At 41.5% G+C, this 57929-nt stretch overlaps 2 protein-coding genes across 2 annotated transcripts; one reads left to right on the forward strand and one right to left on the reverse strand.

The window, feature by feature from the left end:
- Positions 1 to 827: 827 nt before the first annotated feature.
- Positions 828 to 36351, forward strand: LOC138588677 (uncharacterized). The gene is made up of 8 exons (XM_069658911.1): positions 828 to 906; positions 11796 to 12586; positions 20963 to 21124; positions 25906 to 26074; positions 28900 to 29024; positions 30015 to 30136; positions 32511 to 32621; positions 33991 to 36351. The coding sequence occupies exons 1-7, from the start codon at positions 828 to 830 to the stop codon at positions 32611 to 32613; spliced, it is 1551 nt and encodes a 516-aa protein (XP_069515012.1). The 3' UTR covers positions 32614 to 32621; positions 33991 to 36351.
- A 6884-nt stretch (positions 36352 to 43235) lies between these two features.
- LOC138588459 (cGMP-dependent protein kinase 2) lies at positions 43236 to 57598 on the reverse strand. Its single transcript, XM_069658596.1, has 19 exons — positions 57480 to 57598; positions 56840 to 57205; positions 54430 to 54596; positions 54152 to 54265; positions 52268 to 52373; positions 51808 to 51871; positions 51587 to 51664; positions 50773 to 50867; positions 50369 to 50437; positions 48547 to 48645; positions 48209 to 48356; positions 47151 to 47287; positions 46411 to 46500; positions 45401 to 45542; positions 45136 to 45299; positions 44632 to 44754; positions 44190 to 44252; positions 43786 to 43852; positions 43236 to 43331 (listed from the first exon to the last, which is right to left on the reverse strand). The coding sequence occupies exons 1-19, from the start codon at positions 57596 to 57598 to the stop codon at positions 43236 to 43238; spliced, it is 2307 nt and encodes a 768-aa protein (XP_069514697.1).
- Positions 57599 to 57929: the final 331 nt, after the last annotated feature.

Below are 57929 nucleotides of genomic sequence, written 5' to 3' on the forward strand. Positions count from 1 at the left end.
ATGCTGCTGAAGACCAAGTGATACACTTAAGATGAGTTTGAGTTGAGATTTCTTTTATCCAACATTATTGAATTGGTCCCATGGGAATAAAGAATAAAAGTTAAGTGTGGTTTAAAAAAAAAAAGCTAGCTAGAGCTAAAGTTGATGACAAAATGGCTTACAAATGAGATTTCTTAAAATAAAGCCATTCGTGTCGATGTGAGTTGTTATAAACTGTTCTGTTGTGGTTGTTTTGAAATGTTTAACAGGAGCAATAAAAGTGGGAGCCTTGTTGCTTGTATCTTTTAACACTGTAAGGCAAACCAATGAACACATGTTGTGTACCGCTTTAACAGTTGAGACTGAAGCTTGGAGCTGTGATTGATGTGTCAGGACTTTATCTTCATAATCTCAGTCCTCCTTCTTTAACCCATCCCTCTCTTCTTCCAGCTCCTTCACTCCCTGTTTGCCTTCAGGCCGAGTGTAAATCTCAGTCCTCCACTCCTCCTCTAAGACTTTTCCCTCCTCCTCCTCCTCCCTCTCCTCCGCTCATGACTTTGAGTCCGGCCCCCTTTTACTCCTCTCAGCTGGAGGAACTGGATACACTCACACATGCTCTCTCACACTTACACACAGGCGTTCAGGCCAAGCAGCACGCTGGGAAACGCGGGTATCATGACCCTGCTCGAGGACAACCTCAGCGCTGAATCCTCCAACAACAGAAACCTTTTTCACAACTGAACTTCCAGACAGTTTTAACCTTTTTAGCAAGAGGATGATGCATCTCTGAGGAAGTTTTCTTCTCTTTTCTTTGACTTTTCTTCAGACTCTGGGATTATTACAGCAGCATGAGTGTGAAGGGGAAAAAGACCGGGCTGGTCATCAGCTGGCAGAAGTCCCTCTCCATCCTGGCTCCTTGGAGGAAAGGTACCAACATCTTTTTCTTCTATGTCTGGTTTAATCTTACACACCAGCTTGTTATTTTTACTTTACCTCTCTCATTTTGCCTCGTCTCTCATCAGCAGACAAATCCTCCCAGACTGATGCTATCCTCTAATCCTTCATGCTCTAACAGCCACTCATTTCATGAGGGCTGATTAGCGCTCAGAGTCTTTGTGCTGTGCTTTGTACTGTAGGGCACTGACCTTTTTATTGTGTAGAAGAAGAGTGAAAACCCGTCTGTCCTTTAATTGTTGTTAAATATTTAGCGACCCACACCCAGCAGATGTGACCCTGAAGCTTATTTGGAGTCATTTATGTGACCACCTGACAAAGGGTCCATATTCTTTCTCCTTTGGACTCTTAAGCTAAATGCTCAACTATCTTCAAATTGCTAAGTCTGCTTGTCTGCAAAGTTAAAGCTGCTCGTTGAAGTTGTGACAACATATTAAGTCTTTTATTGTTCAGCAGTGTTAATCTGTGTTGAGTAGAAAAGCAAAGCATTGTCAAATTCAGCATAAGCCCACAGAGAGGTCTCATTCTTCTTCTTCTCTTCCTAATCCCGGCGTCAGGTTACTCTGCATTCCATGTCCGAGCCTCGCTCAGATATCACCGTCGGCTTATTTACAGTACGAGCCTCCACACCTGCCCGAGCAGCAGACCCTGCCGGCCACGTTGTAGTGGGAGGGACGATAAATCTGCTCATTGTTGTGGCCGCGAGGGAGCCCCCGCACTCGGCCTGACAGCGCTCGCATTGTTTGCCATGTTGCTCAGAGTGGGAAGAAGAGGGCCATTGTGAAGATGACACATTGTGTACAGTGAAGCAGGGAGCAGCTTTTTGTTGCTGCTGTAGCATGTGTTCTTATGGTTTCATAGCAGGGAGTGGGAGATTGTCTGGGGATATGAAGTAACACTGTCTTTCTTTAAACTGTAACATAACAACACAGACTGGTATCTGATGTTCTCTGTTACACGTGACTGCAGGACGCTGGGAAGGACCAGACAAGTTTCAATCATCTAAATCTGCCCTCTCTGATCATCATTTGGTGACTAATAACTGAAATATGAAGCGCTTACACAGATCCCCCTCTCAGGTATGATTCAGACATCAGGAATCTGAGTTGCTGAGGCGAGTAAGGTCGTAAATATGTTATATGTGACACATGTGCAGAGAAGAGCAGGTTTCTCCACTAACAGACAGGAAGGGTTGGGAGACATGATCGGAGATGATCCATGATGTTCCATCGACACTTTAAAGTCTGTATCTAATATCTTAGAAGGGAAGAAGGGAGCATTTGAAATTGAACTTTATCTGAATTGTAGTAGAAGAGCTATTTTGTAACAGTTTCAGTTTACACTGAGTTTGGTTCAGCGAGTCAAAATTACATTGAATAAGCTTTAATTAAAAAAAAGCGAATGTGCTCAATGAAGTGAGACTGAGAGCTGAATGAAAACAGGAACTAACACAAGTTGGAAAAAAACATTTAAAAATCACAAAGTGTCAAACACAGAGGTTTGTGTCCTTAACACACTATGTCCTGCATATCAACCCATGCAAGAATTAGACATGGATGGTCCATTTGTGTAAAACGATTATAATTATTAAGTAGTAAGTACTCAGTTTAATAAAATGAAAACAATCTCCTTTCAGACGAGCCTTTCAGTACCATTTTAGAACTAAATCGATCAAGTGTGAAAACGCATACGATAATCATTGAAGTACATTGTGTGCACATGTGTCGGTGTAAACAAACGCAAGTGAAGTCCCCATTTAAGTTTGCATTGTTTGATTTTATTTATTTTTTCCTTCTTTCTTATTTTTTTAAAGCTCCTGTGAGGAACTTTGGGTTTGTGTTGATTTTGGCGCCCCCTGTGGACAAAGCCGTACCTCTCATCTCTTTGCTGATTTTGCCCTGTACATGCTTAAGTGGTGGCTTTAACAACAAATCTCATCCAGCTTTCCTTAACAGTCATATGTATCACTCACTTTAAATTTTTTGACTGGAAAATGTAAACAAAGGCAGCTTGCAGTTAACCACTTTGTGTGACACCTACCCCCCCGCCAGCAGCTTCAGGCATTAAAAATAACTCTATAGAAATAATCAGTCTTGTCGCTGATGGTCTGTTTGCTTTTGCAGGTCATATAGAGTCATCAGAATTAATTTCAGTCTGTTTCATAACACGAAAAACTCCTCACAGGAGCTTTAAGTAGATTTTAAGGTTTAAAAGGCAAAAATGTAGTATAGCGTTGATGTGGCCTGACACTGTAACTTTTTTTAAATAAAGTCATGCAATATGACCCATTAGTGGTCTGAAAACCTTACAAATACAAATGGACTTTAATTGTTTGATTAATTGCTTTGTACATGATCATGTTTTAGAGAGCAGAAGTTACAACTAAAAAATACTTTCAAAGGACATTAGTTTAGAAAAACGTTGAGTTCAGGACACCACTAGTCAGGCCATTTTTCATGCTTGGCGCATTAAGCATGAGGAAATGGATCCGTTCACCTCTTCTTAAGCCTGTTAATCCTTCATTTTTGAAATGTTGTTTTTCACCTTTTAAAACTGAAGCACGTCTTGACTTTCAGTGAACTGCTTCAACTGTATTTGATTTTCCCATTTAAAAAAAAGCCACCTCTCAGTGCCTCATTAAAGAGGGATGGGAAGACAAACTCTGAACAGTCAGTGGAAATGATCTTGGAGGAGTTTTGACTTGTGTGTCAGAGCTCCTGCACATTCTTGCTTTATCTTAATGGTTTCTGATAAGAGAGAGTGGAGTTGGGGGCTGTTAACTGTGATAGAGAGCGGGAGTCTGGGTATCGTCCTCAGGGCTGATGACGTCTCGGTCAATGGAGAGGTGGAAAACAGCTGCGATCCCAGCAGGAGGGCACGTGTTGAGGGACGAGTCCAGAGGTGCACTGCTTCTCCTGTCCTGGGTTTAGAGGTGATAGTGGGGGGTGATGGATGGGGAGAGTTGGGGGTACAACTACATTTAATATCTGCTATGTAGTTGTCAAGGTGCTAATAAATCATTTTATTTACACCCTATAAGCAAACATAATTGGAATTCATAGTATTTAAAAGTCAGTCTTGACCACTGACCACCCAAGACGGCTAACAGGGAGCTGAAACACCCATAACCCACCTGTGCTGTAAAAATACCCGGCTTGTCACAGCCTGTTTATGACCTGTGCTCAGGAGATCTGAGAGGCCAACTGAGGCAACTGTTTAGCCCGAGGGCTCACACATGCCGGCACGAGGAGCCTCAAAAAGCCGCCCAAAATCCCAGAAACCTGAGGTCGAAAGCTGAAGGTGAAGCCTGTTAACGGACTAAAGGCTTGAAGAATGAAGACGGATTTCAGAGCCAAGACAGATTTTGAGAAGCTTGAAACAAACCTGAATTCAGGAGGATGTGTGGTGTGGCTCGAGAAAGAGTTTTGATCGTATTTGAATCTGACCATGAGCTGAATATCAAATTAGTTTTTGAAACAATTGTTACGTTGAACTACCTTTACAAGCAGTGACTGTTCATGCTTCACACATAAATCACATTTGTCTTGGGAAACCAGCCATGAAAAAGAACGCACGACTGACTGAGGAGTCTGAGTGTTGATAGAAAAACCCCGGAGGGAGTTTCTATGGGCAAGTGCAACACACACATACATACAGTATATTCAGATATATGTGGTGACATTCATTTACCAATTTTCAACATCCTGCTGGATCTTACCAAATCCAGGCCACTGTTACTTTCTTTGAAACATTGAGACAAGTGAAAATTTGCTGGAAATATATCATATTTCCGCTTTTAACTTTTGATGTAATCCACTTAATATAAATCTTCTGCAGTCAGGGAGATACAACATGTTAAACAAAGAGCTTTAGAGGTGCTTGTAGCTTTATTTTTTACTGTTACTGACTTGACTTACTGTTTCCTGTTTTTATGCTAAGCTAGGCTAATAACTCCCTGAATCCTGCTCCATATTTAATACCAAGATTTGAGAGTGGTGCCAATTTTAATATTACGAAAAAGGTTGAAGTAATCCTTTAAATTTGGCACATTTTGATGTGCATGAAGTCCAAACAACACACACATTAGGTTAAAATCAGGCTGTCTGATCTACATGGAGTAATTTGGACGCTATCATATATTTATCGTAAAGTAAACTGCAGTTTGTTGGACCTACTGTACATAATGCTTTCACTACTCAGATAAGGTGAATGTTGGTTGATATTTGTGTATGAATAAACATATACGGTTGTGTTTCAAGGTTTTTTAACATCACTTTGGTCCTTGACTTTGTCACATACACTCCAGTGAATTAACATCGCGCTTATATGGCATTGTACGACTCAAGATACACAGTTTTAAACGAGTATAGAAACTTACAAAGCAGAAACTTACATTTTCTTAATTCAACACCTTCCCTGGCAAAACCTGGCAGCTCCATTTCACACAATGAGAAAGGAAGTTCAAGTGTGTTATGCTAGTAGCAGCTAACAAAGCCTGCATGCTAAGGCGGTAAAGTAAGCTCAGTTTTTTCTTACTCCACGTCAACCAAACTGTAAAATGTAGTCCACACAACCACGCAGACTTAGGTGACATCACTGAAGGGATTTCTCAGACTTCACACAGCTCTTTCTGACGCCACAAACATCTTCTTACGGCATTTTCCACACATGCAGTAGTAGGCTACTCCTGAACACCTGGAAAGACACTTTGATGTGTGCTATTGGTGGAATTCCTCTTCAGTGTCTGGCTAAAAGCAGGTGTTTCTCTTCACCTTGTCTGCATGTTTGCACCTGTGCTGTATTTCTCTGTGATTCACTATCTGAAGGAGTCAGCTGTAAAAAGAAGAAATGTTTCCAGCAGGAGTAATGTGTTTTATAACTCCCAAACCCACTGGCCTCTGTTAACCCCTTGATGCAGGCTGTGTTTTCCCTCCAGCCTCTGGGGCAGCTTAAATCTCCTTCAAAAGGACAATCCAAAGAGTCCAACACCTTTACTCCTAAAAACTGTCTTTGTGAAGGACTCACTTGAGTGACAATAATGGCACCACCTGGAATGTGAAATGAATATGACGGGAAATGGCTCAAGGACGTTTTTCGACAGAGAAGCTTAAGGATGAGTGTGGGTCAGGGGAAGGGGAGGTGGGCTGTAATTATATGTTGTGGATCTGAGTCAAGCACAGAGACTGGAAATAGTCTGAGTCAGCCTGAGCAGACAATTACAGATTAGAAGATGATGTTTGTGTTGTTTGGGAGGGAGGAGACAGCTGGATCAGGGCGACACCTGTCCGGCTTACTGTGGCCTGAGCAGATGACTTCAGCGTGTTATTACAGCCAACCTGCTCTCCTTCTTATTGTCTGCCTGTAATTGTCAGGTACAGACTGGCACTGAAAATAGAAAAACTCAACTCAAACATGCAGCCCAAAGTGCTTCACAAAGAAACAAATGTTAGAAATCACATCAGTAAAAAGTTAAATAAGACTAAATCAATACCAGGGATAAAGCTATTGTAAAAACAATGATTAAAACTTGGACTATAAGAAAAGCTAGAATGGAGTAATGAAGTAAGTTCAGTAAAACCTAATGTGTGATACTTGGTTTCGACACTTAATTAGACTTTAAAAGCTTTCACATTCTCATCTGACATTTTCCACAATCCTAGTTTTGGAAACAAAGTCTTTGTCTTTGAAAACATATCGGCTTCTTCTTAAGGCCTGTAATTGGAGAGAGATTATTTGGACACAGAAATATCATAGAGAACCTTCACAGAGCCGCACTCTATCCGGACCAGTATCCTTATTATGTTCACAATCAGTGATTCTGAGGAAAGTTGCATTTCTGTCTGTCCTTGGAGAGAGATCATTTTTGTTCATTTGTGCCCCTAAGGCAAATGTCTCATAATTTAATTTGAATAACATTAACTTAACTGGTACTAAATGTCATTTTCCTGGAAACCAAAACATTGTATGTGTTTCCTGTCCTGCTGAGACCTGAGGAAGCCACTGACCTACTTTCTCTCTCTGGTATTTTGCCCTAACACATGCCTCAGTTATACACCTGGAAAGGTAACTCACAATATATTGCATTATTAAGATTCCAGGCAGCATTTTGATGACTTTATGATCCCTGCTGTGGACTGGTCCACAGGTTGTTAACATAAACCTCAGAGGGGGGGCTAGGAGACTTTATTCTGTAACAATAAAAAGCTTCAAAACTTCCTATTGGCTTAGAAACTTGTTCACTGCAGGACAGTTTAACAGGCAGACACTGTCTGGTTCAACAGACATCAACACCTGAATTAAACAGCCATACATTTTGAGGCAGGTTAATTTGCAAAGTTTACCTGCTTGTTTGTACATGTTCAGATGACACTTACAGCTGTAAAACATGCAGGAATCTGTAGAGCAACATGTTTAACCACAAGTTTTGATGATCACGCTCATCAATCACAGCGTTTCTCTGCTGTCTGTGTTCCCTGGTGGAGCCCCAGATGGATCACTGGCCCGGGGCCTCAGATCAAAGGGCCTGTTGTAGAGTACAACGGCTGTTTACATCTTGGTGTTTAAATAGTCTTTGGTCCTCAGGTGCCCAACAGAATAGAATAGAGAAAAGGGACTGTACATGTCAATACATTAATAGTTGAACCACATATGGTTAATGGTTGAATTCTGATTGGTTCAGAAATAAGGCCGGTTAATGTTGCATATTTTATGTACATACACAGCAGGTGGTTACTTTGTTGACCCCAAGTCACTGAACCCAATTACATGTAGTGTAGTTTACTTTGAAAATACCAAACATATCTCAGTAAAGCTGTTTATATTACCATGCCTTCCTACAGTACATGGTAGCTGCTGTACTGCAGGTTATCACTTTGCTCTATAAGCGTCTTCATTTCTCCAGGCTGTGTGTGGACCACAGATGCTCTTCTCATAAACTGATTAGCCAGCGGACCAAATACTTTCTTGATAAAGACAAATACGACATTAACAGGAGCTGGTGCAGGAGAGACTACCTCCAGCCAGCGGTCCTGTGTGGCTACAAGATTTTTGAATTAAATTCTGATAGTCGAGTAAAAATCCTGAAAGACACCATCTTTACTTACTTTACTTCATCTGCTCTTTTAGCCTTCAGAAAGTCATTTAAAACCATACATTTTGTACATGCAAAATATTGGTAACCTGCCTAATCAAAAGTAAGAACAGAAATTAATCAGTTTTTGTAAAGGTACTAGTCAAGAGACAGTAATCCTGATTATGGCGACGACAGACTTAAAACCTCTGTTGGCTTATCATTTCACTTCACACACAGAGGTCACTGGAAAAACAAAAAGCCCCAGTAGTGACCTGCTGAAGCCACAATGGAAACAGCTGCATGCTTTCTACTACTTTTCCCAGCATTCTGCAAAAACAGGAAATGAGTTTTCTAGCCTACATAGAGGAGAGAATTTGTTTTGGGAGTCGACAGCTCGAGCTGAGCCATAAAAGAAAAAACTGCATGTAGCATAAGCAGCTTGTAAAGAACTCCAACAACAAGAGCTCACCACATCATAACAGTCTCTATAAAGAAAATAAATTGGTTCAATCTTTTGAAATAAACTTCACTGTTCAGTTTTGAAGTGACACAGAAACTTCAAAGCAATGGAAAACATATACGGGGTGTCATATTCACTGCCTGTATGAGGCCATAATGCGATTTAGTCAGAGTGTCGACAGAGTAAATTTAATTTTCTCTGTGTTGCATTCTTTTGAAAATCTAATTATAACTTCTGATGTACATCAAGTTCTTTTGTCAGCTATGTTCCTAAAAAGGAATCTGTGACCAGCTTGAAATTAACTTATGACCTGAGATCTACAATGTGTGCAATGCTATGCTTGTGCTGCAGCACATATGGAAGCACATTTGTGCCAAAAATCATGAATTAATTATCACATCATGATTGAAAACTCAACCTCTTTAAATCACAAATGCCACAAGCAATAATAAACATGCACATCAACAAATGTTGAATACTTGCCATGTTTGACTTTCCAATGATTGTTATGAATATTAAAAAGAAATCCTTAAATGAAACAAGATGCATGTTTTGTCTTCGCCTCTGAGTTAGGAGCTTTTTCAGCCTGGTTGCATCGCCTCTTGCTTCAAATGGCCATTCATTTATTCTTGTGTTTTTCTGATTTTCTTTTTGGAAAGTATTCCGGGGACGGAATCAGTGGTAGAGTCGGTCGTCTTTCAATCGGAAGGTCGGAGGTTCGATCCCCAGCTCCCTCAGGCTGTCAAAGTGTCCTTGGGCAAGACACTGATCCCCACATTGCTCCCGGTGGCATAGCCAACGGGTATGAATGTGATAATTGATTGACAGTTGGGCACTTTACGTAGCAGCCTCTGCCATCAGTGTATGAATGGGTGAATGTGATATGTAGTGTAAAAGCAGCTTTGAGTGGTCGCAAATACTAGAAAAGTCCATTTTACCATTCATCACTACACAGTGGTGCAGTGGTTAGCGCTGTCGCCTCACAGCTAGAGGGTTCCTAGGCATGCATGTTCTCTCCTGCTTCCTCCCACAGTCCAAAGACATGCTTGTTAGGTTCAATGGTGACTCTAAAATTGCCTGTAGGTGTGAATGTGAGCGTGAATGGTTGTCTGTCTCTGTGTGTCAGCCCTGTGACTGACTGGCGATCAGTCCAGTGTGTACCCCGCCTCTTGCTAAATGACAGCTTGGGATTTGATGGATGGAAAATGTTCTGGCACAATAAAGCAACACTGACATTTTATAACTCACATTTCCACTCTTTATCGTAAGCATTTAGAATGCTATTGTTCTTGTTGGGAAGAGAGTGATGCGGTGTTTGATGTATTCATTGTAATCATTGGTGATTTGATTAGTTTCAGTTTCAGATGCTGGACTCTGGCCGCACATTTGTGAAAACAGAGGTGAAGTGTACTTTGTTTTTCAGAGGCGGCGCTCTCTGTTTTTGTGTTGAGGTGCAGTCAGAAAACACTGATCTTGTTTTACATGGGAAGAGCCGTGGAGCCTTTAGAAGCTGATATTGCACAACCAAACACTGCACTATCAGTGTTTTGGCAGATCTGGTCCTATTCAACAACATGGTTATCAAAACAGTGGTCGTAATGAAAATCTTCTGTATATAAACCTGACTTTTCTTTTTTTTCATTTAGTTAATGTTCTTCCAATAAATCAGGTGCAAGTTATAAATTCATCCAATCAAAAGACATTTTATATTTTCAGGTTTTTAGTTGTGCCAAGTTCCAATCAAAGTTTAAAACCCAACAATCAGTTCCAATTAACTAACATCCTGTTTGTTACTCATTACTTGTGAATCATTCACCGTTCAGAGCAGGCCTCCACCCTTCCCAATCACAGCATCCCCTCTTCCACAAATACACCAATCATATTAAAGTGGTTGTCTTTATACAAACAGCATTTACACTTTTGCTTTTGCTTTTCTGTGTCTATCATCATAAGCCAAAGACTTCCACTCAAGTCCAAATTCTCACAATATGCTTTTGAGAAAATTCCCCTCCTCCAAAGTTCCCCTCAGAGGGGATAAAAGCGTCAGATTTACAACTTCAAAGAACTTTTAATCTCATATTTGCCTGGGCAAGATCTCCAATTCGCCCTGCAGGAAGTCCCCCAGCCTCCACTATTGTCAGAGTGTGATCTAGCACTCTGGAAGAATATTTTCCTAAGAAAAAGAGCTTGGATGCAGTTTTAGCTCAAGCACTTGACTAAACCAACATAACAACCCCTAAGCTTATTGGGGGCATTTCCCTGGGGAAAGAGGGACTGCTGTGTTTTCTCTTAAAAGTTTAGAAGGGGGGAAAATGTCATTTGACTGACAGAGACGTATCAGATTCCCCACAGTGAGAAAGAGGAGAAGACACATATGACTGCTCCTGGTAATGGCCTTAACTGGAGCTTCAGATCAAAGCTGGACAGTCAGGTAGAGGACACTGATAAATTGCACGAGTCCTCTGGTATTTGAGTAGAAGTATGCAGTATTACATAAAGGCCAGTCCTCAGGTTTCACTCAAGCATTCAGTCATATCACCATGAATGTACTTTTTGAAGGTGCGTATGGGCCTCTCGTGGTCAGAAGGCTGGATCCACTCCAGATTAGCCAACTGATGTTGGCAGAATGGCTGACATACCGGTGCTACTTTGGTTTTTAATTTTGCTCACAAAATGCCCTTAAAATTAATTATAGTTGTACACCGGACAGGTATTATGTAATTTGACTATCACTGAAATACCTTAAGTCAGGCTAATCCGCTCTTGGCAGCCCTAAGCTACACTTCAATTTTGGCTTACGGTCAGGTATTTCAGGGTCTTTAGTTTCCTCAGTCAGAGGCATTTTAGACTGTGTGAAAATATTACACACTGGCAGCCCAGGTATGCAGATGGTTCTCCTGTTCTCCCAAGAAAAACAGCAGTAACAGGCATTTCAATGGTCCAATAATGAGGAAGTTTGTCATGAGTTAACAAGTAACTCTAGTGGCTGAAGAATTCACGACTCTTGTGTGTTGGAAAGTTGGGTGACGTTGCTGTAGAGGGATAAAGTTCACAGCGAGAGGGGGATTTAGGATGGATGAATAGGTCCCCAAACAAGGGGCTTTGACAACGGAGAACACTGTTCGTTCTGAGTCAAAAATAACCTAGAACTCTCTTATCCATCATGATGGAGATAAAGTGCATATGAATACAGAAGCTGTTGGCGAATTACAAGATTTTTTGTGTCGAAAGCAATTTGTCACATCAGCCTTAATACAATCCTGGAACCCATTGGCTGGTATCTGACAACCAATAAGCTTAACAACCCATATTTCTTTTTCTCTGTAACAGGGAAAGCAGACAGAGATGCTGTCCTGGACACTGAAGTTGTCCTGACGAAAATGAAGCTCTTTAGCCACCTCCAAGAGAGGCTCATGATTGGCGACGACTCAGCATCCACCATCTCCACAGGGTCAGTTTCTGAGCAGCCCATCCCAGACCCAACCAAAGCTTCTGAGGTGAATTCACACCATGATGACAAGCAACAGATTGAATCTGGCTCAGACTACCTGTCGGCAATTTTCTCAGATGCTCAGCTTCCCAGGTTGTACAAGTTTGAGTCGGAGGACTCCGGAGTGGAACTGCCCAGTGGAGCTAACTCTCCGTCCACCCCGACAGGCTCTGAGCAGAGCTTTGTGATCCACAGTCGAGAATCATCCTGCGACTCCTGCAACTTAAACGCTGATGCTACCGCTCTTCCTGATAAACTGGATACATATGCACAGAGCTCAGAGATTAAACAGGCAGAGGACTCAGTGGATGACAGTCCAAGTATGGCAGTGGATACTCAGGACGATGTGTTCATGGACTCAGAAGAACTGCACATAGGTGAGGACGTGGATCCGGATCAGTGTAGGCCTTCAGAAATAAGGCCTGAAGTAAATGAGGTATTGTCTGGACAGCTCAAGGAGAACAGTACTGTAACTGAAAGGACCTGCATAGAGGATCTAAGGCCTGGGAGGCAATCCTTAACAGAAGCCTGTGATGACATGGGCAATGGCTTTGAGCCAGAGCGTATAGGAAGGAGTGCGACGAGTGAAAGCTTGGAGGAGTACATGGAGGAATGCTGCAGACTTAGTGAGGTAAGAGGAACATCATGTCTTCTATCCATTGATCCATGGATCTACTTTTTACTCTTTATGTAATTGTTAGCTAAACAGGGTAACTAGAATGCTATTTCTAATGACCTTGGACATATCTTTGGCATTTCCGTACTGTTATGTTGTTTTATGATGATGTTGGAGCTCTGCCATGGATTAATATCACAAGTTATCAAGAATTCCAATATTCAAACACTGATATTTTGGACAGTAAATTTTTGTGTGTATGCATGTTTGTGTTTTAAGAGTGTTTAGTTCTTCCAAAACGGTTGGAAAAGGACAATTATACCTCTTCCAGACCTGAAGAAAATCCCCTCTGGATGAGCAACAAAGTTATTTCTTGCCCTCTGTCATTACCGACCTCTGTCGCTCCCTAATTTTATACTCCTCCAGCCTCTATGTCACCAGGTAATTGCATCACTGCAAATGAAATAAGATTCACAAAGTCAGTCATTTTCTGGAGCGTATTTATAGGTGTCATAAACAAGTGCATGTCCTATGATTTTCAGATATTCTCTTTAAGTTAGAGGTAATGTAAAAATCCCTGCAGCTGTCGTTACCCCTCTCTGTGGGGACATGATGAAAAGACCACGGTACTCATTCATAAGGACAGGCAAGGGCATGTTTCATTCAAGTTACAAGAAAAACATAGTCACTTCCTTGTTCGCATACAGTGGCCTGTACAGAGAGAGCACCTGACAGCTGTGGAAGCTGCAAAGTCATAATCACCTGTTTGATGTTCCTGAAAACATCACAGTCAGGCGTTGAGACTGTCTTTCATTAGTGGCAGCTATTAGACTGAGAATCTGATACAGCCTTCAATTTTCTACATGAATGCCTTGTGTTGTTTTAGACCTGAGAGGGAGAAATTATGGAAATGTACTAAAAAGGTTTAAAGCACCTTTTAATCAATGGCCTTTATTCCCAGAAAACACAACTTGAAAGAGCGCAAAACTTCTGTGTTCACATTTTTAGTTAAGTTACCCTAACCCGAACCCTTTATATGTTAGGAGTCAATATTGATACCAAATTGGAATTGGGTACATACCAACTTCAATATTTTAGAATTCCCAAAACACTACATCACAATGCATAATATCTGCCCAGCCTGTGTTAACAAGGATAAAAATTCAGGTGATACTTCAGAATTAGAATAAGAATCGGGGTTTATTGCCAAGTAGGTTTACACATACAAGGAATTTACGTTAGTGCAGAAAAATACATACAGAACTACAATAAAAATAAGTAAAAGACTTCACATGTAACATTGATCAGACATGAATTACGGTTGGACATTAAAATCAGGTCAAAGTCACAACCCAGCATTGGTTTGACTTTGCTAGAAGGAGAATTTGGATAGAAAATTAAACTTGAATATCCATCAAAACCACTTGGTTGACATGTACTGTATCTACAAATAACAGGAGTCTAATGCTATGCTAGCAGCTCTGCAGCAACATTGCTTTGAGCTGAATGCTTCGGTCAACATGGTAACATTGTAATGATAACAATGCGAACAGGCTTATGTTTAACAGCTGTACTGTTTACCTCAGTTGCACGAGCCTGTGCACTTGCTTAATGCCACAAAAGGTTTAACTGGCTAATCACAACGTTTCGACGCAATGGTTTTCTTTTGGTGCTAGTTTCTTGTTTACCTCTGTTACCGTCTTTATTTTGTGTGTTAGCATGCTAAAATTTGGTAATTAGCATTTAACTAAGAAGTCTAGGTGAGCCGGATGGGGATGCTGTTAATTTGGCAGGTATTTTGTCGTAAACAAAAGTATCAAACTAATCAAAATCATGAACTGATTGTAGCATACCATGAATTCTTCTTCCAAATATCATGGCAGTTCATCCAGTCGTCTGTCAGACATTTCTTCCAAAAAAAAAACTCCCGACCTCATTGGTATGCTAGTGGTTACGTAAGTAGACAGAATATATCCTCTGGGGAACACTACTGAGGCATATGTTAAAGATATATAACAAGAAACATTCACTTGTTTCTGAGTCAAGTCTAGTCAGGACCAGAAACAGAATTAGATTCCAATGAACTTTATTGATCCCGCAGGGAAATTAAAGCGTTACAGTTGCTCACTGTTAGAGTGTTGGACTGACCAATTACCCTTCAATATTCAGCAAGTCAATAAATGGTTCCCATCAAAGTAAGGGAAAGTTCTAGGCTTTAAAATCTATAAACAAAAATAGTGTATCTCGACAAGGGTGTTTAAATGTCTTCATAATTACAACAATAAATCAAAGAGCATTTCAAATACAGGTAGTCCACTACGTTCTTTCCAACTATTCCTCAAAGACCTTTCAAAACAATGGCAAGTTCTCAGGCTTTTCTGAGGACAAGGCTTTTCTTATTGCTGGCACATCAAGGTAACCAAAACATGAGAGCCTGCCTGCACTCAGACAGAGGCAGTAAGGCAGGGAGGGCATGTGTTACAGTCCATGGCAGCTTTTTCATGGATGTCATACAGCACCTGTTCATCTGTGAGAAGAGACTGGAGATTTTTCCAGCGATACTGTCACTGACCGCCGGCCCCTCTCTCATCTGGGTTCCCCCTTGTTTCTTGGCGGTCTACCTAGATGCATGGAATAGGTGTCAAATATCTCAAATTACACACATTTTTACCCAGATAAAGGCTCTTTGAAAAGCCCCCGGGGCCCCTGTGAGGCAGTGGCGTGTGGCAGTGGCTTTTAGGGGCCCAGCATGATGGACTGTAGGGGTACATTGCTGACAGGCAGTATGGTGGCGGTGCCCCCACTGTTTGCTGCATCACTTGTCACCACAGCTAATAATGTAATTCCTTTCCCTGCTAGATGAGACTCTGTAGCCTACAGCAGAGGGATATTGGATTTTTCTTGCCTTCAACATCAAGGACCTTCTCTGTGTTTACCCACAACCCCTTTCTCCTTCTGTGTTCCTCTGTCTGTCATTGCCTTTAAGAACAACTGATCCCATAATCTCTACAAGTCTTACGGTTCAGATGTTTGAGGTTCATCAGGTAGTGACAGTGATCATATTCTCCAATTTAGTTGCATGTTTGATGACTTTGGAAGAAACGTTAACGCTTAAATTAATGGCGAAGGAAGAAAGTAAGAGATTTATGGACTTAGTTAACCAACAATACCACTGAAAGTTATGTATGTAAGAAACAAAACAGCTGGGACATACCAGACAACATACACCTTTATAAAGTGTAGGCTAGCATAGAGTTACATCAATAACTAACTTTAATACATGACATTAATAACATCCATGTTTACATTACTTGAATTTGGCATGATTATGCTGTTCGAGCCATCTGACACCCAAATCTACTTTCTTTTATCATTGGCAAGATCTGAAGAGGTGAGAAAGTGCGCAGGCTTCTCTAGAAGGGCAATATGGACAGGCAACAAAAGCCTGTCAATGTACAAATGGGCATGTGAGTATTTGATTAAGAAAATAAAATCATACTTCAAATCTTTCTCCAGATGTTTGCTAAATAATTTTTGTATTAAGGTTACCTTTAAGCTATTGATCCAAAGCTAAACCAAAGCTGTCACTCTCTATTTGTGTAAATTATCATTTTAATATTTCCACAATCTCACTTCAGTTTAAAATGTTTGAACCAGTTTTTGCCCTCAAATACACCCATAATGAAACGTTACGGTCACAATGCTGTTTTGCATTTGAAAAATTCCAATTCATACAGTACATGTCCAAGTCTTAACTGACAGGTAAAGAGCAAAGATGATATCTTCTGTATTGCTGTAGCTGTTATTGCTGTAGCTTCAGACTGTGTCAAGGACATAAAAAAAAAAAATAAAGAAAATGTAAAGGTTTCCTGACAAGACTTAAATGGCTTTAGTTCTTGTTGCCTGCTAAATGACTAATCACTAATGAAACAAGTAAAATACAAAAACCTTCTATACACTTTTATACCTTTTGACAGACTAAAACTAAAATTAGGTCAGGAGCCAAAACTAGCACAGGACAGAACAACTCCAGCACATAATATCGTCCAGATCCGTCCTGAGTGCTCTGAAAGATATACTGCAGGGAAGTGAGGCAGAAACACTATCTGTGCGAGTTGAAAAGACGGGTGTCTGGCTGAGCGAAGCAGGGTACGTGATCTGCTCGTACTTCCCTCCCTATCTGGATGCTCCTCACACATCTGGCGGTTCATTCCTTTCCAACACTGTCATGTTTCGGAACTTTTTGGATGCAGCATAGATAATGGAAACATCTAAAAAGTGAGGGCCAGGGAAGGCCTCAGTCTCCATAGTGATATCAAATGTTATTGTCTTATCATTCTCATCTGTTCAATGTGAAAGACAGAAGTCATAAAACCAGATATTGTCTAGTTTTTCCACAAAAAATAAGAAGTAGGTTAGTCCTGAAGATTCTCGTCCCAGACTGTCAAATACCGAAGCTTTTTCAAGGCGTCTCACACACAAAGTAGCATCTGTTTTCTTCCTTGCTGAGCCGTGGTTAAAATGAAATGGTCTGTGTGGTTAGGATTTGGCAAAGAAACTAATTGGTTAGGTCAATGCAAAGAAATATGGTTTAGGTCATCATCTGGTGTTAGTAAAAATAAAATATTGATTTAGGTTTCACACAGTACTTGAACCCTGGTCTTCTGGGTGACAGTCCTCTGTTGTTTGGCCCTTCTGATGACTCCAACCACCAACACAAAAGGATTTCCATCAATCAAGCATGACAGCAATTTACGTCTTGGGAATAAGAAGGAGCTGGAATAATGGATGATATAAAGGACTTGATTGGCTAGGACACAGCTGCACATTTCTTTGAAAGGTCCTTCTCCAACCATCTAAATGTGGCGCGGCATGTAAATTCTGAGGTTTCGTCCGCTGGAATCTGCTTTTGGGTTCACTGTAGCTCTGAACTCAAAGATGAAGTTATAAATGTAACAGATGATGTTTGATTGTGAACACAAGTTTGACATAAGTAATGAAAGTGCAATTTTAGGTGGCCAAATAGTGGTTCTCTTTGGTGAGTAGCTCAGACACCGAGAAGGGCAGATGGAGCTTCAACGGATCTAGTTGAGGAGGCTATGGTATCGGCCTCCACATCTCCTGAATGTTACCTTGTGATGGTAGCAGTGCTTCTCAATTGGTCTCGCCTAAGGTCCCACCACCGCCTTCTTCGTGACAAATCGTGACCCAAATTTCAGATTTTTTTCAACCACTTAAATTTATTGAAAGAAAAATGTTGCAGTTAGGACCTGAGAACGAACGTATCATCACAGTATGTCAACTTCACAAAACACAACAGTATAATGGTCAAGCAAAATGGTGGCAGTGCATAAGGGGAAGATTTTGCCTCTACAGAAATATGCAAAAAACTGCAACATAAATGCAACTACTGTAGGACTCATCAAGTTTGAAGAATGTAAGTTTAGCTGGGATTACCTAATCAGTGGATACATGGAGTGTGACTAAACTACTCTACTACTGCATGCACATCAAAGGAAACCCGTGTCCTTCAAAATAAAAGCGCAGCATCCACTTTTTGCCACAACCTTTTTTTTTTCCAAGCACACTCCGCGACCAACTAAAAACAGCTCCGCGACCCACTTTTGGTTCCCAACCCACCAGTTGCGAACCCACTGATCTACCTGGAAACTAACCCTGAGTTGACCGAAAGGTTACTTGTCAAATTACATAACCTATCGAGCATGGAACAGCCTTTGCCCCAGTAGTAGCTGGAGGTCATGGCTAGGGAGAAGTTGTCTTGACTTTGCTTAGCCTGCTGCAACCAAAGCTTGGGCTTCACTGATAATCATCAGCCTGTTGGCATTGTTACTGTTGCAGAAGTTAACATTTAGCTCAAAGCTCGACTGTGTCTTCAGTTTCACAAATTCAAAAGCATTGCTGTTGACTATTCGGCTTGAAACAGGTATAGTAGAATGAATCAATTGTTATAGGAAACATATAATGTCCCCTGAATGTACCTGGTTTGAGACTTCCCAATTGGTCAACTGACTTTTTAAATAATGGAAACATAGAGAAGAACGTTTTGTGTGATAGTTTGACATGCAGGATTTTTTCCCATTCTGCCCATTCTCAGTTTATTCCTTTAAGTGACCAACACTGTGAATATATTCCAAATCCAGATTTTGACTTCCACTCAAACAATCTTGAACATTTTCTTTCAGGGTTTAAATCATGATATTATATTACATGTTAGCAGCATATAAATATACCTTCAATGATAGTACACAGTAGACACAGTAGAAAAATTGCTCCTGGCTCCTATTCACATACAAGCTTTCATTTATCATCCACCCTGAGACTACTGGAACATATGGGATTCCTGATCTGACGTCAGCCATCAGTGTTCACCTCAGACAGTGCTGGATCCAGTGTTTCACGCCAACACAAGCACACAATGTTTGGTTATCGTATTCCTCAAACTTGCTTTACTTCTTGTGTCAGGCGTGCGGCTTTTCACGTCCTCGTCACCCCCGTCAGTTCTCGTGTGTGAAACATTTTTTGCCCCTTGACTCATGAGATCAGAGGAAACTCAGAGGAAGTGCAACTAGGGCGCGCGTGTTTGTTTGTGTGTGTTTGCCCATTTTAAAATGGGTTTGTGCACGCAAAGGGGGCATTCCTGAAACCCGCTCCCTCTTCCCGGCTGTGGATCACTCACTAGTCCTTGTGGGGCCGTGGATAAGATCAGCACAGCCCTGGTAATGTTACTGTCAAAAGCCTGAACGGCCTCTGATTACAGACCCTCCCCCTCATCAACGACCACCACTGAGGAAGTGAGGGTCATCTCCTGGAAGGAATACCCTTCCTTATCTTAATTAGCCCCCGAGAAACTGCCAGAGGACTGGAAGCATGGATGTAGTAGAGTTTACGGATGGGAAAATCAACCTGCTAAATATAACATAAGTCCTTAAACCTTACATACTGGCTTTTGGATAACATACTTCAGTATCTCTAATTTACATGAGCCTGAGATCAAGCTAATAGCTTAAGATCTCTCCTTGTAGATTTGACGAAATCTATAGGAATACATTCAAACGCATTTCACAGGTTCACGGTCAAGAGCCTTTGTGATGCACCGAGCGTTTGTCCATCAGAGGAAATGAGTGATGTCAGTCCCCCTGCCTGTTATGGCTGCTGGCCCATTGTTTCCCAGTGTTTCCACCACAGCTCCCAGTTGCCTGAATGGACTTCAAGTGTCAGCAGCATGGGAAAGAGGGGAGGAAACCCCGACCTGAGCTCACATCCTGCTTTTGTTGGGACACTTTTAGGAATGTTGATAATTGGGTAAATATTTGGTCAAAATTTCCTTTTTTCATATGACTGCAGAATGTGAACATCTGCACCTCCTGGCTCAGCAGACGCATAAACACAACAGGTTTTCAGCCTTTTCATCCTTTTATGGGTTCCTGCTGATGCAGTAAAGCATGTTTCAACTCAAACAAAAGTGATACTTCTGAAACGTACAAATCACCCTCTCTGGAGCAAGAATAACTCAAAGTGTTTGGGCCATTTCTACCATGGAGATGTGGAAAATAAGACATCTTACAATTAGTCAGAAAGACATACAAGCAATTTTGCTATGTGATGATGCAGCGAAGATGAAGAGCACCAACTTATTAAATGTTCTTCTTCATCCCTGTTGGATGATGTTAACACAAATTTATTGAGCGCAGGCAGCCAGGAACAGTGGAATGCTTTTATGAGAGCAGCTTATGTGGATCACTTGTGAAAGCACTCTGGGAAGCCTGTTACTGTTTTTTTTCCCAGGCAGGAAAGGAGTGAAACTATCCACAATAAGTGTACTCCAATCACCTCAAAGATGATCAAGCGCTAAATTTGCGTCATGGAAAAAAAGGTCTTACTCATGCTAGTGTGATATTTCAGTTTGTTTCTTTCAAGTCAAATTGGAAACAAACCTTGTTTTAGCTTTGCCATTAGGGGGTAAAGAGTGAGGGATATAGATGTTCTTTTTGGGAGGCTTTCCAACAGTGTTTTCCTGTTTTTCAAAGTAAGCGACTAAAATGATGAGGACAACAGACTATGATTAACCTCCCCACATGTAATATAGAGCAGCCACATCTTTCCAATAGGAAAGAGTATGGGAATCCAATGTTCAATGCTACCCTAGCTAGGATCTGCACCCCTCTTTCGCCAACCCAATTCAAAAGGTGCTGGAGAAGCCATTAAATATAATAGCTGCGAAAGATTCTCTGGCTTTTGACTGACTTGATATAGTAAGTGTAATACCAACATATTACTGTCCTCCCAAATGAAACAGTTCTATCAGGGTCAATTTTTTTCCAAGCTTACTCCTGGTACCTTCACTAACCTTCACACTTCCTGTTTGGTTAGGCACAGCAGGTGAGTTCCAACCCTCTGGGGTCAGGCCTGGGTTACCTGGAGCACATCTGCCAACTCCTGGAGAAGATCGGCCAGCTGCAGGAGACCAACCTCAGGCTGCAGAGGCAGATCTGCTGCCTGCAGAAGGACAGCAGAATGACAAAGACTAAAGAGGTTGGTCACTGTTCTTTGACTTATTTTTTCTCAGGGTGTAGCTCTATTAAAACCGAATAGTATTTCCATTTTGGGAGTAACCTTGCTCATTCAACTTTGGATTTTGTCTACCAGCCCTTAACTTTGCAATTATGATAACACAGCAGATATAAATTTAACCAAGGGTTACCATACTGTGGCTTTGACATATATATTGCTAACTGCTAGCGTGAGCTACATCATCAGTTCTGATTGTAGTTCTCTGAGTATATGCGGAGTCTTTCAATGGGCTTCACTGTTGGTTAACCCATACTAAGAATCTCAAGGTCATATACTGAGGTTACAGAAGTCTAAAACATTTGGATGAGAGGTGAAAAGTCTTCAAGAACTTCAACCAAGTCCTGTTGCCTTTTGGATTAAGCTTTGAATAACCTTCAGAGACACTACCCTTTTCTGTGATTATTGATTGCCCAGTGGTTTTCCTTCACCATATCTGCATACACAAAGGAAAGATAGGTAACATTTAGCTAGATTGCCTCCTTTCTATGATACAGGACAAATACAGCACTGATGGTGCGTTCCATTTGTACTCGGAAGGCGGAATATCCAAGTTCCCAGTCGGAAATTTTAACTGGAACGCCCTCTGAAAATCGGATTTCCAACTTGGAAAGTTGGTGGAACCTCACCAACCCCGACCTCATATCTGTGCGCATCAACACCAGATGAAAGCTGTAGTATTAACTGTTTATTATCATTTCTGTCTTATTTGTGTCTCAGTTAAATCAGCCATACTCACACATGTCCAGCTTCTATCTGTGGACATGTTGTTATTGTGTTTGTATGCGCAAAATACCACATAGTGCATTGTTATCCACTGGTATTGCTAACAATGGCTAACCTGGCTAGAGCTAGAGCTCAACTCGGGTGTGACGTCACTCCCAGTTTTGAATTCCGACTTCAGAGGTAAATGGGACGCACCATGAGGGTGTATTTGCAGCTGATGGCTCTGCAGTTGTTGATTTAACGTTCTGTGCTTGTCCGTCTATGCTAATATTATCAAGCTATGCAACATAGCTCCCGCATTTCAAATGTAATACAAACCTAACAGTACGATGGTCCTCTAATAGAGAGACATATTCTGTTATCAACATTTTCAGTCCAAACAGTATATGATGTTCTCCATTCAGTAGAACTCCACAGAAGTAGCATATCTAGTAGCATTGCTGCTCTTACTGTCACTGAACTGCTTCAGTTGTTGACACCTTTGGATGTGTGTTTTTTAAACTGGGCACAATAGCTGTCTTAAGTTATTTAGACGTAGATATCTAATTTCCTTACAGGAAAGGGAGGCCGATTCCAGTTATTTCTGGCTTAAAATAAAACACAATTCCCACTTTCATATGTGAGTATCTAATAGCAGCTTTATGGGCCTTTTACTACGTTCTTTGACAAAGAGGAATGTTGCCTTCTGGTTAGAGGTCTTTGCAAAATATGTTAAGAGGGGATTCAGAAATCCCTGACTGACACTTGTGCAGTCGGTTTTGGCTCGGAAGCTGGGGCAGCTTTTCATTGAAGCAGTGGCTGAAACCAGCAGGAGCCGTGAACTTCAAAGCTCCCAAAGCAACCAAGCAAAGAGGATGACAGAGAGAGGGAAGAAAGGAAAGGCTGACTGTCATGCATTCAATTCATACAACCACTCTTTTCAAGTTTGTAAATCCTCAAATTTACATATCTTACTGATATTTATACTTTTACCTCAAGACAGAAGATGAATAGTTACTCCTGTGTGATGGACCACACCAGCTGCTCTCCCAAGCCTTTCTGATTGACCCCCTGCTGTTATGTTTTTATTGGCAAGTCCAAGTCTTGAGTGAACGGTGTCTAAGGTCTCTAATGGAACATTACTGGCAGCTCTTCGTAGGCCTATGTGTGGCAGCTATGGTCCACTGTTTGCATTGCATCACAAGCCTAGTATATGGAGACAGTCGTTCTTATCAGTGCTAATCCACATTACCTCCTTACAGTTCAGTGAGTAGACCATTGGGGCAAGTTAGGGCAAGTTTTATGGATGTAACTCACAAAAGCCCAGATTTAACCCAGAACACTACAATGCGTTACAATCTAAAGCTTGACTTCAGAATATACTGTCAGTCTCTTCAGAATTTTAATGGACAGGAAGTCATGGGTGGGACATTCCTTGGTGTTTTTCTCTCCTTGACTAACTTTGTAATAGCTCCAACAGCCTCATCCTTTGATAATGGGTCAAGGGTCATTGGTTCACCATGGGTGTCCCCTTTGAACCCTCGAAGATGTGTTAAACTACTGTGTGAGGGCTTACCGCACAGATAGGGTGGTAGCATCTACCTTCAACTTTAGCATGGTAAAATATTAGCATTAGGCCTGTATGCTCACATATGAGGTACACTTGTACAATATAATCTGATCACATACAACAGCAGTGCCTTAAATTCCACCTTTACTAATGCATTACTGTTCAGTTTTGATTGACAGTTTCAGGGAGGTATTAGTTTAGCTTAGCTTGATTTAGCATTCTACATAGAGAAGTGTTCCAAATAATTTGGCCCTTCAGAGACTCATCACCCAAATCTGCAACTTCACTTGGTTTTATGGAGCTTTATAGAGTGTCTCAGCATTATGAGGTTCCACTTATGGTCGTTTATATGTTATGTGTTCATGGTATAAGAGTACAAGAAGATAAAGAGGGGGCTTTGAGATGCTGTAGTTGTCCGTCTTAACCAACATCTCTTTAATAAGGAAGATACACTAAATGGAGTTTGAGCCTTGGACGCTTCCCTCTCCGCTGGGCTGGTCTGCGACCTTAATTCATTTCCAAGGGTTATAAAAATCCCTTTTAGTTCTTTCCTTCCTGACCAAATGGAGGAAGCTAAAAAAAGAGACACTCACGTGAACATAAAGACGTGATCAGCCTAGGTACAGGGGAAAAACCAACGCTGGAATCGGATCATCTATTTCAGAGCAGATTTTCCAAAGTTCAACGCAGTGTTTCCTGTTTTTCATGTATGCTGCCTGGTTCACATGGTTGTGCCGGGAAACTTTTTGGCCGTTCATAATTTCCATTTGGGAAACTTCTTTGTCTTTTGGGGGCTCAGTCGTTTCACCATAATAATAAAATGTTGGGACCAAACGGGAACCATGTCACATTGCGATGTTGGTTATTAAAGTGTTTTTCTTGGGCTTTTTTAAAAGGAAATCCAAGTTCCTTCTACAAAGGTTTTCAAATGGACAGATGGTGGGTTTCCCCAACAGGAATATGTCAGTGGGAACAAAGCTTAATCCAATCCAAAAGGCAACTTGACTTAGTTAAAGTTCTTGGGCTTCTTGAAAGTTCAAGAACTTGAACTTAGTCCAGTTGCCTTTTGGTTTAAGCTTGAAATGACCATGACCTGGATGACCAGGGAACCTTCACAGACTTTTTTGTAGTAGCTTCTCTTATTGAACACCACAACTCCTGTGGTGACAGCTGTTTTTATTGGAGCTAGAGTTGTGACTTCTTCCAAATAAGTTTTGGGAAAACAATTGACTTTGGTACTTTGGTGGCCCTGCATGCATGATAGGGTACGTCAATTTAAAATTTGAGCTAATGGTGATGCTAAAGAAGAGTGAGGGGATCAACAAAGTGATTACGCTGATGGGGACACGTATGTTTGTAGCAAATATTATCACAATCCATTCAACATTTAACTTAAAACAACACATTTTTATTACATGGTGTAAAGGAAAAGTCACCAGACCACCAACATCAGTACGATACACCCTATGATGTTTGTAACAAATCATTCTAATAGTTGGCAAGATGGTCGCCAAACATTGCTATCCATAAGGCCATGGTGCTAGCTTGGTTATTGAGATTTATCAAAATATAAATCATAGTAATCAACTCCCAAGTTTTTGTTTTCTAATAACAGTGGCTGCTCTTTCTCTCTCCAAACTGGCTAAGGCCTCTGACACTGGTATCAAATTGCGTCATTACCTTTAGTGTCAACCCAAACAGAAATGAAGAGGCATGCGGCGTGCTGTCATTACTCTCTTAGAATACAAATGACCAGCTGTTATGTAATAATGATAACACAGCTTAAAGAAAACAGAGGAGGAAATGTATGTGTGAAAGTTTATGTGCACTGTGATATGTTGTTATAGGGGCCCACAGTACAGAACCTTTGCCCCACAGGAGGTGAAAGGTAACTTCAGTGCAGGAAAAGAGATCATGTGAAAAAAACCTGTCATACCGTCGTTCCCTCTCAGAAGAGAGGAAGGATGTTACCTCAGTGTGACCGATGCTCTGGGACGACTCGTTTGTTTGGATTGTTCTTTGTTGTGCTCAGGTGCAGGAGTCACAGGATGAACACTGAGTATGCAGACACACATATATCGCACACGCTCAATTTGAACAATAATATGACAGGTTTCCTGTGCCAAAATATGCACGTGCATGATGGTATTCAGTAATACACTGTCTAAAAATATACACTTTGATTAACACTTTAGGAAATGGTCGTCCTACGAGCACAGACAAAGTAACATGTGTCAGGATTATTTTTAATTTATTTAATGTTAATTTGATTCTGTAAAAAAATGCCTGCTCTCCAACTGGTGTCAAGTTAGTGCAACAACCGGAACTGATGTTTACAGGTTCAAATCATAGACTGAAGTTAAAATATACGATCAATTTTTCCTGCTAATCAGTGGAAATGTATGATATTAATGTGCTTAATAAAGACTATTATGATATATTGCTCTCTGTGTCTTCTTCCTGCCATCAGGACTTCTTCCAGCAGCACTGCAGCTGTGGAGCAGCCAGCCTCGCCTTCCAGGACGTTCAGAGGAGACACCCCAGAACTGAGTGTCTGTCACCCAGTGGGACCCTCTCTGACCTGTCCACCATCCCTGAGGTCACCCGGCACCCTCTCATATCATCCAGGAGAGGACACGGTAATGCATCTTTTACTTTATTCGTTTCTAAAATGAAGAGAACTTAAGAAACTCTAAAAAGGCATTGCACTTAAGGTGCTAGTAAACAAACTCTTAATAAGTCGGATTTGACAACCTGGCTAAATTCTTGGCTTGTGCGTGTGTCAGTGTTCTTTTTTAGCCATGTTACCCAACATTTGATTTAGTGAAAGCAGTGTTTAAATGGTCGAGAGGATAAGAGTTCATGTGACAGAGGGAAGTAGGAATCAACCAGCCATTGTGCAGTGCTAGAACCTGCAGGGATGAATTCAACGTTTGATTCTTTAGTGGACGGGGCCCAGCAGAGTTACGGACTACATATCCCTGAGACATACTGTCCTGTTGCTGTGAGCCAGCTGAGAGCCCTGGAGGTTACTGAAACCACCTGTAATTAACCTTTAGCGTTTAATTACAAGAAGGATCAGCAGTTAATAACCTGCTCCAGAGGGATGTGTCAACAAACACACACAGGCCCGACCATCAATTAACGTTTTAATTTCGGTGTTTGTCTGATACCTTCCTGAAACAGATATGTTATTAAAGAGATTAAGCAGTCCTTGACCCTGAAGTAACCTCACGTGTTTTCGCACCTCGGTGTTTACCTTGTCATCTGACACGAGCTCCAGGTGATGTTTGTCATACGGGAACACAGTCACCTCCCCAAATGTTATCATTACTGCCTTGTTTTCTCGGAGTGGCTCATGTTGCCTGTGGAGGTGGTGCGGGCCCACAGCTCGGTGCTCCCGCGGGGTTAGAAGATGAAATTATAACTGGAGCAGGAGACTCGAGCGGAATTCCTGGCATCCTGCTCATGACGGGAACACAAAACGTCCCGTGGACTCTGGAATGCCTCGGTTCTTCCTCTGATGGGCAGGAAACTGGATCTGGAGAAGAGGTTGAGGAGTCAGGAGGGACGGGGGCCCGGATTAGGTGCAGTGAAGAGGAGGGGATAGCTCTGTCTGAGCTGAGGTTGAATGCTGTAATATGCTGAGCTTTATTTTGAAATAGCAGAGTGTTTATGCAGGAACAAATGAGGGAACTGATAAACTAGAGACAGTGAAAAACAGGATTAACAGTTTTTCTATCAGGAGTGAGTAACTGTAGGGGTTTGGGTTATTTGGGTTTGTTGTGTTCACTGACACACAGGAAAAAATGCAAAACACAAGACACAGCTGCAGCCCTGGTTAGGTGTTTTCTTTATCGAGCAGACTGTGATGATCAGTAGAAACTGTGAGCCCATGTGACGAGGGGAGGTGTGTGTTTACGTGCTCTTTGGAGAAGTGGGACGAACAGAGAGGCTAAAAAACAGACCTTTGCTGATTTCCATCACCATTTGTCATAACACTCATCACTCCCCTCTCAGCATGCCAACAAACGCCTCACAAAGCAAACCCAGATATAAACAGTGCCTTGCTTAAGATTTCACCCCCCCTAGGACTTTCTAATGTTTACTGGGATTCACGAACTTATTAAGGCTTTTCATCACGAGCAGCTCAAAAAGCAGAAATCTGTTGGATGCACAAGTTAATATGAAGGCAAGAGGTTGCACAGCAAAGCCCTCAAAGCTGAAGAGGGATGAACACTAATGCAAGACACTGTAGTTAATGTGCGCCATAGAGCTGAAATGTTTAGAGTCACAGTGACCATTTACAGAACATGCCTGGCCCTAAGGTGGCCCTATGGGGCTAACAAGTATCCACAACTGACCCAAAAATAACATGGGGTTTATTAAAGGAGACACAAACAGCCAAATCATACTATATACTTTATGATACTTTTAGACTTGACCTGGTCGAGCCTTTTTGGGGACATAGTTTGGGCCTCATAAGTCCAATGTTTCATGCAGAAGCAGACAGTAATAGTAGTATTCAGATTATTTTTTTGTTGTGGCGAGTAACTAGCGCGTTACTTCTACAATTCAAGTTATCCGTTATTTAGTTACCTTTTCAGAAATAGTGTCCTTCCTTTTGTCTCCACATAAAAGAAAATCCCTGAAGCAATGTTTCTTTTCCTGTCCCGTTTCTTGGCAGGGAGCTGCGTACCAGCAGACGCTGAACACAGCTGTGTCAGTGCACATGCGTAACTAGCTAATTCAGCTAGTTAGAGAGGACAGCATTTACTTTGGGGAAATATTCCCTTTATTCTGAATCTTAACTTAACGAGTCATTTGGGGGGTTTAATTTTTGGTGGTGCAGAAGTACTGTTACATACGCAGTAACGTAACAAGTTTTAATGGCAGTAATCTTGTAACCCAACACTGGTGGTTTTCAGTTCAATAAGCAAAGATAAACTCACTCTACGACACCTGCACAACAACCAACAGCAGACACATTTAGAGAGCAGCTGGTGTCATGTGGTTTAATTAACATTCAGCAGCTAAAGGTGATTTGGACTATCAGGTGCCTCCATCAACTTTGTCCTTCAACTTATCAATACTTTTTGAAGAAAAGTAATACTGTCTGGAATATGCTTTTTAAATATAAAATATTATTTTAAAATAATCCATAAAAAATAATCAAGAAAATGTACATATTACACATGTTTTAATTGTTCCTATAATATGTCGTGTAAAGTAAATCAGCTTTTTCTGTTTCTCTTTCCTTTCCAGGGAAATGCAAATACTGATTTCATTCTTGCTTACACAAGCTGACTCTCCCACACACACACACACACACACACACACACACACACACACACACACACACACACACACACACACACACACACACACACACACACACATACACACTCACACGCACAAGCACACTGTAAATGTAACAGGCTCTTGTTTGTGATTTGTGTTTCAGACATGAGCAGTGAGGATTTGACCCCAGTGCCGCTGTGGAGGAGAGGCCTGAACCGCAGGAGTTACACTGAGGGGGAGGCCCGCTTCAGGGACAGCACCGAAGGGCTCTCCTTCTCCCATCGCAGGGTGGGTCATCCGCATGTGTTACAGGTCCACCACAAACACCACATTCAGCAGTGTCTCTCTAGTCTTTAATAAGAGGGCCTTTTCTGGAAGAACAAACAAACAAGGCAGCGTTAAGTCAGTATCAGGGAAACTGGACAAACACAGTGAGTGTCAGAGTTTAGATTTTGATGGAATATGCCACATAGCATTTAAACTATTTCAGAGGTCTTTCTAAAGAAATCAATCTACTTTAGCACAGATTGTATTACAACCTCAGGAGGCCTTCACTTCAGAAAGAATGACACTCAAGAAATAGATGTCTGCAGCGTGACCCCTGTTACCGACCCCCGCCCACACACTGTGAATCACCTCAGGTTGCCCAACATCGGCGTCCTGCTGTCAGGCGAAGCTAAACTCTCACTGGTGAAACATCATGATAATTCTTTAGGCCTGCAGGGTTTAGTCTTTAAGCGGCAGGGAACTGACAGTAACTAATGAAGCAGGACGGATGTTTCTACTCCAAACACATTCTTCTGTTTAGTTTCGTCACCGTACGTGGTTGATCTTTTCCAAAAGTCTCAACTAAATTTTCATTTTCTGGCTTTTACTTGAGCTCGAACTTCATGTCATTGTGTTTACATTTAGTGAATGAGTACTTGGGGCAGTTGACATCATGTTGAAGCACAGCCTTTGTCCTTTGTATAGAAATTCAGTCATCTGATAACAAGAGGAGAAGAGACGGAATTGATTTAAATGAAATCACATTATAGACAAAGGAGATCCTTCATTGATACAGAGAGTTAAACTGGATCTGGATTCACTTACCAACACATTCATAACACTGTTAAGAAAACCCCCTTAAAATATCCAGTATCCAATGATCCAGTTTGCATCAATGACCTGATGCAAAATTGTCACATCTCACTTTCCGTCCAAACACAATGACGATTCAAACTAATAGGGGCTTTAGAATACATTTTTTATTTACGTCTTGTTCTTGTGTTGGTTCAGCTAAGTGAGAACTACACATGGGGCCGAGTCAAAGACCTGGTGAGGAAGACAAAGCTGAGGAACCAGGGCCGGCTGGGACTGACCTCCACCTCACTGAAGATGTCCTGCCCACAGCTCTACAGGTCAGGACACACTGAGGGCTACAATTTGTCCTGTGTTTTCTTTCTCTTTCAAATGTTCCTTATTTACCAGTGGATAACTCGTCTTAAGGGGAATCAGAATGCATCTGTAACAATTGTATTTTGTATATACTCTGTGCCAATTGCTGAGGAGAGGAGCACACCCAGGTCCATAAACAAATGGGCCCAATCCCAGTCTCCATATTTAGGGACTCACAGACTTTTAGGTCGCATTTCTGGTGTGTGAGTGCTTAGTGAGTTTCATTGCCAAATCACGCACTTCATACAAATGTAATTATCCAGCCCCCCACTAAAAGTAAACAAATGTTTGTACATTGAAGTAGTATTTGATAAAGTTTGAACAAAAAAACCCCCAAAGTATTGAATTAATGCCTTTCAGTAAACGCTGTTATGTAGGACACACACATTCATACTGGAGGTCGGCTTTGTTTCTTAGTAGATTTAATGCTTCATCTTGTTTCCAGGCAACGTGTGATGCCTTGATAGTGTGTCCCGTTCCTCATTTATTATACAGTATTCAAAACCTCACAGACTCACTCACTCATGAACTGCACGCCTGACGTCATTAAAGTCCATGAGGGATCCATGTTTAGGAGATTTGGATTGGGCCATAATTGTCCCTGGGTAGTGTGTGAGACCCTGACTGGCTCTGATTTGCTAAAAGGCTGACTAAGACTTCTGGACTTTAAGGTTTTTGAACAATGTATCTTTTACTGTAAAGCCCTACCCTCTTTTGCTTAAAATGTAGGACTATAACAGTGTACGCAGAGCAAATATTCTGGGGTCAGTTTGGTAACACCTCCCATTAATACACCTATGGCAACATTTGTTTCCATTGCTTCTCATAGAGTTCAGAAGTATTAAAAAGAATGTGAAAAGATCCCTCTGTCCCTCTGGTTCTCTTCAGCGTGGGGATCCAAGTTACTGAAAAGATCCGAGGCATTCAGAGGCCTAATTAATAAAGAGGCTTTGTTTCTTCAGGGCCACAGACTCAGTAAAACATGCCATTAAGGCCTTCATCAGCATGTACATACTTACCCTGATGATAAACATTAAAATACTTTTTCTTGTTAAATAATGATGTTTCTGTCAATTAAAACAGCATTAATGAGCAGCTCAACTTCAACTAAAACAAATTTTACTGTTGAGTGCCACTCTCGTTCTTTGTTTGGTTTAGTTTGTTAGATTATTTGACAGGGGCCGTGCACAACACAGCTATATATTTCATTTACATCTGTGATCTCTTTGATATGACTTTAATATGGTCTGTTTCATATAAAGTCATTGCTTGTAATGTAAAATAAGTGGACTGACCTAGCAGACACCTCTCTAATGCGGTTGGTTATTCTGATTCTGGATCCAATTACTTGTACTTGAAGTATGTATTGCACTGTTTAGACGACTGTGAGCTAAAGAAAATATGTAGCTCAAGATGCTCAATTATAATTACCATAGACAGCGGGAAAGAGAAACGTCTGTGATGGATTTAGCATCCATCCATCAGACTTTCTAGTCAAAACATAAGAGAAGAGAATAACAGAAGAGAAATAAAACATCTAACTAAAGACAGATTTTCCAGATTTTTAATTTTCCTTTACTCCACATTTGTCAAAGGAGAATAAACTGTTTAAAGGTCTGTTTCCAAACTCTCAGACAAAGCACAAACTCATACTTTGCCTTTTTTATAACGTCCTGCCCTTTTGAGTCGAAATGGCAGCAGCTCAAACCCCCTGTAGAAAAGTGCTTGTTTCCCTTGTTTGTTGGACCAAACTTAAAAAAAGAGAAGGAATGCAAGTTATTCGACTGCAGTGAATAAAAGCCAGCATGAGGGGCGAGAAAGGCATTTCAGGGTGGAAAAGTCGTGACAGCTTCAGAGAATTTTTAGCAACAAGAGGTCTGTGACAGGTTCCTGGCAGATGGAGGTGTAATGAGCATTAGCATCATTTTTTGCCTGTTAGAGGAGGCTCTGAATGTGGAACTTCTGAGAGGAGGTGCAGGGCAGGAATCTGATGGGAGGCGGAGGATCCTTCAGCCTCTCCCTCCGTCCTGATCGGGGCTTGGCACAGGCCCAGCCGAACAGAGGAGGAGGAGGAGGAGGAGTGAGAGGGGGGGGCAGGCCTGAGGTATGCCTGAGGGAGTGGGATCATTCCTGCATGGATTTAAGCTGAGGCCTGGTGAGATATGGCCGCAGTCCAGGATTCATTAGAAAGAACACCACCCTGCTGGGAGGTGCACGCAGGCCCGCTGCAGTTGTTCTGACACTGTGGGAATAACCCACAATTAGTGCTTTCTCACACTTTATCACAAGAGATCCTGTTAGGAGCTATCAGTAATAAGTGTCTCCTCTTCTTTACAGACCTGATCTGGACCCAGTGGAACCTGCTGTCAGGTTCAGAAACAGGAACTCCATGATCGCCCTGGGCCAGCAGAGCAAGCTGGACTTCCCGTGGCAGCAGTAAACATCCAGGTAGTGCAGACTGCTTTGTGTCCTTTCTCTGTTTCCATACTTTTAAGGTTCATCTCTTACATCTAAGGGGAAAACAACCAAATGTTAAAATGAATCCTTATGTTAATGGTTTCAGGTCCAGGTAAAATTCAACCTCTTAAAAATAAGGAGGTTTTCTTGTGCAGTGAACTTTGCAGTAAACTATGTTTAACTATTCTCGTCTCATGTAACCTTTTCTAACTTTCTGCCTAAACCCAAACATGTCCAACATCTGGATTCGGCCTGGAAGAAACTATAATCATTGAAAATGTTTGAGAATGATCCATCCACCACTTCATCACACAGCTGTGTTAAACACTCAATTCTGATTGGTTATTTCTCGATAACAGACCGTTGCTATGAAGAACAGACCGTTGCTAGGTATGTGGCTCTAATCACACAATCCGGAGGACTAACTGTAATCATATCAATCCGCCAAAAGAAGTCCGGTAAATTTGACGTCTGCTTGTTTACAGAGGGAGAAAAAGAGGTGAAAACAGCAAAGAGACATCAATAAAGGTTAAAAGATGTAAAAACTGCAGGCTAGGATTGAAAGATCAAAAATCATTTCCAAATATAGTTTATATCGTAAGTTAATAGCCGCGTAATAAGCGTAATAATGTATAGTGAGCAGGTTGGTGACGCGGAGGAACCCCTTCAGGGTGAGACAAGACCCCTCCGCACCCTATCGGGGTTCCATTCAGTGATAACAACCTGCTCACTACATTATCCCTTACATGCCACAGTATACCGCTTATCCTGTTCAAGGTCGTTGGGGGGCTGGAGCCTATCCCAGCTGTCATTGGGCGAGAGGCAGGGTACACCCTGGACTGATCGCCAGTCAATCACAGGGCTGACACATAGAGACAGACAAGCTTTCACGCTCACACTTAAACCTACGGGCAAATGATGACATAAATTAAGTTACATTTATGATTTAGTTTATCCTTTTACATAACTTATACAGCGATACAGTATACAGTAGCCTATATACATATACAGGATGGAGAGTTTAACTGATTTATGGAAAAAAATCAGAGCATTATCATCAGTCCTAAATCCGTCCTGAGGCAGTCTTTAAGGGAAACTAGAGGTGGGAATAATACAATTGTCAGCACTCACTATTATAAGAGAAAACACATGAACCCAGAATGCAGGTGTTGACAGCCGACACATCACTCACCTGCTCTCCACTGTCCTGATTTCACACAGACATATATGAACCCCACACTATGAGACTGTGTTTCCCTCTGATGTCATTCATTATTCTTTTACGGTATGTGTTGGAGTACTTTACCAGGTTTTAGAGACAGCCCTTTTTTTAATCTCTCCTCCCTTGTCTCCTCCTCAGCTCGGATCGGGATGATTCACACTGAGAGGAGGAGGACACCAGGAAGTTACACAGAAATGATTTAAGAAGGGAAACGAAACAGAAGAAGAAGAAGAGGAAGAAGAAGAAGGGAACGAAGAAGAAAGAGTGCTGCATGTAAGGGAATAAGAGTGTTTAAGTGAGACTCATTAAATGTATATAGCCGTGTACATTAAGAATATAAGCCATGTTCTCATCCAGTAAAGGAGAGGAGGCTTATGTATGTCTAAATGATCTACACTGTGACATAACTGAACTGCATTATACGTCTCTGTTAATGCTATTTACACATGTATACGTTTCCATTATGACATTATGAAACATAAACATGTCTCATAACTTTTTGTACGATGTGTAACAGACAAATGACAGACCGCTCTGTACAGTGTGTCTGATGTTGTAGAAGTGGAGTGCATGCAGAGATAATGTGTGTGAAGAGAGCCAGAGACAAACCCTGCAGAGTGTGTGGAGCACACATCGTGTTAACATAAGAGCTGAAGATAACATGTCAGATAGCTCCTCCGTGAAACCACAGCTTGCCTTAACATTTGCTTCATAAATGTTCAGCAAATAAACTGTTGGACGTTGCAAAGAAAAATATATTGTATTGTATTATAGGTGATGTGTTTAATGACATACAGAGCGAGTGATGAACACGTTACGTGCTGTGATTTATCTTCTGTGCTCACGTTGCGTAACTCAAATTCTCTTGTCTGGATCCTGACAAGATGCAGGAGTCAGGAGTTATAGTAAACGATAAGGAAAGGGCTCTTTTCAAAGCTGGAATTAAGGTGACAACACTTCTAATTTACCCCCAAAAAATTAATAATACAAACTTTATCAGACAAAAAGCACAGAAATGTTGCAACAAACAGGCAGTGTGTAGTGAGTCTTTTTGCAACTCGCTCTCCTACAGAGGATGTGCAAACTGATCATCTCACAATAATGCCCACACTATTTCTTCACCCAATGATCCATCACTTTAAACATGAACAACTGAATGCAACTTCATGAAGGCCTTCAAGAAGAGACTGAAAGTTGTTTTCCAAGAAGAAACACGTCGGCCTCGTTTCAGCTCAGATGAGATCGGTGGAGTTTTTTAAAGGTTTTATGAGGCTTATGGGTGACAATAGTTTCAAATCATGGAGGAGAATTTAACCGTTTAATATATTTAAAAGTGTGATGGCTACCAAACATACGTAAATCAAATGTTGCATAATTCTGTTGTAAAGTCACAAAAGTGTATACTGTGTCAAAGTACACACTGCCACCCCGGCTCCCCCAAACTGGTTGGATTCAGGAACAGATTTATGGTGCGTTCAGATGAATGACAAAGCAATTTTTCACCTGGTGTTTTTTTATGCAAATTTGACAACTGGACATTTTTCTCTGTCTATTTCTGTTTCTTCACTCTGATTGGCCGCCGTAGAGACATCAGCTGTAGACAGCTGGCTACCATGAACTTGGAAAGCTTAATCCAAATGGCTGGACTTGGTTGAATTTGTGTAATCCACTCACTTGGTTACACATCTATCTACAGTATTAGCGTACTAATGACCTACAGAGGCTTATATTTCTAGCTCCGTCCACCAGTCAGTTCAGAACTGAAGAAGCCTTTCTGATGAGAGGTGAAACGTCTTCAAGAACTTCAACCAAGTCCAGCTGCCTTTTGTATTAAGCTTTGAATCATCATGACCTGGATGACTGAGAACCTTCACAGACATGTTATCCTGAACTCTGGATCTTTCTAGAAATTTGTATACTATATTTCATATCAAAGTTGAAACATTTCAGCTCACAGGATCTCTCCTTTAGCACAGTTTATGCAAACATGTTGTATACATGTAAGTCTGTGCATTGACTAATTGTGCAGTTGAGCCTCTAAATGTTGCCTTTAGTTAGTGGCAGAAGTTGTCAGTGCATTTGCTAGCACAGTGCTGTTTTTGAGGGGTTGACTAAATGTCTGTGCATTTCTGTTCGATATCACAAAGTTGCTCATTCTGCTTTTAGTAGAAACCAGAAGCAGACGCTTCTTTCTCTGTTGAGGAGAAAACACTTCTTCCATCCAGCAAGCTACATCCACAACAGAGCATCAGATTCCACCATCATAACACTTCAGCAGTATTGTTATTATGATACCAAGAGATGCTCCATTTATACTGTAATAATGTCCTACAAAGAGGTAAATGTAAAGGCTTTATTAAGTGTCAGCTCGGTCACTTAAGGGATGTATGCTGAACTTGTTTCTGTGTAAATTATATCTGATGTTTATCTTCAGGACGTCAGACTGTATATGAACTGTATGTTGCAGTTTGTATTTTGCATCAATATACAAATTTATTTTTCAAAATAAAGTAAAATGAAAAGAAGACATTAATGTGCTACATGGTTTTGTTTCACACTACATACAGTACTTACATTGTTATTAACATTAGGTCACTAATTTCATTCCTTAACATTGTATTAATTTTAATTTTCCTTACATTTTAAATGTCATAACAAGACAGCCTGTTGAATTGAATTAATTGAATGAATGAAACCTTTATTGTTCCGAGGGGAACTTGTCTTGTGCCAAGAGCATAAAAACATACATGACGAAAGACAATTGCAACCACACAGGGCAGCAGATGAAACAACATCCTCAAAAACATACATCATTAAATCAAAAAAGCATTGTGTGGTTACCTGTGAGGGATATCAAGTTCAATAAAATGAGTGTCAAGTTCAAACTGTATTATCAGAGCTTGTTAAGGAGCTGGGTGCGAGAGATAAAGGATGTGATGCCTCTTTTAGTCCCACCTCTGCTGTGATATTGTGAGCTAAATTCAGAGTGTACTGATCTGTCATGTAAGAAATACTGCACATTTGTCTCCCGGTTATCTTGCTACCTAGTTTAACAACCCTGTCCAGTGTGTTCTTGTTTTTTACAGACACTGCTCCCCTCAAACACTGAATACAAAAGGTCAGTACGCTCTCAGTGAAGCTCTTGTAAAACAATTTCAACATAGTATTGTCAACATTCAAACTTCTTAGTTTAAAGATGGAAAGTTCACCTGACCAAATGACCTGTCAGAGTGTAAGCTCATAAATAAAAGTGTGAGTAACATATTTCAAAATAAAGTGACAGCTGTGTACATTGTCATTGAAGACAGTGATAGTGTGATGTCACACTGTCTGAAGCACTCAAACTTCAGCTTTACATTCAGACATTCAACGAATTCAACAAATAACTGCAGACTGTGACCTTAAAATCAGGTCTGCTTGACACATTTTCATCACATAATGTACATTTATAACAGACATTTAGTTACAGCTATAATTTTAAAGTAGAGTCATAATGTTAGGAAGGCTTCATGTAGATTTAATTAGACAGTGCTTGTTGACCAAGGAAAAAAAGCAGGTGGGAGACTGGGTCACCACAGGTCTGAGTGACAGCCGTATGTATACCATGTGAAACCTAACTGCTCACATTGTTGTTTAACGTCTGTGCACAAATGAAATGTACCTCAGTCTTGAGCGCCCTCGGGTGGTCACAGAGAGTGACTACAATAAAAAAATCTGGCCACAGAGCAGCAGCCCTGCACCTGCTGAGGGCAGTGCTCCGCTCAGGGGCAATGGAAGATATGAGGCCGAGCACTGACTGGCACTAACAGTGATAATTATGGCCCTGTACATATTAGCTGCCATCAATCACATGTTATTGTTGGTGTTGTAATTCTTTTCTGTAATTGCTGAAATACACTAAAATGACTTGATTATGAGCAATATATGACAACATATACAGTATATACGTATGTGTTCAATGAAGAGTTGCAGTTAACCAATTCTACCACTAGAGGGAGGCATTTCTCTATATCACTAAATCCAGAAATAATCAGTATTACTGTGACATCAGTGTTTACAGGTGAGCAGTTATATTTGACTAACATTCATTATCAGTGCTAAAATAATGAAAATATATAGGTTGGGTCTAAACTGAAAGTGATCGTAACTTATCAAAGTAGCAAGTTGTTTATTATTATTTTTTAAATAAATACTTTATTTGTGGTTAGAAATCTATTCATAGATCTGCAACATATCAAATAACAGCTCTGGTGAAGCTTGAAAGTGATCAGGAAATAATGACTTTGATTTGCTAACAAAAAAACATGCAAGTGAGAAAAGACTCCAAACCCCTGAAAGTATGTTACACAGTGTGCGGACAAACCCTGCAGGGTAGGTATTTTTTAAAGCCATTCACAGTTTAAAACTGTTAATAGAGTTTGGATCCACAGCTGGAGAGTTCTGGTGCCAGGCCTCTTAAGAGTCTGTGGTGCTTAATTGAATAAAGAGGTTCACTGACTGCAACTATCTAATGTGCTAACTTGTTTAATATTTCTACGTGTTCTGTTTGCTTTATAGCCTCTTTTTATTGCATTACACAATTCATGCCTGTGGTGAGTCTGAAAGGTTTAACAAGATGTTTGATTAGATGTGACTCCCCCGTTTTTAGCATTTGTAACCCAGTACGAATCATTTCAATTGTTAGAAGAGAGAGCAAACATCAACCTCAAGTTTAAAAGGAGTGGTGAGAGCTGAGATATAGTAGCTAAGTCCATAAGGATCACATTTAAAAACACCGGGTGCTCACGTTTGCATTATACAGCTCTATGGCATCTTTTCTCAGCATGGTAAACATCTATGCATCATCAAAAGTTTGTGACACAGGTTTTTTGTTATGAAGCTGAAGCACTGTAGTGAAGACATTATACATTTGTTTTCACAGGCTGAGTATGGTGAGTAAAACTGACCTTCAGGTGTAAAATTGGTGCAATGTGCCTTTAAATGGAAATTGAAAACTGTTCTGTTATAAATCAGCGGTGATTAAAGGGATCTCAAACTTCCTGATGAGAAAAGACTAATTGTTTATTATCCGTTGCTTCTCTTTTGACAGGCATACATTGCTGAATTGTTTATCATAAATTTATTGTCAAATCAAAAGAATGAAAAAACACAACTTATTCTCTAAGTGAGTTGTGTTTATGTTTCTTTGTATTTATGCTGAAGCTGGAATGAGTTCTTATACCTATCAGCCTTTGTGCCTGCCACTGCGTCACTGAGTTCATGATATAACAGTGTACCTTAATGTGACAGCTCTGATAAAGAACAGCGGTGCTCTCTGCTGCTGCTTCCCCGTCAGATTTCCTCAAATCAAACCCCCCCCTGTGCTGTGGGAATGACAAATATCCTGACCAACATCCCAACACTCAGAGACGTCTGTGGCAGAATCCCAACTTTGAACAAACATTTTCTCTCTCGCTCTGAGAGGAAAACAATGAGCAGACTGTTTGCTAGCGTCCTCCTCCAGACGGATTCAAGACAAAATGTGGGAGATGCATTCAGATGTGGTCACGCACTGCATTATTACACCCACTGCAGCACATAGCAATAGCAAATGTGATCTAACATTGAGTAACTATTATCAACAAAACATCCTATGAAGACAGCCTCATCCGTCTGTAACAGTTTAAAACAATCAACAGCATCCACTGGAAAGAGGTCAAAGGTCATCAACCAAAATAATAAAGTACCCTCACATCTTTCAGAGACAATCTTTGAACAGGAATAGTGGTAACTATCTGCCCCATCCAAAAAACCCTGTTATCATGTGACTGAGGTATCATACTGTGGTACCTAAAGTCTCTATAGTATGGGAGGTAGAGCCTTCCGTTATTAGGCCCCCCAACTTTGGAATAATCTACCATTCTGGGTCCGGGAGGCAGACACCCTCTCTACTTTTAAGAGTAGACTTAAAACTTTCCTCTTTGATAAAGCTTATAATAAGGGCTGGCTCAGGCTTGGACCAGGCCATAGTCATGCTGCTATAGGCTTAGACTGCCGGGGGATCTGACACACCGAGCTCCTCTCTCTCTCTCTCTCTGTATGCATTTATGTTATATTAATGCATCTTATTAACTACATATCTTCTTGTCCCATTAACATTACTAACCACATATCTTCCCAGGAGTTCTTGAGCTCCCTTTTCTCGTGGGCTCCTGGGGATCGTTGCTGCAGACCACCTGCTGCTGTGGACCTGCTCGACTCAGACTGCAACAACTATTAATATCAGTCTTCCCCATAGTATCATTATTATAGCTGCATGGCAGACAGGAAAACCTTTTTGGTTTGTTGTAATTGTGCTTTTTGGATCTCGACATGATTGTAAATGAGGGAAACCTCAATCGTTTAAATAAAGGTTTAAGTTGAATACTGAGGCCAAGTGATGACAACTAAGCCAACAAGACAGGACATTTTTTTCAGTCAGACAAGTCGCATTGTAATACTTGGAAATGTCTATTGCAGCAGCAGAGCATAGCTTGTGTTTAGCGTCTAGGCTCCAAATTTACGTGCTGAAATTTGAGGAGTGATGAGACAATATCTTAAACCCCCCTAGCTGGAGCCTGCAGGTGGATGCTGTGGTGGTGGTGGGGCTGAAAGTATAGCACAGTGCTGGTGCAGGGCAGTGGATAAGGCTAAAAACACCAAAACCTCGAAGGAAAATAATGTTTGTTCTGTACAGATGACAAGCAGAGAGGAACCCACACATGTGATATGGTTAAGGTTGACTAACACACTTCATTAAAGCTGTGTGACATTGGATAACAAAACAGGCTGTCACTCATGCTGTGTCCTGAGGAACTATAGCTTCTTTAAGTAGTCATTACACCACAGATGTTTCAGTACATTAAACACAGACATTAGGGCGGTTGGCACTTAATGCCAATCAAACCTGTGTGCTGTTTGGAGTCACTACTGTTTCCATGGCAATGGAGGATGGAGGAGCTCTTGAGTTAAGTCTGCAGGATGGAAACAGACTCAAAGACAAACACAGACCACAGAGACACGAGGGAGGAAAGAGCGGGATTATCTGTTTGAATGCTTCAGCAAACACACACAGAACGAGCCTGAGAGGACACAACAGGTTTTATCATTATAACCTTTTATTTTCAACGTGTTATACATAACGGCTGATTGCTATGTACAGTTGCATTGTACACATGTTCAAATTTCAAAATATAAATATGTTATGTTAGCTGAGGGAGCTGGAGCCTATCCCAGCTGTCATTAGGTGAGAGGCGGGGTAAATCCTGGACTGATCGCCAGTCAATCACGGGGCTGACACACAGAGACAGACAAGCTTTCACGCTCACATTTGCACTTACGGGCAATTTTGAGTCACCAATGAATGAGCATGTCTTTGGACTGTGCGAGGAAGCTGGAGTACCCGGAGGGAACCCACGCATGCACGGGGAGAACATGCAAACTCCACACAGACAGGATGTCCGAACCAGGATTCAATCTAGGAACCTCCTAGCTGTGAGGCGACAGCGCTAACCACTGCACCACTGTAGGGCCCTTGGCAAGCAAACTTGTGAAGGGGTGTGGGGCTCCAACATTGAATAATAACAATACAAAAAAATGTCATGTCTACACCAGCTAACCTCTGGGATTAAGTCAAGAAACAGCCACCAACATTAATTAGACTGAAGGTGATCTGGAAACCAAACGTGCATCAGTAACAGTATATAATTGGGTGGAGGATTTGACAAAACCCTAGAGGGAATGAGAAAAGAGGGTAAACCTGGAAGTGCCTGTAATTTGTACCTTTGAGTGCTGGCCCACTTCGAGCTCTGGGTAACACACAGAGCAGTCATGTGTTACATTAGAGACCAAAATTAATCCTTGGGACCAAGTAAGCAAAAACACTGATATTCTGCAATCAGGTCATTTCACAGACACAATATGACACTAAAACAGGCTTAAATAATCAACAAGTTCAATGCCAGACTCCCTTTGTTAAATGTATAATAAGTAGGATTTTCCTAGAAAAAGTATAGACTTTTACAAATATAATGTAATATAAATCTTGCTTATGGGCCTCTATACATGTGTGTTGGTGAGTGTGTGTGTAGACCCTCGGGAGACCCTTCCCTTTGTTGTTTTGCTTTGCACGGGACGTTTTCAGGACGGGCGATGCTGTGGTTCCCTGAGCCAATCACAGTGTATAGCTGAGTGTGGGAGTGGTTCAAATTAGCAACTGGGCCCCATTCAGACTGGCGAACATGGCGAAAGAGCGATGCAGAGCTGGCCTTCTTTCTGTTGGACAGGTAGGTGCCTCAAACCGGGTAGGACAAGCTAACCGCGGTTAGCACAAAAGTAACCGGTGGTTAGTCTGCTAGCGCACTGGTGACCGGCGGTTCGCATGCTAGTGCAAAGGTAACCGCGATGCTGTCGATGTTAGCTCGGCGGGGTGGGCGTGTTCTTGCACGAGAGAGTGACAGTGATTTTCTGGTGATGAAGAGCCGAGGAGGAGGAGGGGCCCAGTTTGAATGCGTTGTTGACAAAATGCAATGCTACTTATAATACCTTTAAATAAAGCTTTAACATGGGCATGGAGGTGGATCATATCACTTTAGGTTAGAGGCAGGTGGTCTTAAAGTGGGTGTGGAATAAAAAAAACAAACTATATTTGTATAATTTTCTTAATGAGAAGTACAAGAAACTACATTGAATCAATGTGAACAAAACATAATCATATTCATAAAAGTAAACATCAAAACTTGCTGATCTTCAGTGGTACACTCTTGTAATGTCACATTTAGCCCTTGCATGAACCCAATGCAACTTTACACTCTAGCTTCAGTCTTCTGTGTGCACGTAAACTCCACATTGTTTTATTAGAAAAATGCAAAAAATGAGAGCCTTTTTTTTGTACAATACTGTAAAAATGTGATGACGTAGTTTCTGGTCAAGGTTATTAAAAGCCCAAGTTGCAGGTTATTAAAGAGCGGATTGAAGATGTGAAAGAGTTTATCTACCACACAGTCCTCTTGTTGCTCAGGGCTGAGCAGAAGGAAAGTTCTGCTTTCACTATGCAGCTGTAAGCACAGAGGCCCTTTTTGTACCGAGAAGAAAACCACGCTGCAAAGACTTTTTCACTCAACATCTCTGCTTCATTCCTTCACATGTATCACTGCATATCTTAAGTTTTTACAGTAAAGGTTCTTTTAAAAAGTTTGCAAATTTGGCAGCATGGAATCACTTCTTCACAGCAGGTTACCTGTTTGGTCTCATTAACCAGGGTGCTGTGACAGTGAAAAGCCAGATTTGATCTAAGCTTTTTAATACACTTCCGCTTCATGAACCAGATCCTCAGTTGGTGCAATGATTCCCTATGAACAGAGTCCTCAGAAGTCTTTATCCCAGCCGGACAGCTCATCAGGAGGCTCCTCTGCGTCAGGAGGGAACATGTCGAAGTGACTGTGATCCAACGGCCCCTGCAGCTGCAGGAACAAGGACAATCTTTATCAAATCATTACATTTTGTTAGCATGGAATAGTCATCTTGACTAGCAGAGCCGGATTTCCACTGTCAGAGCACCTTCTTACCAGGGTAATGTGGCCATGTGACAACACACAATGACAGGAGCAGAGGTCAGAGGTTCACAAACATCTGTCAGGCACAGTTTGTGTGCCCACAGAACTATGAGGTAAATAAGGAGGCAAGGCAACAAGGAAAGGTGCTATTGAGATAATTGAATAAACATACATGTTAATACTGTGTGTATGTACTTGCTGAAACCCAGACTACACAACACAGGCTTATTTTTTAGATAAGCTACATGCTATTTTAGCCTAGCACTAGTTCATTGCTAGCTCTGTTGATCACATTATGATACATTTGTTGTGGGAGACTGTCCGTGTTTCGTCATTGTAAAGAAACTACGGTCATGCTCACTTCTCTCCTGAGCGGAGACAGCAGCTTGTGACGTCTCAAACCTTCCCAGTTGAAGCCCTGGAACCACCTACAAGACAAGGGGAACATAAAAGGCTGTCCTTCTATGTGTATTGCTGAGAACCACAATACAGATGCACATTTCTGGAGTAAACCTGTTTCTGGTCTTGCATATAAGCCAAAAACACGCTAGCTTACAACAGCTAATATACCGTGACAGCTAACAGACCATCTACCATGCTTCCCTCTAACACACAGGCATGCTATCTATTAAGTACAGACCAAAAAAATTACCTTTCAGCTGCCTCATTCTAGCAAGCCACTCACCAATACACTATTTATTTATTTTTACTCTAACTGGAATTGCTCAAAGGAAATAGAGTCTGATATATGAAAATTAAACTCACTTGTGTTTCTTGATGTCGATGATGCCGTTCTTTTTGTTCCCCAGCCTCTCTACTGGGTTAACCCTGAGAGGACGAGAAGACATGTGTCAGGTTTAATAACCCTTTAGATGTTCTGTTTAAATAGAGCAGCCTGGAAACGTAACTAGGACACTCACTTGATTAAATTAGTCTAATACATGGCCTCTATTAACCCAGCAGCAAAATACAATTAGCTGCTGCCGCATGTATAATGAATGTATAACGAATGTGGGTACAAATCCATGTCAGTGTGACTCTTAGCTCTGCTGCAACACTGTAACAAAATAACCTGATCATTATTCTAAATGATACCGCCTGGTCTGCTGCACACCAGCAGACACACAATGATTCACTCCTTATCTGTTTGAATGAACAGTCATCGAGCAGAATTATCCTCGTATCTGATCGCTGTGATTTATCGTACTTGCAGAGTCTCCTGATGAGGTCGTCTGGACGCTTGCCTATTCTCTTGGGGAAGTCCACCTTCTCGATGCCATGGAGGACCATGGTGTAAATCTTTATGGGGTCTGAGCCAGCAAACGGTGGGCTGACAGAAAAACACGTTTTCACATTTATTGATTATTGAAAAGTTTAAAAACCGGACAACACTGTTCCAAGGATAAGGTCATTTTATGAATAAAAGAAACATCCTTTGCTTTAGAGCAACATTATGTAACTGCGTTATTTTAAAATAACTGCTGAAAACATTGATTGGTACACTGACTTGTAATAGGGACGGGATATAGGCCCCCCTTCAGCCCCACTCTGTGCCCTGATGGCCTAACATGACTAAATCTGTGACTGGCTTTTACTCATTGGCGAGAGTAAAAATGTAGTCATGTCCCCAAAACCAACATTCTTTCATTTAAAAAAAAAATGTCTTACAAAAAATGGCATCTCAGGATTGATTCCATCTTATCTGACTTACTTGCCAGTGAGCAGTTCAAATATAAGGATCCCTAAGGACCAGCAATCTGCTCCAAAGTCATGGCCTTTGCTCATGATGACCTCCGGGGCCACGTACTCCGGAGTTCCACAGAACGTCCACGTCTTCTTTCCACGGCCAATTTTTTTAGCAAAGCCAAAGTCTGCCTGAGGAGATAAAGAAGAGAATAAAATGTTAAAGGTAATGCAGATATAGAATAAATAACACTCTTTAAAGGACAATGCTCTAACAAACACTTGTGTCTTACCATTTTGACATAACCCTCAGCATCCAGGAGAAGGTTCTCAGGTTTCAGGTCTCTGTAGACGATGCCCAGAGTGTGCAGGTAATCAAAGGCCTCTAAGACACAACCAGTGCAGAACCGGGCTGTGGCATCATCAAAATAACTCCTGGTTAGAAAAAAGATCAACAAATGATTTCCATAATGTTCCCTGTGAATCCACATAAAGGAGACTTTATGCCAGTTTAGAGTACATCAGTTTGTTTTATGTTATTATCAGGGAAGCTGCGCCTCATTTTTTGGGGTCTGTTAGCAGAAGCAAATGGCCATAACAATGGTCGTCTTCCACTTTACTTTGTAGAGTTTCTTTGTGTTTCTAGCATCTTTCAGTTTTCAAATGGCACAACTTCCAGTTTTATAGAACAATGAGAGAGCTATTCTGCTGACCCATCCACAGTCACATGACTTTCTCTCCGCATGCGATTGTTTAGTCTCTCTGACAGACTGAATGTCTCTCTTAGCTCACTGAAGTCAAACGTAATGGGGGGCTAACTCATTGGTAACGGTTAATGTTTAATGGCCCGTGTACAGTAAAGAATGCTTTTAAATGGTTACGGCTGCAAATGTACCACTTCTTTTTCTGCAGACCAACAGGTGTATAATTAAGCCTTGACAGTTTCAGAGGTTACATAATTAATAATAACTATTATTAAGTTTTAAAGGTCCATAAAGTGAACTGATGTTTAATCAGGTTTATGAACAGGATTTGTAGGAAATTATCTTAATAAACCATTGCTGCAGATAAAATGTTATGTTCATCTTCAGAGAGCAAGTTAGTGGGAGGTCATGTTGTCTCTGTTGAACTTAACGTAGTCGTTTGTTATTTACTCAGCGGTACACTTTTGACACTAGCTTGCAACAGCCTACAAACGTTCAACCAGACAGGGCAGTGAAACACTGCTTCTCAGCCTGTTCTTTGTAGTGGACTTGTTCGCATGTGTAGTTGTTATGAATGAAGCAAAAGGACCTACACTCACATGTCCCGCAGCACAGTCCACAGCTCTCCCCCAAGACACGCCTCCAGCAGCATGTACACAAACTTATCATCTCGAAATGTTCGGAACAACCTGAAATACAGCCAGTTAATATACTTAACATTAATGTTGCATGTCTAATTTTAGCTGCATTCATGTCTGTAAAGATGTCTTGTTTTGGTAATGCATATAACATAATATAACATGCATGAGATATTGTTATCTGCCTATCAAGGTGAAATGAATATTACAGCTGTCAGTTCTGCAGCTTTTTGGATAAAAACACGAAGATACAGGCTCTAAAATATCTCAGCCTTTAAACTACAGCCGACGAACACTGAAAGGACTAAGAATTTTTATCTAAAAAAAGCTGAACTGATAAGGATGAAAGCGAGGAACGAGAGTGAAGATCACATTTCAGCTGAACTTTTCTCTCAGACTGACAGTCAACAGACTGCTTGCACAGGGCCTTTGTTCCTCAGAGGCATCGTCCAGATAAATCTCAGCGCTGTGGTCAGAAGCATTCTCCCAGCGGGTTCCTTAGCAACTTGACTGAGAAACCAACACACTGACCAGCCCCCTAGTTTATCTCCTGCTCTAAGAATACAAGAGGTTTGTGTGAGCTTGATCCGCTGGCTTATTTGGTGGAACACCAAGTATCTGAACATAATGTTATAACTGTAATGGTTACTTTAAAATGTGTAATGTGTTTGAATGTGTAATGCTGTGTGTGTCTGGCCCACCTGATGATGAAGGCTGAGTTTGTTTGCTGCAGGATGTTCTTCTCAGAGTAGATGTGCTCCTGCTGTCTCGTGTCCACGATGTGCTTCTTCTTGATGCACTTCAGAGCAAACGTGGTGTCCTCGTCCTTCAGCTTTACCTGAGAAACAGGAAAGAGCAGCTTGCAGCGCAACTTCACTGAGGGATAGAAATATATATGGTAAATGGATTGTAATTATAAAGCGCTTTTCTAGTCCTTGCAACCACTCAAAGCTGCTTTTACACTACATATCACATTAACCCATTCACACACTGATGGCAGAGGCTGCTACGTAAAGTGCCCAACTGTCAATCAGATATCACATTCATACCCGTTGGCTACGCCAGGTTCAGTGTCTTGCTCAAGGACACTTCGACATGTAGCCTGAGGGAGCTGGGGATCGAACATCCGACCTTCCGATTGAATGACAACCGACTCTACCACTGAGCCACAGCCGCCCATCATTACGATTACAAACCCAAAACATGGACCCCTGAGTGTATCCCACAAATTTAGGGCCTTTTGAGTGGCGGGCCTGGCACATTTCTGGTCATTTTTTTGTCAAGTACTTGCAGCATTCAGAAGACGGGCAAAAAACCAAGTAGCTTCACCATCTAGATGTGTTGTCATACCATGTTCAAATGATTACAATACTCAGAGGAAGCACTGGCTGTCAGTTTCACCATTATACCGGGAAGGCCAGTATTTAAAACAGGGGCGAGAGCATGGAATACAATAACAAGGTGATGTTTAACAAGGATAGAGTTTTGCAGCTGTGACATTGTTTATTGATTTAAATAAAGGTTAGGTTGTATCCTCTGTAAACTTGAAAATGCAAACCACAGCAATAAACCAAGCAGCACATTGGGAGAGTCATCTTTGTTTCCTGGCAACCTCACTGCTTCTTGTCTGTCCCTACCAAAAGCATTACCTTGCATTAAACAGAAGATGGGTTTAATAAATCTATTCACTGATTTGAAAGGGTTTGGCAGGACAACATTTCAACAAATAAGGTGATAATATAAGGCTTCTGCAGCTCACCAGCTCCACTCGTCCAAATCCTCCCATGCCCAGTGTGGCTACGACCTCCAGCTCCAGGAAAGGCTGGTGTGGAGGCAGCAGACTGATCCTCTCCCTCAGCCTCCTCAGCTCATGGGCCTCAGCAGAGTCCATCTGAGGTGAGTACGGCCTGAGAGAGAAAAAACAATGGCTCTTACGGCTAGAATGACTGATTTGCAAAATAAACTTAAGCTAACCGATACTAAAACTGGAAATGCATAACGACTTAATGAGATGCAATAACTCATCACCATCATCACGATACAGAGGGACTTAGTTAACATTTATACAGCAGCACATGTTATGCTGTGTTTACTCACAGGGCGTTTCTCCTCTCATCGCTCCTGGAGAGCTCTTTCACGTATTCCTTCAGGTAAGCCTGAAGCTCTTCATATGTTCCCACCATTTGGTTGAAATTGCTGGGGAGTGGGGGGACAGCATGCAAAGACATGAATCATTTTCATTTTAAAGTGTGCGTAGAAAGTAGATGTATACAGAGGTTTCATTATCTGTATCAATAGCTGTTAAACCCACAACATGATCAGTCTCTGTGTCTGTATTGAGGTACAGCCCCCCTCTCTCTCCTTTTTGTTAAATAACAACAACCAATTTTAGGCTGCTATTTGTGCTCACTGAAAAATATACATGTCTTTGTATTCAGGGACATCCCATGTGGAAGGCACACGCACTGAGAGGCATTTAATACTGGCTGTTATTTTAGATCAGTTAGAATCCTCCCTTTAGTGAGTAAGATACTTTTGAATCAAATGTTGAATTATTTTAGTAGAAAATGAACTACTTAAAAGCACAGCATGCTTACAGACTGGAGCACTCTAGAAACTGTATTGGTGCACACGGCTGATCAGTGGTTAACATCTAGGAAGTAGTTGGGCTTTGCTCTTAGATGTTACAGAAGCTCTTCACTGTTGCTTTTGCTACATGTAGATACTCCCTCAGAAGAATATCTTTGTAAAGCTTGAATGTTGTGGTTTTTAACCTGTAGCTCTTGCTTGGATGACTTTTCTGCCAAAACACAGTGAGTATATTTCAATGGCAGTTAGACAGGAAAAGTAAGACAAAAAATATGTTGCGGTGTTCCACACAGAAGTTGTTTGGGTCCACTCTACTTTGAAGTTTAATTAATGTTTAACCCTATGTTGTTTAAAATGTGGATATGGTTTTGTATGCAGATGACTCATTGGGACAACCGAAGGAGTATCTTCATGTAGCATTATTACATGGAGGAGAATTAACACATTAGTACTTGATTTTAGATGAACTATTCTGGGCAAGACAATCACAACTGTTTTTCTAATATGTGGCCGCCTTAAGAGTTGAGTCCACTATATAAACAAACTGTAACGGTTGTCATGGTCATGTTAGGTACAGTTGATAAGTGTCGGCTACTAAATTATGTGCTGCCAAAGGTCTTTACTATCTAATGCTATGAATGTTGGACTACTACATACAACACAACTACATAGCCTTAACCAGACATCAAACATCAATGGTCGAGTTAGACTGATTTAACTAGGAGCTTCCAGCCTCCTTTACCTATTCCTTGCAATAAGTTGTAGCAGAAATAAAAGAGTGATCTGCCAATTACAACAAACAATTTATCCATCCATCCATCCATCCACAAATCCCACCCATCCATCCATCCATCCATTCATCCATCCACCCATCCATCCATTCATCCATCCATCCCATCCCAGCTTTCATTGGGCAAGAGGCAGGGACCCTGGACAGATCACCAGTCAATCACAGGGCTGACACATAGAGACAGACAACCTTTCACACTACATTTACATAAGGACAATTTTAGAGTCACCAATTAACCTATCGAGCATGTCTTTGGCCTGGGGAGGAAGTCGAAGTATCTGGCGCAGAAGGCCCCCTTGTCCGAACAAGGTCCCAAACCAGGAGCCTTCTAGGTGTGAGGCGACAGCGCTAACTACTGCACCACCATGCAGCCACAAACAGTTGATGATATTGCAAATGTGCTTATTTACTCATGGGTATTTATTTAACACTCTGTTCATTGTCATCTATTATTAGGTATGCTTATTACACATAACTAAAGGCTCTGTTGTTTTGGTCCAACTGTAGATAACAGCATGTAATCAACATCCAGCTACTCACTCTCTGTCCACCACCAGGCAGTGTGTGTCGTTCTCGTTGCAGATGATGTTGGCTGAGCGGACGTCCTCACTGCAAACAAACATGTACAGTTAAGTCAGCACAAATCTAGACACATATGTACACATAGTTGTTTGTGCAGTTTAATGAAGCATGTCTTTTTCAGCCCACATGTGTTCAAACATCCCACAGCATCAACTAGAATCACACATTACGGGTGGTGCATGTGGTCATATCACACAGCCGGGTCATCTGTATTGTTGGCTGTGGGTTGAAGGCACAGTATGTTCTGAATGTCCTAAAAGGAGGATTTTTCCTCATATAGTACAATAAGTTCTGGACTTGAACAGCTGTTGGATGTTAAAGTCCTCCTTTGTTTCCTCAGCCATCCATGAAGCTGTTTGTACCTGATAAGAGCTTTCTCTCCAAAGTAGTCTCCCACTCCCAGTGTCTTGATTTCCTGCGGTTCAGAGAACCCCTCTGTGCTCTGAGTGACGATGACCTAGAAGAAACATAGATAAAAAAGGTTACAAATACGGGCAGCAATAACTTCTGTTTTACCTTCAGATCCTGACCAATCTTTACGGCATTTCTGGAGATCTGATTAATCAATTAAGTCATGCTACTGTGCCTCATGGGAAACGACACAGCTTTACAGGCACAGCATCTCTCTGGATGGGGAAGCCAATTTGTCAATATAACTAGATTCTGTAAGATTATTCTGTTGGAAACTATGGCTAATAAATGACAATGATGTGTCCCATATCAATTTTAACAGTATAAAGTTACAGTTATGTAGGAGGTGGATTGATTTAAGCATTTACTGTTTGGTAAAAAAGTAGAACCAGCACATGATGAGGGATGATTCAACACATGTGGTGCTTTGTCTCAGTATCCTGATGCAAAGATCTTCCTTTTTGTATGTTTGTGCCTGTAGAAGATCTGACTGATTGAAATGCAAAGACACTATGGAATTCTACTTTTTGTCATAATATCTCGTGTTTTTAACATATTCTAGATTAATTGTTCAATAACCTCAAACCGAACTAATTTCCCAGCATCCATTGACTCCAAGACCATATGTTGAAACCGTATCAGAGACACCCTTGCCCCCCTTATATTCCAAAAGGGCTGCAGAGATCAGACTGTTAATGAACGATGAGCGAAGAGTCACCTTCAACTCTCTCGACCACAGCATGTTTAACTGTGCAGATGTCTCACCTCTCCGTTTGCGATGATAAAGAACGTGTTCCCTTCTTCCCCCTCTCGAATAATATACTCTCCTTTTTCAAAACAGTCCTAAAAAGACAAAAGGGCAGTCTTTTTTTCCCCACTTAAATATAATTAGAATTAAATGTATGTTGTAAAAAAACAGAAACTGTACCGTACTCAGACTGAAATTGGAAGCAAAAACAAAATGTAGTGATGTGGGAAATACTCACCACTTCTAGACAGTCAACAATCCTGGCTAGTTTCTCTTCAGGCAGTCCTCTCAGCAGAGATACACTGAACAAAAGAAGAAATACACACTCATCACAGATGCTGGGAGTCACTATAAGTGCAAAATATTTCTTTGATTAAAAAACTAAAATGTATGACTCAGTATAGTGTATATTACATTCATTATATTTTACCACGCAGTATTGTATTTCCACACTTAACATTAGTAACCGCATGGTAAATAAACTCTATATAACACCATCCCAGCCCATCACCAACCCATGTTAAAACAGACACATGCAGTGACTCTTGCCAAGTCTTAATCAGTTTGGAATCCCCTGCCAACCTCAGGTAACACTGGTTTGTTTGTAGTTTAGAGAACACACACAGATCCTGTTATTTGTGTTTGTGTGTGTGTGTGTGTGTGTGTGTGTGTGTGTGTGTGTGTGTGTGTGTGTGTACCTGCGCAGGAAGCTGAAGTACTCCTCATGTCGGGCCTGTGTGGTCCTCATCATGATGGTCTGAAAAGTCTGGCGGTCCAGAGCCCAGATGTGAGACTGGGACACAGCTGTTTGAGAGAGGAACCATTAACAACTCATTAACCCCGTTGATTTATCATGGATGAATCCTGATGTGTAGAATCCCTCTGAATAAAGTGAGTTATTTTATAGGAGATTAGATTTAAAATCTCCTTTTATAGGTTCTTATCATCTACGTTGGTGGTGCAAAACTGACTTAACGACTGAACCTTTAGATATTTGACAGGCTGCATTTGATTACACCAAGATCCGAACCAATAAGTCAAGCGTGCATTGCACATGAAAATGTTCCTGCTGGCTCATCCTTGTATTCTGATCATTACAGCCATAATTGTGCAATATAAAAACCAACTAACCAATTTGCTTGGTTCCCTGAGGAGTGAGCTAGTCACTTGATAATGGTGACTCACAGCATTATTGCACTTTTCCTTCACTAAAAAATATAGAACTTTCCAGTGTATATTCTTTAGACCATTAACTATAATAGGTGCTTGTTATAGTTAAATGGGTTGTAGGCAAGTGGCAACCTCCAGTGTTGAAAAATGAAGCCAATGCGGAAGTGCAAAATACTCCAGTTCCTCGAGTGGCCTCTTGAGGCTCCAGAAAACAAGAAATAACATTACAGCAGATGGGAAAATGCCAATTTTTACAGCAGAAATAAACATGTTTACAGCCTGGTACAAAAAACGGTTTTGTTATGTAAAGCTAATTTTATTGTTCAGGGTAACTGTACGGGGGTTGAATTTTTTTATAACACACTCGTTTTAATTATTTTAACCCTTTAATCATAGGGGGTGGATCACTTGATTGACAGGTGGATCCTGCTGGCTGTCTGATAAACATCAACACAGACACACAGACACTGAGCTTAACTCCACCTGTTTGTGTTGTTGGAGACTTTTGAGGATTTTTTCATTCAAAGTTTGGACAAATAATCTCTCTGTGGGATTTATGGAACTTTATGGCTGTGCAAGAAGTCTGAGCTCCAGCTTTTCGGTGAGTTAAATGTTAGTGTTATTGTATTGAAATATTTTTAGCACGAAGTAGCAGGTATACTGTGCTCGCTTTAGCTGCTTGTTAGCCTGTTCAGTGTTTATCAAACATTTATTTATCCGTCGGCCAGTAAACAGGAGTCAGGAGTTGTTGGCTTTTCCCCGGAGAGATTACAGCAGACTGCAGTGATGAGAAGATCGGTTATTTTAAGTTTCCCGTTACGTGTCGGCTCGCCGCTCTCTCACCAGGCGAGCGAGCAGTGAGTCCGCTACTTCTTTAGTCTGATAACTAAGTAGCTGCAGTCAGTCACCAGCAGAATGTCCTCCTGGCAAAGTAAAACTAGCTCATTCATTATTTATAGAGTCTATGGCTAATAACCGCTAGCTACGCTGAGGAGCATATAGCCTAGCTTCATAGCCGTAGATGGCTGATTCATGCAGCCCGCCCATAGTCAAAATATGTAAAAACAAATATGGCGACCCCCAGCGGCGGCGCAATTCGGGCTTCAAAACGCTTCTTCAGAAACCAGTGGGTGACGTCACTGAGACTACGTCCATTATTCATACAGTCTATGGTTGTAAGCAGCCACCCATACATCATGTCAGAAACAGAGGAGTAGTTTTCAAGTGTATTTAATAATGCCCTCTGTGAATAATCACCTGCTCATGCACCATATCCATATGGTTGTCAAACAAACACAACATGACACATGCTTAAGGAACCTTGGAGGGTTGGCATGTATGTAATCCCAGTGGTGAGACGTAGTGAGGACCATGACTGAGTGTACCAAATTTAAAATGCAGCCTTCACTCACATTTAACCGTTGCTGTTCTCTTACAGTTGTACAGGATGGCCAGTTCTCCAAATGCTGTGCCGGGTCGCATCTCCCCCAGAGGCTTTCCGCTCTGATTGACCTCCAACAAGCCCTCTGCAGGGAGGAATTTCAAATTAAATAATACTCTATGACTTTGCTTCAACTTTATAGCAACTGGTACAATAAATTGCACAAAATAAAACAAATCCCCCTGATCCCTAAGCCTTTCTGATTTCAAATGTGACAGAGCTCCCACACACACATTGTGCTGAGCTGACCTGCCAGGACGTAGAGGTAGTTTCCCGGTTCCCCCTCCTGGATGACCAGCTGGCCCTCGGTGTAAACCTTTTCATACATACAGTCCACCATCTCCCTCATGTGCTGAGCCTCCAGCTTCTTCAGGAAGTCATTGTTCATGATCGCATTGTTGATGAGCTTCTTGGTGCTGGGAATGATGAAAAGATAAGAAACAAATTCAAGTCTAGTCAAAAGTCTATATATACAGGCCAATGTCACAAATCACAAAGCAGCCTCTAGGAGATTTACAATCTGTGCAGACAGCAACAACCTCTATCTCTAGACTGTCTCATTCTGAAGGTCAAAGGGTTGCTAGACCTCTAGTAGAACAAATCCGATCACATCAGCACTGTAAAATACTGTTATGTTTTAACTTTACACGGGTGCTAGAGCAAATCTGGGTCATGGGTTCAAACCACTGCTTTAAAATCTGCAGTTTAAATTAATTCAGCTGATTTGCCCCAGCCTGTGTTAGTGTGGATCCCTGATTACCACATCACACGGATGATTTGCTCGAGCATTCAGTGAATAGGAGAGGGCTGAATGTGTCTGAGAGTAGTGGGCAAGGGAGGCAGCATAGGTTGTGTAATTGAAGCCCATAATGACCCGGCCCCTGCATTTAGATCCTGTGGCCTTTTGTTTCCCTTCACGTCTTTCTATTATCCTGCCATGCTAATAGAGCCTTTCAGATGTAGGGGGTATTACAAAAGCTCCACAGAGCTCTCCCAACACCCTGCCATATATATTTGGGTTGATCACAGTTGATTAAACTGTTTTAAAGACAATGCAACAGTTGCCATTTAATGGACACAGTCGATGAACTTCTTCTGTTTTCTCTTGACGTTATAAAGACCCCTTAACAAACCTGTTGGGCTTAACCCTAACTTTACCATAACCTTAACCAAACCAGCCACAAATACACTTTGACACAAGAGCAGCTGAGCAGGAAGACCAGGCATGTGACAAGTAGCAATTGTGAGAAGGAGTTAACCATAAGGTCAATAAATGTTTTCCTGAATCGGGGGGGTCTATGAACAGAGTGTAGTAACCAGATCATATAAACAGATAACATATAAGAAGTGTTAATCAAAATGTATACACCTGTGACACATACACAGATCAGCACATAACGTTATGACCACCTGCCTAATGTTGTGTAGGTCCCCTTTTGCCGCCAAAACAGCCGTGACCTGTTGAGGCATGGACTCCACTAGACCTCTGAAGGTGTGCTGAGGTATCTGGCACCAAGACGTTAGCATCAGATCCTTTAAGTCCTGTAAGTTGGGAGGTGGGGCCTCCTTGGATTGGACTTGTTTGTCCCCCACATCCCACAGATGCTCGATTGGATTGAGATCTGGGGAATTTGAAAAAATAGTTTGCAGTGTGGGAGGGCACATTATCCTGCTGAGAGAAGCCACTGACATTAAGGAATACCGTTTCCATGAAGGAGTGTACTTGGTCTGCAACAATGTTTAGGTAGGTGGTACGTGTCAAAGTTACATCCACATGAATGGCAGAACCAAGGTTTCCAAGCAGAACATTGCCCAAAGCATCACATTGCATCCACCGGCTCGCCTCCTTCCCATAGTGCATCCTGGTGCCATGTCTTCCCCAGGTAAGAAACACACACGCACCCGGTCATCCACATGATGTAAAAGAAAACATGATTCATCAGACCAGGCCACCTTCTTCCATTGCTCCTCAGTCCAGTTCAGATGCTTACGTACCCATTGTAGGCGCTGTCATCGGTGGACAGGGATCAGCATGGGCACCCTGACCGGTCTGCGGCTACACAGCTCCATACACAACAAACTGTAATGCACTGTGTCCTGACACCTTTCTATCAGAACCAGAACTGTTTCCGCAAATTTGAGCGACAGCAGCTCTTCTGTCAGATTGGACCACACAGACCAGCCTTCGCTCACCACTTGCATCATAAGCCTTGGCCGGCCATGAACCTGTCGCCGGTTCCACCCCACAAGAGCTGCAGTTTCGGAGATGCTCTGACCCAGTCGTCTAGCCATCACAATTTGGCTATTGTCAAAATTGTCAGTCGCTCACATCCTTACGCTTGCCCATTTTTCCTGCTTCCAACACATTATCTTTGAGGACAAAATGTTCACTTGCTGCCTAACATATCCCACCCACTGACAGGTGCCATTGTAACAAGATAATCAATGTTATTCACTTCACCTGTCAGTGGTCATAATGTTATGGCTGATCAGTATGTCTTCAGCTTAACAAAACACAGCGTCTTTCTACAAACCAGGACTTTACCTTCATTTTCCGGTGACAATAAATGGTTCCAGCCAATATTTAGTTAAAAAGACTAGAGATTGTATGTTTCACATTCATACCATGCATTTTGTGTGGCGTGTTCCTTTAACTTACTCTGAGTCTTTGTGTATGGCCTTTCCAATAGAGATGTGTGTCGCTCTGAACCCTCCACAAAAGTTCTCCGAGGTGGGTTCAGCAGACACGCCCTCTTTTGCTCTGAGCCTGCGGTGGACCTCCACAGCCACCTTATGGAAGCGGTTGGAGCCCTGGTTTATGACACTGAAACGGTGGCAGCTTTGGTGACACAAGGCCGGTGAAGAGAAGCACAGGCTGTTGTTGTAGCCAATAGCATCCTGGAGCTTGTCAATCTGGGAGATCTTGGCCTCCAGTTCCCTCTGGAGATTGTGTAACTGGATCTCTTGTGCTTGAAAATCTTGGTCCCGACGTTCCAGCTCCGCCTCTAGGTGGGTAATCCGCAACCTGAGTATCATAACTGGTTTAATCTGAGGTGAGTACAAATGAAGGAAAACACAAATCCAGACGACTGTACAAAAAACATCTGGAGGTTGACTTGCCTTATATCTACCTTTCACAGTAATAAATGGAATACTACTAATCATATTAAAGAATATATTGGATGTACCATGTAGAGCAACAACACACTACAGATTTGAAAAATAGGATGTCATATAGTCGTACTGTACTTATCCAACAAAAGGTTTTCCACAATAGAGAATTGAGCTTTGGTTCTAACCTGAGGTCTTTTTCCAAGCATGGATGGTCAGTGTGGATGGAGGCCAGGCAGCTGTTCTCCTCAGCCTTTGGGGCTTTTATCGAACCGTTGCCCATGGCCAGGCATTGGCTGGCCACCATAGGGATGGCCCTCAGGTCAAACTCACCACGATGAAGGTGCCCTTATCTTCCTTTATGCCTCCTGTTTTAAATTATGGATAAATAAATGTTGCAGGGTTTTAAGGCAGAGAACCTGCAGGTCCCTGTTTTTTTCTTGCAATGCATCTCTAGGATGTTACGATCAGACTGAGACAACACCATAGACAGAAGGGATGGAAAACTAACCAGCAACATCTGTTGGTACATGTTAAATGCACTACTAAGCAAATCACAGTAATTTTATGCTAACAACAGTCACTCTTAGGACATCTGGGGAGACAAGCATACAGTCTAATGAGACAATGCTACATGA

Source organism: Semicossyphus pulcher, unplaced genomic scaffold (assembly GCF_022749685.1).
Source record: "Semicossyphus pulcher isolate SPU_LCO1_2020_fin unplaced genomic scaffold, fSemPul1.0.p SCAF_12, whole genome shotgun sequence".
NCBI classification, from domain to species: Eukaryota; Metazoa; Chordata; class Actinopteri; order Labriformes; family Labridae; genus Semicossyphus; species Semicossyphus pulcher.

Excerpts from the sequence above, each read along its gene's own strand:
- LOC138588459 (XM_069658596.1), bottom strand. The coding sequence starts at position 57,598 with ATGGTGGCCAGCCAATGCCTGGCCATGGGCAACGGTTCGATAAAAGCC. Across the intron at positions 44,253-44,631 it reads CTCATCAGGAGACTCTGCAA|GGTTAACCCAGTAGAGAGGC; the intron begins GTACGATAAATC and ends TCGTCCTCTCAG. Across the intron at positions 43,332-43,785 it reads TGTCTCCGCTCAGGAGAGAA|CTGCAGGGGCCGTTGGATCA; the intron begins GTGAGCATGACC and ends TTGTTCCTGCAG.
- LOC138588677 (XM_069658911.1), top strand. The coding sequence starts at position 828 with ATGAGTGTGAAGGGGAAAAAGACCGGGCTGGTCATCAGCTGGCAGAAG. Across the intron at positions 907-11,795 it reads CCTGGCTCCTTGGAGGAAAG|GGAAAGCAGACAGAGATGCT; the intron begins GTACCAACATCT and ends TCTCTGTAACAG. Across the intron at positions 30,137-32,510 it reads TCCTGCCCACAGCTCTACAG|ACCTGATCTGGACCCAGTGG; the intron begins GTCAGGACACAC and ends TCTTCTTTACAG.